The following is a 72,089-nucleotide window of genomic DNA, read 5'->3' as shown; positions in this document are numbered from 1 at the left end:
GAAGCAAGACTTTGGAACATTATGAATTACAGCGAAGAGAACAGTATTTTGACACACAGTCAATACGGATTTAGAAAACACCGTTCTTGTGAAACACAGCTAGCTCTTTACTCACACAATGTGCTGAGTGCTATTGACAAAAGATTGCAGATTGATTTGATTTCGTATTTCTAGAGTTCCAGAAGGCTTTTAACACCGTACGTCACAGGCGGCTTGTAATCAAATTGCGTGCTTATAGAATATCGTCTCAGTAATGGAACTGGATTCATGATTTCCCATCAGAGAGGTCATAGTTCGTATCAATTGACGCAAAGTCATCGAGTACACCAGAAGTTATTTCTGGCGTTCCCTAAGTGTAGTGTTATAGTCCCTCTGCTCTTCCTTATCTATATAAACGATTTAGAAGACAATCTGAGCAGCCGTCTTATGTTGTTTACAGATGATACTACCTTCCATCGTCTAGTAAAGTCATCAGAAGATGAAAACAAATTCCAAAACGATGTAGAAAAGATGTATGTATGATGTGGAAGGTGGCAGTTGACTCTAAATAATGAAAAGTGTGAGGGCATCCTTATCTTTGATAAAATGAATGCGCTAAACTTCTGTTACACGATAAAACAATCAAATCCAAAGGCTTTAAATTCAACTAAATACCTAGAAATTACAATTACGAACAACTTAAATTGGTATCAACATATAGAAAATGTTGTGGAGAAAGCGAAGCAAAGATTGCCTTTTATTGGGAGAACACATAGAAGGTGCAACAGATCTACTAAACAGACTGCCTGCACTATGTTTGTTGGTCCTCTTTTGGAGTACTATTGCGCAGTGTAGGGTATTTACCAGACACAATTAATGGAGTACATCTGAATGTGTTGTTAATAGAATTTCTCTATTTTAAACTAGACTGAACTGCATGTGACTGCTTTTAAAACTTGCATCTGACTGCGTATTTAACTGAACTGAACTTTATCTGACTGCATGAAAATATTGTTGGAAAATTAATACTCAAAATACACATCTGACTGCATTAAAGGTTAGTGGTAAAAATAAATGAAAGTCACCAACCTGCATATGACTGCGTCTGTGGTCTTAGCTCGTGCACTCCTTCCCGTTTACCCGATAATAAAACGTATATTCAACTCAGCCGTAGTGCAATGGCATAAAACTGTCATTCTAGATAACTTTACTCATTTTGGCCCAGTTTGTTACTTAATAAAAATTCTGTCCTGATCTGAATAATTTCCCAACTGTGCAATGGCATATAGATTATTTTACTCTGATAAATGAAATTATTAGCTTTACTCACGGGAACTTTACTTTAATGTACCTTTTGGTTCAATGCAAGCACAGGATGCAGAGAACGACATAAGGTGTGAGATGAAACTCTAATTTTATCAAAAAATTATTTATTGTTCAAACTTTTAAGGCACATGCGAAAAACTAAAAAAACTTCTATAGCATGGATTTACGAGAAAGTTTCACAAAACGCTTATTGCATCAACAATGGGATTTCTATCTAGCTTTTAGACATTATTTAACCAAAGAAAACCTATTTTATTAATTACTCTTTCTAGTTTCCCCAGGTATGTGCCGAGTTTCGCTCAATATATAGCTTATTATGTGCGTAGCTCCAATGCTTACTTTGATGCTGTCACGACCCGGCTGCCTCCTGCGGGCATCTAGCTCCGACTCGAAACATGTCTGCTGTCTCTGCGCATCTCCTCACCACTACTCAAACTTTTACCGCGTGCACCTAGCTCTGTTAGCTGTCAAAGATCTTACTACTCGAAGATGTACTACTCGTCCAACCTTGCGGTTGGAAACTATCGACATTTTTCACTGGCTCTATCCTGATCGAATCTCAGCACATACCTTTCACATCCAGAAATTTCAAGGAAGGGCAGTACGTTTTGTATAACAGAGAAATAGGGTGGAGAGTGTCTTGGACATGATACAGGATTTGGGGTGGACGTCATTGAAACAAACGCTTTTCACGTTGCGACGGGATCTTCTCACGAAATTTCAGTCACCAACTTCTTCCTCAAAATGCGAAAATATTTTGTTTCAAATGGTTCAAAAATGGTTCAAATGGCTCTGAGCACTATGGGACTTAACATCTGAGATCATCAGTCCCCTAGAACTTAGAACTACTTAAACCTAACTAACCTAAGGACGTCACACACATCCATACCTGAGGCAGGATTCGAACCAGCGACCGTAGCGGTCGCGCGGTTCAGGACTGAATCGCCTAGAACCGCTCGGCCATAACGGTCGGCCGAAAATATTTTGTTGACGCCGACCTACAGAGGGAGAAGCCACCATCATAATAAAATAAGGAAAATCAGACGTCACAACGAAATATATAGTTGTTCGTTTTTTCCGCGCGCTGTTAGAGAGTGGAATAATAGAGAACTACTGTTTTGGTGATTCGATGAACCCTCTGCCAGGCACTCAATGTGATTTGAGGAGTATCCATACAGATGTAGACGTAATTGATATACAGTCTGGTCGAAAACTTATTTTTATTAAGTGATTTAAGGTGCTTCCCTACTCCGAGGACGGAAACCTGCTAGCATCATCTCAGGTGCTTCATTGCGAGGTAGACTATTTTCAGCAGAATGAACAAGGGAGACTAAGGTTCTCTCCTTGGTGAGACGCTATTTGTGTGAGGCTTCGGCAGCTGCTGCGGCAACAGGCAAGTGTGGCAGTGTCGTTTCTGCCTTCTACCAGGTGGACGGTCGGCCGCTGTGGTCGAGCGGTTCTAGGCGCTTCACTCCGGAACCACGGGGCTACTACGGTCGAATCCTGCCTCGGGCTTGGATGTGTGTGATGTTCTTGGGTTAGTTACATTTAAGTACTTCTAAGTCTAGGGAACTGATGACTTCAGATGTTAAGTCCCATAGTGCTCAGAGCCATTTGAACCAGGTGGACGATTGAGTGTAGCTCTTTACCATCTTAAATTTCTCTGACATAAAGTGCTTGTCTGTTCTGTTCCCATCCTATGTTAGTAGGGGGTAACTGTTTTTTATAGCACAGTTTAGCAACTCCACACACCAATAATGTATAGTTAGTAAGAATTTAACGCGTGTCGTTTGTTTAAAATGGTTTACGCGTGTGCTTGTTATGGCCGTTTTTGCAGAATATGCCATGTAACATGTAACACCATGTTCCAACATACCACATCCATACTCTTCGATAATGCAAAAGACTGGAAGGGAGTATGGCGGTATAAACATAGGTTACAAACGGATGGTACTAACTACTTTCAACACCTTGAAAATCGCAGTATACACCTTATAAGTTGATCACATTATCATCGCGTCGCTTCTGGTTATGAGTGTTAAATTAGAATATGTAACGACAGTACAGATAAAAATCACGGTGTGTGATTGGAGGACATTATGATGTTGCACATATTCGCGTAGAAGAGTATCACTTTCCGACATTTTTCGGAGTGCATCACGACATTATATATACTTAAATACTCTAGAATGAAAGCACGGATATTTGTGCGACAAATCTGTCTAATAAATATGTAAAACATCAACGGGCGTGCAGTGTTTATGCGATTGCTTTTAACACACACACTCACTATGACGTAGTTTCATCACCTTTGCAGGCGCCGAGCCGAATGTGCTGTTTATATCCAAGTATTTTGCTCCTATACGATTCTACATGTAGTACGTGAAAGAACTTGCTCATTTGTGAGCTTGCCAGTGATCTCCTACGCAGCCTCACACTCGTGACGGGCTGTGTTGCTTCCACCCACCAAGGTACTTAATCTGAGATCTCGATGCTATTACACGCCTCTAAACGGATTAGTGTTAGTGTTCAGCGATCCAAGACTTGCGATCACAGCGGAATGTCTGCAAATACTGAAGGTGTGTACTGCCTGTCAACTTGGAACAGCGACAGACAGCAAAATTGTATAAGGACCTCATTCACAACGAATTAATATATGTTTCTTCTAGTAGCTCCTTAAGAGAAAATATTTTGCAGGAGCACACTGATTCCAAGGAACGAAGTTAAATTCCTCATTTTGTTAATTTGATTATTGGTACTTAGCGATGACAAAAATAGAATTGTTGTCAGATGAAACAGGGCCGAAATAACAACTGACTATAATTGCAGAAGATGACACAGGAAAATTTCAAGTTCATGAGCGTGGAAAACAATATTCCACAATATGATCAAAGCAGCCTCCACCACACACCATGAGGTGGCTTGCGGAGCGTAAATGTAAGTGTAGAAGCACACTGATGAGCAGTGGTAACTGTTACGGCGTAAAGTCAAGCGCCGGCATGCCAGAAGGGAACGACAGAGAAGAGAAGGCTGTGAGAAGAAGTCAGCCAATCGCACGTCGACCGAACCTCCCTCTAGGACGACAACGCGACAGCTGCGGTCCCTATGTGAAGAGGACATAAGCACCGCGACCGACTGGTGACGACCCAGTTCAATAGCAGCTTCAAAAAAAAAAAAAAAAATGGTTCAAATGGCTCTGAGCGCTATGGGACTTAACATCTGTGGTCATCAGTCCCCTAGAACGTAGAACTACTTAAACCTAACTAACCTAAGGACATCACACACATCCATGCCCGAGGCAGGATTCGAACCTGCGACCGTAGCAGTCGCGCGGTTCCGGACTGCGCGCCTAGAACCGCTAGACCACCGCGGCCGGCAGCAGCTTCAAGACTAGTGACTTGGATAGCAGCGTTAACGCTAGGTCTACATCTACATCTACATCCACACTCCGCAAGCCACCTGACGGTGTGTGGCGGAAGGTACTTTGAGTACCTCTATCGGTTCTCCCTTCTATTCCAGCCTCGTATTGTTCGTGGAAAGAAAGATTGTCGGTATGCCTCTGTGTGGACTCTAATCTCTCTGATTTTATACTCATGGTCTCTTCGCGAGATATACGTAGGAGGGAGCAATATATTGCTTGACTTCTCAGTGAAGGTCTGTTCTCGAAACTTCATCAAAAGCCTGTACCGAGCTACTGAGCGTCTCTTGCAGAGTCTTCTACTGGAGCTTATCTATCATCTCTGTAACACTTTCGCGATTACTAAATGATCCTGTAACGAAGCGCGCTGCTCTCCGTTGGACCTTCTCCATCTCTTCTATCAACCCTATATGGTACGGATCCCGCACTAGTGAGCAGCATTCAAGCAGTGGGCGAACAAGTGTACTGTATCCTACTTCCTTTGTTTTCGGATCCCATTTCCTTAGGATTCTTCCAATGAATCTCAGTCTGCCATCTGCTTTAACGATGATTAATTTTATATGGTCATTCCATATTCACTTCGTTTGTACTTTCTATGTAGCACAGTCTTGGAACTGTCTATACTGAAGAAGACTGATTATCTTGTATGTCGCCCTTTCCTTGCGACACATCTGTGTAATTGAAAAATTTAAGTATTGTACTCTTCTTATTGTAATAAAACTCATTAATACAACCTGTTTGAATGTTTGTCTAGCGAACCTAGTATGGAGGCTTCCTAGACACCACAGTAATCAGAGCGTTTTTACTTAAAAAGGAAGAAGTTTGTCTCAAACACAATACTAGAGCTAAAGAGTTGCTTCTGAAGTGGTGATCTGACTTTGACGTCAATCTCACGCCTCCCACCTGCTACACCAGAGTCTCAACAACTGCACCATCTTTCTCAGCTTTTACGTAGGGAACAAGATTCGTACCGTTTTCCGTCGTGCAAGCTCCGTTGTTTTCATGATTTGTAAAATTTATTTAAATTAATTTTGTGACTGAATGTCCTACCCCGTCTCAATGTCATTTAATCTCAACGGAGGAAAGTCTTGTGCTAAATCTGTGCCTCGGCTAAACTTCGTTATGTGTGTTATAATATCTTAACTGTTTTTGTATCGTGTTTCCGGGACGAATATGGGAGACCAGCTGACACTTGCCTAAACGAGGTCGGAAAGCCGCCTGAAAACCAGCTGGCCGGTTCTGGTTCAGCACTCTTGTCTAGTGTGATCGAGATTAATGATTTAAAAAATTGCTTTCTTCTTATTGTGTATAGTCTTTTCCTTTTATATTCTCCTTCCGTACAACAGTGTGTGATCTCCCCTACCGACATTAGCTTGACTGGAGTAGACTGACATCTCATCTTTCTTTGAATTGGTAAAAATTAGTTTTCCATAGGCCGTAATTTCTGGATATGGGAATCTTCGATTTTGGTAGCTGCGTGTTCAAGACATTTTGGCTCGTCGTTTCTAATTTTACCTATCTAAGGCTCTTTCATTGCGCTTCACAATAGTTATCGTCGTTTTGCAATTATTTTGTCTCGTTGCTGTCAATTCCACATCTCATTATCACATAACAGTTGGTTTCTATGCAAGTTTAAGATATGTCTCTGTATTTATTTATGCATCCATCAGATTTATTTTTCAACTAAGTGGACATCGAAGTAAACAAGAAAATAAATACGTTAATTAACATTTTGCCAGATACTATACAGCCGACAATTACTTAATCGTTTTCTGACCGATCACCACTCTAAATTTTCGCAAGTAGCTTCAATGCTTGTTTTCGACACGAATGCCGCTGTTTTCATGTTATATGCTTTTGAAACTCCATTAATATGTATTACCTTCCATTGCAGATTGTTCTCTGAATCCACTATAAGCGTCCAGCTATGGGGATAAGTTTTGTTGAAGTATAATTCCAACAAAAACACATTCTCTTGTGAAAGAAACAATGTCTAATTAATTGAGAGACCATTTTATGATAACATTACATACGATAAAGTCATCAACATCAAAAATTCAAATAATACAACATAAAATTTTAACTAAAAATGCACTATGTACTCTGCACGCGTGAATTTCATACTCTAAAACAAAGCAACCAGTACCAACGATTTTCAACACACACACACTGAAGTTAACTCCACCGTTCTGAAAATGTTGTGGAAAAATATTGACAAAGAGGGAACCAGCAGCTGCCAAACATATAATAAAGGTATTTAAGGCTGAACTTCAATTTTGTAAATAAATATTTTGTATATGTCGCTCGTAAAACAGGGCTGCATAGAGGGAAGAGTGAACAGAATATTGTAATAGAGCTCCAGAGTATATTAAGGAATTTGCACGTCATTTATCTGTTAAACTCCTTTCTCCCCCACCTTACCACCACTCTCTCACCCGCCAACCCCGTCGCCACATGGTGTGTGAGGGCGAAAATATAATCCTTCAAGAATATCGAAGCCTTTAGTTGCAGCTGCTCCATCCTGCGACTATCCATTGAATCTGCATCATCCACAGTGAGCAAAGACAGAACATCCACCGGTAGCACACTGCTAATAATAAAGTAGCGTCTTATGAAAACACTGTGACGGTACGGTTTTATAAACACATTAATATCAGAGTGAGAGCACGAAATACAATATTTTCAAGATGCGCCAATAAATGAATTTACGAAACCTTATGAGTGAACTACTGCAACACTATATTTTCTTCGGTACACATAACGGAGTCACATCAAAGAAATTGTTGGCCAAGCTGTTATAGACGCCTTTTCGTGTTCAAAATTTATAAGTAACTTAACATGTAATATACGTGGTTTTTTTAAATAAAAAGTAAAGTTTTAAAAATGTCGAATTCCCTACCGTGAACAATTTTATTTTCATAACCATTAGTATTTGTCGTTTTTTTTGTGTCGCGTTTGTGATAATTTCAAGTAATTATTGACAACCCTGTGAGTTGTCAGTAGGTACAGTTCAAACTAATGCCCACTAAAAAGTATTTTTTTTAATCGAAATTTCTTTGTTAGTTAAATGAAACCGGTTTGAAGCTTCAGCTTTTGCTGATACAGTTTGTGACATGCGTTCAAGGCACGAACTCTTCAGCTATTATTGATGCACATTTTTAGCCACACATTTATTTTTAAGATATTTTGTAAAGAAGCAACCATGATGGCTAACAACGCTACGCATTTCTCTGCGTGTCGTACGTTTCCACAGTCACACGTAACACATCTCAGAACCAGCCCGTTTTCCGATACGGAGCTGGATTTTGATCGTAAGACTTACCTGCGATGGTCGAAATTCTGTCACCATACTCATTACGACCTCTTACATTGCATTTTGCTGTATAGACCTGCTAATGCAGGGGTGAAATATCATCCTCTACTATTATGTTTGCTTATTTCTAAAAGTAGTCCACTGCGTATACCTGAGTTCATACAACTGTGAACAAGTAATGAGGTGGGACAGACGTCAGTCAGTTGAGCACTCTCTCCGTCTACCTGTCAGAGTGTATGATAAGGTCTCAAGGCTTCCCTCTGCCTGTGCTATTTATTCTTACATCCATATCTTTGGTTTTCCGGACGCATCTGACTTTTGATAATCGCCTAAGTAGCACGCGTCTCAACCCACATTCATTTCAGATTGTTTTATATTGGCTGCTAATTATGACAGCCGCTATACTCCGTACTGTGTTGCAGTAGCCACCAGCGGATTCCTTTTTTTACATTTATATCAGTGCAACAATTTCCTGCGTTAAACACTCTGATCTTTTAATTTTAAATTGAATAGATTTCAAATCTCTTATAGAGCGCTTCTCTCTCTCTCCTTTCTTCTGAATAATTAGAGAGCAGATAGCTATATGTTCCAGTGATCAGCTGTTCGATGTATCGTAAAAATCTTTAATGAGCTACGTAAGGGATATTTCATATCTCAACACAACGGCGGAGAATGCTGAAAACTGTAGCAGACGACATGAACGGACATTTTGCATCGGGGCTTAATTAAAAAGAAAAGACTAATATTAATGAATAAATGAAATAATTTTAGTAGCTGCGTGACCGGTTACGAAGTCTCGTAACCGGTTGGCCCTGACTATTATCAGCACGCAATCTGACTGCATAAAATAAAAATAAAGAATGACAAGGAATTTCCATTAACACAATTGATTAATTAAGTCCCTTGCAATTATAAAAGCTACGAAACAACAAAGCACAACAGTAACTGTTCTGTGTGTGGTAGTGTGACTCAACGTACATGTATCTGGCTCGGTTCTTTCTCAATATGACAAAATATTTTAAACACCATTAACAATGAACTAATTGAAAAACCAGAAATCCTGTTATTGCATATAGAAACCAGAATTACAAGTCTAATAAATGAGCACGACCCAAATTTTCCAGTACACCAGCATCATAAATCAAAAGCCCATCTCCTTTCTCAAATACACTGTGACAATTGCAACATCTTCCATCTATACATTACACCAACCGAACAGCATCTACTATCTCACCCAACAGAACAACAACTGCCCTCGACATCCTCTCAACTACTACTGCATCAGTGGAGGCGGCGGAATAATAATCTTTGGCGCAATCTCTGGCGCTGTGACTCAGTGTAGCCATCTTTCAAGTTTTGTCAAGAAAAAGAAAGATAATCTCTTGGTAAAATTTCTAATTTCCTGGTTTTTAAGCCTTTCTCTTAGGTCATCGATCTCCAGATGGTTGTCAAAGCCAACTTTCTTGAGGACATAGCCCCAAACAGCAAATATGGTCGCCTCAGCGGCAGAGAAGTGACTTCCAAACCGTGGAAACGGAGTGGCATATTTATAGATATGTTAACAGTAACAAAAAGAACAGAAATAATGCATCGAACACACGAATGACGTTATGGAATACAGCAGGTATTCATATGGCCAGGATGAAAACAAACAATTATATTAGTGTGCCCGAATGAGGGAGAAAACGTATAGAAAACTGAAAAATAAATAGAACGCTGTATCTAACACTATTCGTGGTTAAAGCTCGGACGACTGGTTTGGGAATAGCTATAAGGTTTCTTTTATAAGCTGCAAGATTCTAGAAATGATTTAACCTCATATCCACAAATTTGAATAAGGGCGTTGGTAACATCAAGACTTCTTTCAGACATAACTACATTCATAAATATAGATGATGCTGTCTTCGTCATATTTCAACTATTGGCTCCAAACTAGGAATCGGAGTGTGCGGAAAGAATGATATTAAAACAGGTTGTATCTGTAAATTACAGATTTAGGAATGGGTAAGAGACATTGAGCTTCTAAGAAAACAACCAACCAACAAAAAAAATTAAAGAAAGCTTATTAAAATGAAACAGCATCAGATATTTGCAACAAATGTTTGAGAAGTAGGCCACCACTTAACAAGAATCATGAATTGAAAAATAGTAAGTACAACATAGTAAGCACCTCTGTACGCCCCAGGCAAAAAAAAAAGAATAATTACACAGGAAGTTGGGTCTGAAAATATTCAGTGAAAACAGTGCAAAAATTATCATAAAACATACTGAAAATAGTCACAAAGCTCTGAAGGTAATACAGGTTTACAAACTAAAACAACAGTAACAAGAACGAAAAATTAAAATGTCAGGTTGAAATTGTTACGTGAAGGAGACAGAGCATAATTCTGAAGACAGACAGGGGAGAATATGCCACAGTAAGACAACTGAAGGAAGAGGAAGAACTTATGGTTGTATGTAACCTGTTACCAGACAAGAAATGGCTGGGCTGTTCTACTGATTTCCCAAGCAATACTCGTCACAGTGAAGATTATATGTAAGTCAGCATATAACTATATGCCTAACGAGGTGTGTAAGCATGCACCATTAAATATTATAAAACTCATTAGCTGACCTCCTTAAATAGTATTTGGGCATGTGAGCTGGTGCTGGAGAGCTGGAATAAAGCAACAGTAAGTCCAGTATGCAAGAAAGGAGATTAATTAATAGGTAACCGTCAACTTTGTATACCAAACAAAATATTTCCCAGGGTAACTCAAAAACGGGTTTGTGCAATAGCATGAATACTTTCATTATGTCCAAACTGATAACCGTAATATCACACATTGAAGGCACACAGAATAGAGCTTTTAGCTTCTACAGATTTCACTGATCAACAAATGTGTTTGACATAGTAAAAAGGGAAAGGCTTTCCAACCTTCTGGACGATGGATTCATATAACGTGCAGTGTAAGCAATACAAATTGCATTAAACAGAAGGTTAGCTTTATGTACACAGACGAAGTTAAAGCAAGGTCTTACGCATGGGTGTTCAATATTAACCACATCTTTTAGTATCTAATAAAAAGCAGAAACAATTACATATAAATATAATGTTGATCAAAATACTATGTTGATCAGATATTAAACAGAAGTTACACACGCTGATCAAGTGCCAAGGGCTTCAATAATTATTAACTACGAAACAGTAGAACAGGTAAAGTGTCATTGCTGTCTAGATCAAACTTGGATCCTACACAGAAAGAGCTTCCTACATTATAATACAGAAGATAAGTAAAAGAAATCCCACGGAAATTACAAAAGGCGGGACGTTGTCCTTAGTAAGATGTGTGATCACCATGGACGGCAATGAATGCCCTGCAGCGTGCTCTCACACTGGCCAAAAGGTTGGCCAGAATTTCCTGTGGCAGGGCGTTCCAATCCTCCACCACAGCTGCTGAAAACTGCTGTCTTTTCGCTGGAACATGTCAATGTTTTGTAATATGTCTCCCCAATTTATTCACTTATACTTTGTAATATAATGTAGCAGTTCTTTCTATGTACGGTCCAAGTTTAATCGAGCTATGTTGCTTACCAGTGAAGGCTTTCTTTCTTAAAGATATGTTACCTGAGAACTTTATTCCGTATGACATTACTGAAAGAAAATATGCAAAATATGTCAATCTACTGATATGTTTCTCCCCAAGGTTTGCAATGATTCTAAGTGAAAATGTGGCTGAACTGAGTTGTTTCAGGTGATCCAAAACGTGTCCGTTCGAGTTTAAATTCTCATCGATAAACACACCTACAAATTTTGAAGCTTCCAGGCTGTTTGGTATTTCCTAGCCATGTGTAACACATATCATTGGTGTAGTGCCACCAGATGTGCAGAACAGAACACGTTATGCCTTATTACAATTTAAAGTGAGACCATTCATAGAAAAACAGTCAGTTGCAGTTCTAAGAACATTGTTTAACTATTCTTCGTTTTCTGTATGCACACTTGGATTGAGTTAAATGGTGTTGTCATCTGAGCAAAAAACTAATTTTGGTTGATGCATATTAGACGGTAGATCGTTTACATACGTGAGGATGTGAGGAATAATAGCGGACTTAAGGCTGAGCCTGGGAGAAACACATACGTGATTTCTTCAGTCGGAAGCATCTCCCCTGGTTGCACTGGTTGAATTACTAAGTCTGCTGCACTCATTTGGTTAGATATGACATTATCCATTGGTTGACTATACCATAAATCCTATAAAACCTCAGTTTATCTAGGAGAACTGTTGTTGATAATTCTTCCAGGTTATATGGCCGTGGTCCATGGAATTCTTCTATTCCTAACGTTTCGTCCAATACTACGTTGGACATCCTCAGAGGTATGGCTGCTCCTGCTGAGTCCTGTCGGCAGGACTCAGCAGGACCAGCCATACCTCTGAGGATGTCCAACGTAGTATTGGACGAAACGTTAGGAATAGAAGAATTCCATGGACCACGGCCATATAACCCGGAAGAATTATCAACAACAGTACCATCCGCTCGTGAAAGCCTTCATTGTATGATTATCTAGGAGGACGTTGCGATTCACAAAGGCAAGTGCCTTACATAGGATGCAGAAAACACCAGCCGATGGTATTTTGTTATTTGCTGATAGTAAAATTTGGTGAGTCAGCATTCTCAATAGAGCAACTTTTCTGAAATTAGGTCTGTGATTTACTGGGTATACGATCGTTGCTCAGCTGGGATCTAATTTTGAATAAATCACATTCTAAAAATTTTTTGGAAAATGATATTGGTAGTGAAACAAGAAAAATTATTGACATTTTTCCTCTCATCTCTTTTATAGATGGTTTTAACAAAGGAATATTTCAATCTTTCTGGAAATACGCTTTGATTTAATGATGCGTTAAGGATTTCAGATGAGACATGGCTCATTAAATGGGAATAAATCTTTAATACTCTGTTGGAAACACAGTCAACTCCAGATGAGCTTTTATTTTTCAAAGAACATATATACTTTCTTAATTTTGGAAGGACAACTTAGTGACATTGATATAAATCAGTTTTATGAGAGCTGCTTTCTCGTTGATTCTGCTGTGATTTTCTACTATATTTAACAAATGATTATTAAACATATTTGCTATCTTTGAGTCATCATTTATGTCCCTTCCCTTCTTTAGTCGTGTTATCCTGTTCTGTGTCTGTTTGCTTCTCGTTGCATTACATTCGACACAGCCATAAGTATGGTTTCAGAATCACCGATTTCCGACGTAATGTGCATGTTCCATGATTTTTAATAAATTCTCTCAGTAATTTTGAGCAGATTTTGCTGTGTGCAACTACTGTAGGTTTCTATTTGTTCTTGCCAACGGATACATTTTCCTTTTCCTTTCATGAAATGCTTTGATCCCTCTATAGATGCATGGTTGTTTACTTGGCGCTTTACTGTCCTGATTTTATTAGAAAGCTATTTTGAAATAATGATATGAATTTATTGTGCAATAGATTAAATTTTATGTCAGGACTTGATTAATTATTCTTACTGAATACACCACTGTGTTTTACATGAATTCTATCTGATTATTACAATATCTATAATCAATATCTACAATATCTAATCAATCTGATTATTACAATCTCTATATTTATCGCAGTATAGAAATATAAACAAATTGTCCTATGATTTGTAACTGTATTACTGTTGTTTATCTGCATCATTATGTAAGAAGATGTAACTGAGTCACGGAAATCGTCAAAGAAGAAAGCTCTTATGCATAATTTTTGATATGAGGTCTTCTTATTGATGGCGATCAGCATCTCGGTTTTCGGCAGGCTTTTGCTGATCGACGCAACGTGTGAAGTAAAGCCAGTGGTTTACAACTGATCCGCAGACAGATAGTAACATGGAAAACTTCGTTATATACTGGAGAAGTCCGTAGAATATGAGGTAACTGTAAAACGTAAATCAATATCCAGAACACAGTGCCTCATGTCACTGAAAGTTCCAGAATTTCCAAAACTGTATGTTTATGAATAGCTTAGGTATTTAAAGGTTACTCTCTGTTGGATAACGAGAGCTATAAGTGGCTTTGAAACTGCACTTGGGTCCGCATGTCATCATGAATGCAGTGGAATTATTAGTCATATACCATTGATGCTAACGTTTCCACAGAGAGCTTGACGTGTTAATTGGGTTTTATAAATACTACACTACCACTTCATAACATGAATTACATATCCTGCGAGAGCGCCGCATTGTAAATAATATCGTTGGCTTGCTTGCGTTCCGTGGTTTTTAACACACTTGTATATTCCGAGACTTTATTAATGTTCTCAAAATTGAGATCGACAGGAAGTGCATAATGGTAAGACAGAGATTGAGGAACCAGGTCTTAAATTGCAAGACATTTCCAGGGGTACATATGGACTCTGACCACAATCTATTGGTTATGAACTGTAGATTAAAAACTGAAGAGACTGCAAAAAGGTGGGAATTTAAGGAGATGGGACCTGAATAAACTGAAAGAACCAGAGGTTGTACAGAGTTTCAGGAGAGCATAAGGGAACAATTGACAACAGTGGGGGAAAGAAATACAGTAGAAGAAGAATGAGTAGCTATGCGGCATGAAGTAGTGAAGGCAGCAGAGGATCAAGTAGGTAAATGAGGGGGGGCTAATAGAAATCCTAGGGTAACAGAAGAAGTATTGAATGTAATTGAAGAAAGGAGAAAATATAAAATTGCAGTAAATGAAGCGGGCAAAAAGGAAAAAATGAGATCGACAGGAAGTGCAAAATGCCTAAGCAGGGATGGCAAGAGGACAAATGTAAGGATGTAGAGGCTTATCTCACTAGGGGTATGCTAGGTACTGCCTGTAGGAAAATTAAAGAGACCTTTGGAGAAAAGAGAACCACTTGCATGAATGTCAAGAGCTCAGATGGAAACCCAGTTCTAAGCAATGAAGGGAAAGCAGAAAGGTGGAAGGAGTATATAGAGGGTATATACAAGGGCGATGTACTTGAGGACAATATTATGGAAATGGAAGAGGATGTAGATGAAGATGAAATGGGAGATACGATACTGCGTGAAGAGTTTGACAGATCACTGAAAGACCTGAGTCGAAAGAAGGCCCCGGGAGTAGACAACATTCTATTAGAACTACTGAAGGCCTTGGGAGAGCCAGTCCTGACAAAACTCTACCATCTGGTGAGCAAGATGTATCAAACAGGCGAAATACCCTCAGACTTCAAGAAGAGTATAATAATTTTAATCCCAAAGAAAGAAGGTGTTGACAGATGTGAAAATTACCGAACTATCAGTTTAATAAGTCACAGCTACAAAATACTAACACGAATTCTTTACAAACGAATGGAAAAACTGGTGGACGCCGACCTTGGGGAAGATCAGTTTGGGTTCCGTAGAAATGTTGGAACACGTGAGGCAGTACTAACCTTACGACTTATCTTAGAAGAAAGATTAAGAAAAGGCAAACCTACGTTTCTAGCATTTGTAGACTTAGAGAAAGCTTTTGACAATGTTAACTGGAATACTCTCTTTCAAATTCTACAGGTAGCAGGGGTAAAATACAGTGAGTGAAAGGCTATTTAAATTTGTACAGAAACCAGATGGCAGTTATAAGAGTCGAGGGGCATGAAAGGAAGGCAGTGGTTGGGAAGGGAGTGCGACAGGGTTGTAGCCTCTCCCCGATGTTATTCAATCTGTGTATTGAGCAAGCAGTAAGGGAAACAAAAGAAAAATTCGGAGCAGGTATTAAAATCCAAAGAAACAAAAACTTAGAGGTTCGCCGATGACATTGTAATTCTGTCAGAGACAGCAAAGGACTTGGAAGAACAGTTGAACGGAACAGACATTGTCTTCAAAGGAGGATATAAGATGAACATCAACAAAAACAAAACGAGGATAATGGAATGTAGTCGAATTAAGTCGGGGATGCTGAGGGAATCAGATTAGGAAATGAGACACTTAAAGTAGTAAAGGAGTTTTTCTATTTGGGGAGCATAACTGATGATGGTTGAAGCAGAGAGGATATAAATGTAGACTGGCAATGGGAAGGAAGCGTTTCTGAAGAAGAGAAATTTGTTAACATCGAGTATAGATTGAAGTGTCAGGAAGTCGTTTGTGAAAGTATTTGTATGCAGTGTAGCCACGTATGGAAGTGAAACATGGACGATAAGTAGTTAGAAAAGAAGAGAATAGAAGCTTTCGAAATGTGGTGCTATAGAAGAATGCTGAAGATTAGATGGGTAGGTTACATAACTAATGAGGAGGTATTGAATAGAATTCGGGATGAGAGGAGTTTGTGGCACAACTTGATAAGAAGAAGGGATCAGTTGGTAGGACATGTTCTGAGGCATCAAGGGGTCACCAATTTAATATTGGATGGCAGCGTGGAGGGTAAAATTGGTAGAGGGAGACCAAGAGATGAATTTTTCTCATTTTTGAAGTAAGTATTATGCTCATCTTTCTTCTCCTAGTAATTACAATACGAAGTGCAAGCAAGCAGAAGACTCTGTGTTTTTGAATGCTAGGTAGTACTGTGCGATCCCTGTTTAACACCACGGTCATTTGGAATGAACAGATTCTCTTTTGCGAAAAGCGAAAATTTATGGAACTTGCCCTACCGACACAGACTATCATAGTTCTTCAGAATCGTATCCATCTGACTTGCTCTTCAATAACAGCGTCAAGAAATTTTCAGAGCTACATTACGGCGCAGATCCTGAAAAGCTGTTTCTTACGCTGGCTGCTAAGAAGAACGTTAACCTTCATTGCGCTCGATTGCACTCCGGAGACGCCACGCATTATGGAAAAATCAATAATTTACTCTTTATCATCTAAGAAAACAGTAATTAAGATTCACAGCACTAAATATTTCATTTTTGATGAAAAGGTCAAAATTTTAAAATTAAAAAGTAACAGCAAAGGACAGATTTATTTAAATCATTTATTGCTAGGAAGGAAAGAGGGCCTGCTAAGAGTAGGGAACAGTAGTTACAATTAATTTTGCAGCGGAAAGTTTCGACGCTGCCTGTCTGTTTGTTTTTTTGCCCTTATCAGGAATACTTATTAATTTCTCTGGAGGCCAAGGGAGGGTCATTAGACTACTTAGGCCATTGATCAGTTTAAAAAAACACTCGAGCAGCTATTGTGGTGAAGATGTGCTTGGAAAACCTTTTATATAGAAAGTGTACCTGGAACGGTCTTAGAAGTTTAGAAGTCGAGACATCGTTGCAAAATCTCTTATTCACAATAGTTTTCTCTAAGTATTACTGAATGATTTATGTGATTGAGTTACAAGTATTAGTTGTCTCAGATAGTAATGAGAGCGGTAACTTTTTTTAAATGTCAGGTACTGCAGTAAATTTGATTTTGGTCGTCTTAGCGTTACGTGTGGCGCCTCCATCTATCAGAACATCATAAAACTATAGGGACATTCCACGATGTCCCACAGTAAATTCCACATATTTTTTCAGCTGAAGCTGCCTGAGGAAAAAAAAATGTGTTGTGTTACTTATTCAACAGCCCTCAAATATAAAGTCTGCATACTCTTCGTTCACTTCCGTCGAAAACTGTTGCAACTGAGAGCGGAATAATGCGTGCGACTACAGATGTTTTTACCCACTGTGCCACCAATTTCATCAAGTGCTCCATGCCCGCATATTTCACACGAAGTGCTTCTTGATGTACGGAACAATAAATGGCCTCTGTCGATCGTTGTAATTTTTTACTCTGTCATTGTCAACCAAACTTTTACATCTTTTCTGCATGGTATTGTAATGTCACTTCATAGCAACTTTGCAATTCCGGTCGGTTATAGGACTGCATAATAGATATACAGAATTCTCATCCCTCTCTTTGTCACAGTCATTCATTTTTAGGGGCTTGTGATGACTGACCGCTAGACTGCCTTTTTTTGAGCGTACAGCCACTGGTCTTGTGAACGTCCTTTATACCGTGAAATGTCCGCAGCTCGTAGTCGTGCGGTAGCGTTCTCGCTTTCCACGCCCGGGTTCCCGGGTTCGATTCCCGGCGGGGTCAGGGATTTTCTCTGCCTCGTGATGAGTGGGTGTTGTGTGATGTCCTTAGGTTAGTTAGGTTTAAGTAGTTCTAAGTTCTAGGGGACTGATGACCATAGATGTTAAGTCCCATAGTGCTCAGAGCCATTTTTTATACCGTGAACAAACAGCGAAGGCTAAATAGCAATGACATTAAGATTCTGCCGAACTGAAGGCAGTTGTCGCGACTAAGAAATGGAATACGGAACACCAGATAGTCAAATTACCTATGATTACGAATTTGCCATGTAGTCGAAGGAAACAAATTATGGAAAGTAAAGCTACGGTCGCCCACGCAAGTTGGACATCCAGCATTATGAACATTGTATCACTGTATAAATTCGGTTTAATGCAAACTATTCATTTTCTCTTTCTAATAAACACTTAAAGAAAATTTCCAGCTATGAACACCTTGGTACGCTGATTAATTCATTGTCTCTTCCTTAGCAATGACAAGACAATTAATGAAACATCCCCATAACAAGATTTAATGTCTGAATCTAGATGTATTGTAGAACAATTCCTTTACTCCATCAGTTGTAATTCTGAAATGATTGTATTGACTATAAAGTCCAATGGATTTTTCCAGCGATGAACATATTCCAGGTAGTATGCACAAGGTACTTCACTGTCTACAAAACATTTCCGAAGTAACACAGTACACTGAATCCAAAAAGACACATTGGAAAACTGGCCTGTTTATTACGGCACTAAATCAGTACTTTGCCTGAAGGTGATGAAGAGAAGAGATGATTCCTCGTCATCGTCCATACTACGCACATAGTTCCAAAAAAAATGGTTCAAATGGCTCTGAGCACTATGGGACTCAACTGCTGAGGTCATTAGTCCCCTAGAACTTAGAACTAGTTAAACCTAACTAACCTAAGGACATCATAAACATCCATGCCCGAGGCAGGATTCGAACCTGCGACCGTAGCGGCCTTGCGGTTCCAGACTGCAGCGCCTTTAACCGCACGGCCACTTCGGCCGGCACATAGTTCCAGTGCCTAATCATCTCACAAGTAGTTTTTCTCAATATTTGCAGTATGCCATGCAACGTAGGTTGCCTTTTCCATCTCGTAAGACACGGAGCCAAATGTTTGCACCTATAACGTCTCGCTCTGACTAGACATGCTTATGGATTGGTGGTTGCTGTACGAGTCCCCCAAAGTATTCGACTGAAGCACACTCTTCCCGCACAAGTTCCAACTTTCCCATTCATAGTCTTCTGCCTGTATACCTCAGAGCAAATTTTCTCCACCTTTTCGGTATATATTCTAAAGTTTCTGAATGTCGGTTTCCATACATGCACCAGCAACATCTCAATTTACAATATCAAAATACACATCATCATCATCATCAGTGTTCTGCCAAAAGGCAGGTTTTCACATGGCAGTTCTCCAGGCTGTCCGGTCTTCTGCCACCCTCTTCAGGTCTGCATAATTTCCTCTTCCCTTTGTCGTCTATGATCTTCTATCTCCTTCTTCCCCTCAGTCTTCTCCCACAAACCAATCCTTCCAAAGCATCTGCTAGCAATAACTCCCTTCTCAATGAATGTCCCAACCAGTTCTTTTTCCTTTCCATTACAACCTTCAGCAGACATCTTTTCTCACCAGCCCTCCCCCGTACTCTTTCATTACTCACTCTTTCCATCCAACTTATCCTCTCCATTCTCCTCCAAATTAACATCTCAAATGCTTCTATCCTGTTTTCATCCTCTAGTCTCAGTGTTTATGTTTCTGCCCCATATAGTGCCACACTCCAGACAATACGTTTGCCAAGCCTTTTACTTAGACCTTTATCTAATTTGCCACATAAGCGTCTCCTCTTTCTGTTGAATTCCCCCTTCGCTGTGGCAATTCGAGTTTTCACCTCCTGGTGACATCTCAAGTCTTCTGTTATTGTGCTTCCAAGATATTTAAATCCACTTACTTGGCTAATGGTAGTTTGTCCCATTTTAATATTGGACAGTCTGCGTCTTGTACCGATGACCGTACTCTTTGTTTTTGCTGTGTTTATTTGCAATCCCATATTCTGCACAAGCTTCATTCAGATCTTTCAGCATGTTATTCACTGTCCGCTTACTTTCTGCCACTAATACCACGTAATCTGCTAATCTTATACATTCTATTCTCTTTCCACCAATACCTATTCCTCTTTTCCGATCTAAGCCTTTCGCAATAATCTCTTCAAGATATGCATTAAACAACAGTGGGGAAAGGCAACAACCTTGTCTAACACATCGTCCAATGCTGTTTACTTCTGACATTTCATTTCCAATACTTATTCTTACTTGCTGGTATAAATACAGACTCTGTATCAGTCGTCTCTTTTTCCAGTCTACTCCTTTCCTCTTCAAAATAGCCATCAGCTTGTTCCACTAAACTCTGTCAAAAGCCTTTTCTAGATCTATAAAAACAGCAAAGATTTCTGTACCTTGTTCCATATATCTTTCCCCTATAGTTCTTAACAGGCCAATAGCATCTCTTGTTCCTTTTCCTCTTCTAAATCCGAACTGCTCATCTCCAATCCCTCTATCCAGCTTGCCATATAGCCTTCTATTCAACACACTCAGCAATACTTTAGATGCATGAGAAGTCATCATTAAGGAAAGAAAGCATACACCCATAAAAAAATATTACATATGCTCTAGAGCAGCGGTTCCCAACCCACGGGCCGTGGCCTACTTGTGGCCCGCAGACAGCGAGGTTCTGGACCATGAATGCTGGTCGAGGGTCGAAGACAAGATAAAATTTATCTAGAACTTCAGGGGTTTTACTCGCCAGTCGTCAAGGCCAGAAAGTACAGAATGAAACTCTCTACTGCTATCTAGTACGACTCACAAGAGAATAGTTTATTCGATCGAAACACGCCTTTTCTCCACGGAAAGAAAACATCAGCAGGGTTGGTTTGGCCTCGACTGGCTGCTCACAGCGTGAACACACAACATGGTACAATCCGATAGTAATTTGTGGAGTGCTAGTTTCTCGGACACAAAGGTTCATAACAAAGACTCGCTTGAAATTGCTCAATTAATATTCAGACAAAACAAGAAGCAAGGAAGGAAGACTGGGATTTTACGTCCCGTCCACAGTTAAGATTATTAGAGACAGAGTTTTAGTCCGATTTCTTATAACTGGAGGGGAAGGAAGCGGCCACTTTCCTTTAAGGAACCGTCCTGGCATTTTCATGGAGGTATGTGGGTGTCTGCAGAAAACTGACATCTGGATGGACGACCCGAGAACTGAATCCGCAACTCTGGAACGCAAGTTGAGGGTGTTAGCGACTACACTACCGTGCTCAGTCTCAGTGGAGATAACTCTGAATGAGTATTCACTGCGGTTTCTCCATATTTGGCTAGTAATACAATTTGTACTGGTGCAAATTTGTAGTACTGATACTAGATACTGGTATTTCGGCATACACAGTAAGTTTTACGTTATTGCTAAATAAATAAAGACGGAAGAAAAGAAAAAAACTGTTACTGAGTATTGCCTATAATTTTCACAGATAAAATTTCTGTGTGTGCAATAGTTACGCACATCCGACGCCTTCTTGTCTTCTAGGGTTTTATACAACACTGCAGTAGAGGAAGCATTAACGACGGCGTATGCCGTATGCAGAAGTGGATTTAATAAGATTTCGAAACCGCAGAGTCGTAATGGAAAATGTATGGATGACTGCATTGATTAAGGTTGTAGTGATTTGTAAATTCTATTTTCCCTATTAATTTCTTCAAAAATGTCTACCTCAGACGGATAAATAACTAACAATGGAGGTAGAAAAAAGTCTTTAACAACAGAGGTGCACTTGTCACACAATGAGGATTTAAGGTTATAATTTACCACTGTGTCAAAATGCCTCTAACAATGACACAGACTTTTTGTGAGAATCTACGAAAACTCATTAGAGAAGAAACATGTTCATATGAAACCCAAGAGAACGAGTGACAAGTAGTTATGGCAATGGCTTGAGCAAGGTTTGCTCTGTCATTTCTATTTTACTATACAAAGTACTGTTTTCAATTTTCCAGACTCCATTCACGGTACATCTGCACAACGAGCGAGTTTCAAAATTGTATTAAGGGTAGCAAGATCCGGGAAACCGTTTTCCGAAGAGGAGTTTGTAAAAGACTGTCTCACTGATGCTGCAGAATTTTGGGCCCCACGAACGTTAGCAGGTTTCAAAAAATCGGCTTTTGCGAACAAAAAGTGAGAGGACGTATATGTGTTATGACCAGTGATATGCACAGGCAGTTAATAAATAAGGGTAAGCACTAGAATTGGCCACTGTTTCTATGTTTCGACACAGTGTATCGATACCTGGAACTGTTTCAGTGTTTCGGAATGGCTGTCGTTCACTGTTTCGAAACAGTGGTGTTTCATTCCGCCCTCTCGGGTAACCGGACCAGATTCGATCTCGAGCCAGAGACAGAAACTGTATCGTTGTTTCAAAATAAGGCTGTTTCAGTCCACCTGTGCTTGTAACGGACTAATTGTATCGAAACAGTGATGTTTCATTCCGCTCTGTGTCGGACGAGATTCGGGCTCGGCACAGGTACTGAAGCACAACATACCACTTCAAGAAACACTTTCAAGAGTGTCGAAATCTTTTTGACAAGCAATAGTATGAAGCTTAAGATATCCGAAAATAAATCTTCATTTCTAGCTGACTGTCCTATTCCGAAATGGCGTAACATCTGCTTTACAAACACTAACCAAACAATAAAACAACGCATACTATTCACATTCAAAATAATAAATACGTGAAAATCATTCAGTTAAATTACACTTTTTTTATAACATACGCTTCTCTGTTCATATACAGTAATCATTTTAAGAAACGCAAGTAAGCCCACAACATTTTGAATAAAAAAAGGCGTAGAGTGACCGTTATTAGACATATACATAAATTTGATGTAGGTACAATTGCAAGCAATCTGTTTGACATATCACTGATAATGTAATGGTGAACAGGAAGGGCTGGGAAGCATGGTGAATTTATAGTAACTGTTCGAAACACCTTGAAAGACAAAATTTTTTCTGTTATATTTTGTTATGTATTCGAATTATTTTGCGTTATTTGTGAGTCTATAGTCACTGTGCCTATTATCAACAATGATTCCCTTTGTGTGCAGGGGAATTAGCAGGATGGGTATACTAACCATATTAACGGAATGTGCGAATCCCAGTAGCATATCCGTTGGTTCTGCAGTTTGCTCCCACCTCCAGTTCCGTTCGTGGTGGTTCTTCTGTCTTCAGCTATGGTTGTCCTCAGCCAATTGAAAAGTATGAAAGTCACTCGACACGAATGCAGCGGATTTGCTGCAGGAAATACGAAACTGCCAAGACGCCTAAGTGATAGTTTCATACTTTCTGCGACATGATTAGCGCTCTCGCATCTCATTTGTGTTTATATGGACTCACTTATACAGCAGGCATTCAAGATGAGAAAATGTGTTTATTAGATTACAAAACACAAACTGTTTCACTGTTTCGAAACAGCGTATCGAAACATTACGTTGTACTGTTTCATTTGTTTCGAAACAGTTACGTGTTTCAGTTTGCCCATCTCTAGTAAGCACATTGTTGCTTGCTCCGTTGCGTTGGATGAAGCAACAGATCTCACAGGTACAGCTGAGGTAGTAACATATATACGAGGTGTTGATAACGCTCTGCGTGTGTGATAGGGGACGTCTGTATGACCACGGATGGAGAACCGGAAATACGAGGCTATCAGAGACGACTCATAGCACTGATCCGCAGAAAGCTAAGACCCACAGAAGAGACGTTGTGCGGAATTCACTGGATTCAACAACGAGACGCGCTTTGTGCAAAATCAGAAACATTAGAAAACGTCATGCAAATTGTTGTGCGTACTGTAAACTGTAACACATGGGGTTACGCATCCCCATATTCGGCAGTTCTTGGAGGAACTAGGAGAGTAGTACAGCAACATATCTCACTATACCGATGTATAGCGGCCCAGTCGAGGTAACACGTTAAAAAGAGTTTTTGATTTACGTTTGGCGTTGGATATCAGACCTTGCATTTCACGTGGACATAATGTCAGTATGCAATATGAAAATGATTTCATTTCTTACATGTTGGAAAAAGTAAACACTTTTGAAAGAAAGCTTGCTCTTTGGGAGAGCCAACTATTGTCTGAAAACACTGCACATTCCTCTATCCTTGGTTTAGACAACAAAATTGCTAAACTTCAAGAATATATGTCAATAATAGTAAAAATTAAGGAGCACAATTTGCAGATGCTACGGGTATATCTTCTATTACTCGTTGTTTTGAAAGGCTGTTTTTACCATCAGCTGAAGATGCTTCGAATTATCTGCAGATGGAATTGATCGACGTGCAGTGTAATACACAGCTGAAGGACAAATTCTTTGCAGTACTAAGTACAAAGGAATCTTATGAAAATTTTCCACAGCAAGAATTTCCACGCCTGCAACATGAAGCTGCGAGTGTTTTCTCACTGGATTGATTGAATCTACTTATGCGTGTGAAAGATTTTTCTTCGTAATGAAAATGAATAAACCAAGGTTTCGATCGAGCATTAGTGACGAAAATCTTCACAACTGCTTCCGTTCATCGCGCCGTGCTTTTGTGTCCAACATTACCTTTATCGTTCCTCGTCACCAGTGATAATCATGTTTCGGATTTCTTTCTTTTTCTAATTTCAAACTGCTTTTGTTGACTGTGCCTTACCCTACTCCATGTTACGTAGGTGAATAGTATCATCTGAAAAATTTGTTATTAAACTGGTTGTTCAAGGTATACTTATACACACAAAAATTATCCTTTTATTATTGTGAGACATGTTTGAACCTCTTGCCATGAAGGGTATTAAGTTACCTAACCTGTGCAAAAAACCGATTCTGGATATTTAAGCACCTTTTGTTTTTATATTTTGTTTTAGAACTGTGACGTTTGTTGACAGTGCGATGGAATAACACGATACGTTCCCATGACAGAAGTGCATACTGTGAAAAGAGCACGAGTGTTCCCGACGTACAGTGAATTCCAGCTAGTGGGTAAAGCTAAGCGGTGACATGTGTGCTTATAAAGATACACTAAATAAGCAGTGATGGTTCAGTTTTCTGTTTACAGGTCTAGTATGTGTGTACACTGTGACCAGGAAGTTGCAAATGTGCTCCAGCTCAGTACATGTGAACAATTCTTGGTCGGCCCTGACCTAAAGGAAAGCAATAGGGAACGGATGGAAAAATTACTTTTAGAATTTAAGGATTTACTTTTTCCAAAAGGGCCTTTACCAGCTACGCATATTACACAGTACTGCGCAGCAACAGGAAATTAATCGCCAGTCTACCGCAAACCATACAAAATACCTAGGTACTTGCAGCCAGTTTTAGAGGAATTTATCGATCAACATCTGAAAAATGGAATAATTGAGAAGAAAGTAATAGTGCATGGTAGAGGGTTGAGGGGGTGGGGGGGGGGGGGGGGTGGCGGGAATAGTCGCCGTGTCAAAAACATCAACGAATGGAACTCTAAAATACATGTTCTGTAGTGATTACAGAATAATGGATGCCCTTCCTTTACCAAACATCACAGAAACCTTGGATCATTTAGGACAATGCAAATATTTTTCAACAATGCTTTGGAAGAACGTTTATCTCCAGATAGAGGTTTCACCGCAGGATCGACACAAAACAGCGTTCTTGGCACCCTGGAAACACTACCACTTCAGAAGAATGGCATTCGGATTAAAAAATGCACCAGCAACATTCAGAGATTGTTGGACAGAGTACTCCAAGGTTTAGAAGTACGACAATAATTAGGATATCTCGGTGACATAAACGTCAATGGAAGTGATGCTGAACACCCTATGCAGGGATTAAGGGAAGTGTGCTTAAGATTAAAGGCAGAAAAGTTAAGAATGGGTACAGAAAAGCGTAACTTTTTGATGAAAGAAGTAGCAAATCATAAGTAAAGATGGGGTTAAGACAATCCAAGATTATTTTCAGCTGTACAAGAATTTTTTGTACCAGAATCTGTAAAGGAGTTGCAATCGGTCTTAGGATTCGCGAACTATTACCGCCGGTTTGTAAAAGAATTTGCAGTATTTCCAGATCATTAACACAATTTTTAAAAAAGGACACTAAATTTGTGCTGTCAGAGGAGGGTCACCATGCTTTTGACGAGCTAAATTAAGCTTTAAACTCGAGTCCGATATTGGTATTCCCGAATTTTAATAGACAATTTGTCTTATCACGTGATGCGTCAAACCATGCGTTTGGCTGTGTTTTATCACAAGATGTTGAAGGCGTAGAACATGTAAGTAGGCTGTTTAGGTTTTCTTATTGGTAACGCCACGTAGCGCTCTGTGTGAGAATCACTGGCTGTGCTGTGTGCAGTCTGTGTCTAGTTTGCATTGTTGTCTGCCATTGTAGTGTTGGGCAGCGGCAGCTGGATGTGAACAGCGCGTAGCGTTGCGCAGTTGGAGGTGAGCCGCCAGCAGTGGTGGATGTGGGGAGAGAGATGGCGGAGATTTGTAATTTGTCATGAACTGCTATATTTATATATGATGATATCAAGGTAAATACATTGTTTGTTCTCTACTAATATCTTTCATTTGCTAACTATCCCTATCAGTAGTTAGTGCCTTCCATAGTTTGAATCTTTTATTTAGCTGGCAGTAGTGGCGCTCGCTGTATTGCAGTAGAAACTAAGTAACTTGTAAGCATTCATTTCACTGCACACATTTCCGTTGGTCATATTATATGGACAATATGTGAGAAGTAGGGACTGATAGTGTTTGCACGTGTGTTAATAATTCAGCAAGGGACTGGATAACAGCATTGCTGGTTCTAAGGACAATTGCAAAAACTTTGTGAGTGCCTAAGTGGTGGTTTATGGACTTGCTATATTCTCTGCAAGTCTCTTCGATGGTGATTGTGCACCTGCGCAGTCGCAACAGATGGCTACTGGCCATTTCTACAAGGACTACAGTGGGTCTACACCTTTGCTGACTCACCAGTACCATTATTTCTACAAGGACTGCAGTGGGCCTGCACCTCTGGTGGCCCACCAATACCGTAATCCCTACCAGGACTACAGTGGGTCTGCTCTTTGATGACCTACCTACCAATATTCTTCAAAACTTCGAATGACTCTGCTGTGGGTTTGCTCTGTTGTGACCCATTACTTGTCTGCATGTCAAGAGTCAGCACTGTCTTTCCATTGGAAGGACAACACTACTTCTTCAAGACTGCATGGAAATCCACTAATTCCGTGTGCATTTTCTTTTACTGCTCAGACTTTGAGAAAAACATTGCAACGTTACTGTGATGAATGATTAGTACTGTCTTTATGGACTGTGCGAAAATTTTAGCTTTTGACCAACACTGTATCAGTAAGTGTGTGCCTTTGATTTCTTTGTTATTGTAATTGTGAAAAAAATTTTAACAAATATGTGTTGGCCAGTGCCCAAAAAAATTTGTAAAATTTTTTGTGGGGAGCATGGGGGCTATGTAAGTAGGCTGTTTAGGTTTTCTTATTGGTAACGCCACGTAGCGCTCTGTGTGAGAATCACTGGCTGTGCTGTGTGCAGTCTGTGTCTAGTTTGCATTGTTGTCTGCCATTGTAGTGTTGGGCAGCGGCAGCTGGATGTGAACAGCGCGTAGCGTTGCGCAGTTGGAGGTGAGCCGCCAGCAGTGGTGGATGTGGGGAGAGAGATGGCGGAGATTTGTAATTTGTCATGAACTGCTATATTTATATATGATGATATCAAGGTAAATACATTGTTTGTTCTCTACTAATATCTTTCATTTGCTAACTATCCCTATCAGTAGTTAGTGCCTTCCATAGTTTGAATCTTTTATTTAGCTGGCAGTAGTGGCGCTCGCTGTATTGCAGTAGCTTGAGCAGCGAAGATTTTTGTGAGGTAAGTGATTTGTGAAAGGTATAGTTTAATGTTAGTCAGGGCCATTCTTTTGTAGGGATTTTTGAAAGTCAGATTGCGTTGCGCTAAAAAAAATAATTGTGTATCAGTTTAAGGACAGTCGTGCATAATTGTTCAAAGGGGACGTTTCAAACATTCGGTACCTTATGCATAAAGACAACTAAATTTTGCTGTGAAACGTTCCCTTTTGAACAATTATACACGACTGTGCTTAAACTGCCACACAATATTTTTAGCGCAACGCAATCTGACTTTCAAAAATCCCTGCAAAAGAATGGCCCTGACTAACATTAACCTATACCTTTCACAAATCACTTACCTCACAAAAATCTTCATTACTCGAACTACTGCAATACAGCGAGCGCCACTACTGCCAGCTAAATAAAAGATTCAAACTACGGAAGGCACTAACTACTGATAGGGATAGTTAGCAAATGAAAGATTTTAATAGAGAACAAACAATGTATTTACCTTAATAGTCATAATATATATATATATATATATATATATATATATATATATATATATATATATATATATAGCAGTTCATGACATCCAGTCATACAAATTTCAAAACTCCGCCATCTCTCTCCCCACATCCACCACTGCTGGCGGCTCACCTCCAACTGCGCAACGCTACGCGCTGTTCACATCCAGCTGCCCAACACTACAATGGCTGACAACAATGCAAACTAGTCACAGACTGCACACAGCACAGCCAGTGATTTTCATACAGAGCGCTACGTAACGTTGCCAATAAGAAAACATAAACAGCCTACTTACAGCTGAACGAAATTGTTCCTCGATGGAGAATGAGATGTTAAGCTTTATTATTTATATAATGGCGTATTGCAAATATTACCTGTATGGCAAAAAAATTAGAGTAATAACATGTTATGCGGCATTAAATGGTTGTTGGGGTTAACGGATCCTTCTAGTAGGTTGACACATTGGGAGTAAGACAAAGTGAATTTCATTTCAAAGTCACGCATAAACTTGGGAAGAAGCGTCGAAATGTGAATGGCTTCAAAAGAAAAGTAGCGATATTACATATTGGGGGTAATGTGCGTAACGAATGGCAATATGCACACACAGCGGACGACGAATGTAAGCAGTATTTTAAGCAGTCACAGTTTTGTATGCAGAGTGGAGTGTTATGCAGAGAAGCGATGTTGGGACCCCAGGTAGTGGTACCAGCGAGGCTAAGGAGTCGAGAGCTGTAAGGAGCTTATGATCACATATCAGGGGGTCATGAAGGCTGTTGATCCACCAACAAATAGTAACAGAAACATGGTGGTGGAGGAATAGGCAGACGGAAGTAAACCAGTATGTACGGAATTGCATACAGTTCACACAGAGAGCGGATTTGTGTTGAACAAGAGTTGAAAGGTATGTGCTAAGGTCTGATCAGGGTAGCTCCAGAATATAGTCCGTAGTTGCCAACCGCAAGATGGAACAAGTATAATATCTTTGAGTAGGAGGTTCTTTGATGGTAAAAGTGCCGGGCGGGTGCAGTAAAAAACCGAGGAGTCGCAGCAAGGTGCCCGGAGGAAGCAGACGTGTGGTGACAGCTGTAAGGTAGGTCGCGATCGCTGCCCCAGACCAAACCTTAGTACGAAATGACAGAAGATATATAATGATTTCAAATTGTTTTGTTAGATAACATTCAGAGTTAGGATTTGTATGTCCAAGGTTTGACACAGTAAGCGTTTGGTAAAATTTTTTGTAAGAGTGTTCCATACTACGATAGGTTTTGTGTATGACTTAGAATTATAACTATATATATATATTGAGATCAACAATGTGTTTAAATCTAACAGCCTGAATCATAATCCAAATACTTTGCTTAAATTGAATATGAAAATGAGTAGTAGAGTACAGTTACCCACCAATGAAAGAACCAAGTAAACATCAGGGCCAAAAGTTATTTTTCCAGTACCATCTTAATGCCATTGCACAAACGGCATTATTCTCTTAAACTTGATTGCTGAGTCAAATACATGTTGCATTTCTGGCAATATGGAGGTGGTGGTGGTGGATAGTGTTTAACGTCCCGTCGACAACGAGGTCTTTAGAGACGGAGCGCAAGCTCGGGTTAGGGAAGGATTGGGAAGGAAATCGGCCGTGCCCTTTCAAAGGAACCATCCCGGCATTTGCCCGAAACGATTTAGGGAAATCACGGAAAACCTAAATCAGGATGGCCGGAGACGGGATTGAACCGTCGTCCTCCCGAATGCGAGTCCAGTGTGCTAACCACTGCGCCACCTCGCTCGGTCAATATGGAGGAGTGCAAGAAACAATTTCACAGACGCAGTCAGATGCAGGTTTGCTGAATAATTAAATTACAACAATATTATCAATGATACTTTCACTGAATAAAAGGAGACAATTTTGGTTAGATACTTTCAGAGTACCACTGAAGAGGTTACCTGAAGCATTAGCACCATTCGAATTTCTGTGGATTGATGTTTTAGGTCCAATTAATGAAACACCTGCAGGGATGTACTCACTATCTGCCGGCCGGTGTAGCAGAGCGGTTCTAGGCGCTACAGTCTGGAACCGCGCGACCACTACGGTCGCAGGTTCGAATCTTGCCTCGGGTATGAATGTTTGTCATGTCCTTAGGTTAGTTAGGTTTAAGTAGTTCTACGTTCTGTGGGACTGATGACCTCAGAAGTTAAGTCCCATAGTGCTCAGAGCCATTTGAACCAATTTGTACTCACTATCATACATCATTTCTCAGGATAAGCAGAAATGGTCGCGACGCCAAACCAGCAGGCAGCAACAGTGGCACAAGCACTTGTGAATGATTGGATACTGAAGTTGGAGTGCCTCAAACGAACTTCATTTCGATCAAAGAGTTGTGTAAGTTAATGAATGTGAAGAAGTTAAGGACGAGTCCTTTCCGTCCGAGTCAACTAATATATTTCACAGAAGCATTTTACGTATCTCTTTCTTGACTGCTTCCCCTTTCCCCCATGGGATGGAGTAAAATGTATGACAATATATTTCGTGAGATGTCATCTTCAAGAGATATTCATAGTCCATAATAATGTCAGGGCCTTCGGCAAATACATTTGTGTACCTTTTTCAAACAACTTATGGGAATTCAGCCAGGCAATATTTACAGCGACAGCTCATATTTCGGCGGGAGTATACCCCGCCACTTTCAAGGCACAAACAGTTTGTGCCATGAAAATGGCGGGATGTACTCCCGCCGAAATATCGACGATCGCTCTAAATATTACCTAGCTGAATTCCCGTAAATTGTTTGAAAATTGTATACTCGACATTTGTGTACCTCGTTAACAAACCAATTAATTCTGCTTGCAGTGATGGATTCAGACACTGAGATTTAGAAATTTTGTCGTTGATTTGGGCTTCGGTGGATTGCCTTTTATTATATTGCAGTTGTTGATTGAGATTTTAGTGCCACTTACTTTGACATTAAACTTCTGAAAAGATTTTGCATTAGTTCTTATCAGGTATACTTCTATTTCCTTTCCATTAGTACCAAGTAACATTTGACATTCGAGAGGTCTCTCTTTGCGTTCCTGTCTCACAAGAACTCATTCCCTAAAATGCAACTCACAGTGAAACTTTTCATCAAGAACTTGCAATTCATGGCTCCATTTCCGATATTTATACTAACATGTGTTTGCATCTGAAAGCCCTGGAACAACCACAATTCTGGATGGGTAAAATCGGTACTATCGAGCTCTCATTAATTCTTTTGAATAGTACAATGCACATAACACTTGTCGAAGATCCATTTCTAAAACAACAATAGTGGGGATATTTACAACCTCTCGTTTGATTGCAGATTTAACTAACTCTTCTTGTTGTTTCTCACGTGGGATACAATCAGCTCGTAACTCTCCTCCAAGGTCTATACCTTCACTACACCACAACAGATGCAACTGTTTTTTCTCTTTTGCCATCTTGCTGTCCCGTGACTGGCATTTGACAGCTAAATATGATCGCATTTAATTTCCGACCTGACGCTGTTGGTTGGCCATCCTCAACTGCCTTGATACTCTCACTGCTTCATTCTGGTTACGGCAAATTGACTTGGTTATACCATGTTGGATTTGATGATTTCTACAGGGTGGGTAGACTTTTTATCAGCCAAAAACATCTGAATTTGTCTGTGTTTAAACAAACTTCCATCTAATAAGATTTATGATAAAGTCGGATAGTTTGCTGTCCCATACCCTATATGATTTGGTGACCATCTGCTATGATACATCTTCCCTCTGTTCATTCATTCGAACTGATTATTGACATTGTGTCACTTATCCTAGAACTGAGGGGTGGTGTTTGATAAACTACCTCTTGTACAACAGATAGCTCCTTTCTCACTTCGTTAATATGTGTAACTACTTAATTATGTAATTTGGGTATCTCCTCACTAAGTGTCTGTTTTTTTTATCTAATACCTTTTGAAATACTTCCCTGAAACTCCACCTTCTGGTAAAGTTTCGGCATCTTCTTGCTGTATCACTACCCTTAATTGAGAGTCCAGCTTTTCACAAATTTGATTATCCTTTTGATCTATCCATTTCGAAATATCCTCAGGAAAATGGCTCGCTCTGAACTTCTGAACTTGGAAACATTCTTTTCATTTTTTTTTCATGTTCAGCAACCAAATTGTTAATTTGACCTGACAGCTGCTGTACAATAGCTTTGAAGCTAGTCTGTTCCACTCGCAATCAGACCACGTCTTCAGTTAATTTTTTAATTAAATTCATATCGAAATATCGTCTGCAAATTGCTAACTCTGAATCTGAAAACGTTCTTTTAATTTCTTTTTCCTGTTAAGCAGCCAAGTTGTTAACTTGTTCCGATAGATGCTTTACTGTAGCTTTCAAACTAGTCTGTTCTACTCACAGTCAACCGATCTCTTCAGTTAATTTTTGAATTACATTCGGAATGTATTCAACTTAGATTCTAACATGTCCAACTTGTACTTGATTTGGCCTTCGTGTGATTTAACTCAGCCTAAAGTATGCTTAAATCTGTCTTGTTTCATTGATATATTATCAAGGCTAGACTTCATCATTTTTTCTTTTTTTAATGATAAACCCTGAATATTAGACTTTACCATTGCTTCTAGTCGACGGCATTATTCCATGAAGACATTCGCATTACAACTCGTTTGTAGTATATACTACCCCCCACCCCCTCATTTTCTGGTTCCATTTCATACGCTGAACGTTCCGGATTAATTACTGCCGAATATGCGGTTTCACTGTAGTCAGTTCATGGATCGTGATCGCTATGTTCGTTTGATTCTATGGCTTTCATCTTGCCTATTTTCGTCATGACCCCATTAATGGATATTAATTTGCTGCTTTCCACTAAGATGGTTGAGTGCTACTATCGGTAAATATTATTGACTCTCTTTTAGAATCACTGACACAGGAAACGCTCGTTTGCGAAATACAAACTCACGACATGGTTGCATGTTGTTCATGTAATACACGAAGTTAGCCGTGATCTCGCTAGTAAATCAATATCCGTTGTAATTACGAATTACTATTCCGTCTAACATTTTGAAATTTACTGTCACTCATCAATCATTTTCTATGTGAACCTAAAATCACAACACGCAAAGACAAGCACGTAAGCAATCATATCCTACCTTCGGAATTGCAACAAAGTCTTGTTTCTAAATTCTTCAAAAATTATTTTATTTAAGATTTTCCTATTCTTTCTCCTTTCTCATATTTAATTATTACTTTGACCCTTATTTTCTTTCACCATTCCCACGCGATCGCCTCAGTCGATGGCTGTAGAACATGTAAAAGACAGCATACCTAACGTAATTTCAGGTAACATAAAAATTACTTTTAATTATTCAGATATACAAGGTCAGCATCTGAGACGCTATTTCCATGATCTGATTACCTTTGAATTACTTTTACGACCTACAAAATATTTCTTAAAAGGTAGCACTCAAAGAATAATATGGAACTGACTGTTACATTATATATAGGATGATAAAGTTATTGTGTTCAGCATATTTCGTCTTAAACTAGTTTCTTTCAATATAGTTCCATATTTAGTATAAGCGAAAGTGCGGTGGTGGTTGGTTGTATGTCATATGACGCCTGACGGTGTAAGGTAATTAATAGTACCACACATACGCGAAATGTTTTAAAAACAAGGTTATCTGACTTCGTTAGAAAATGCAAATTCAATTTAAACAGCTTAATACTTATATCATCAAACATATCGATTCCATCTCAAAGTGAAGCGTCGAAAATTGTGATCTGATGTTTCACTTGATAGGAAATGATCATTGGTTTATTTAAGACTGAAGTAAATGCAGTTTTATCTGTACAGTCGATATTATTTCACATAATATCATACAGTACATTTACTTCTACTCTAGTCGGTGCCCACGAAGAGACGACTTATCATTGTGAAACAGTCTCAGATCATTTCCGAGTATCAAATATTTTATTTAGATGATAGCAGATTTCTACTGTGTCGTTGTTCCACTTGTTTTATGTTGGTGGCAAAACATTACAAAAGTCAAACGTTATTTGATAACTGATACAAAGTATTTCACCATTAACATTTCATGGATGATATTAGCTCTGAATGTACGTTCTTATTCTTTGAAAGGGGAATTTTGCATAAAATAGGTCTGTAAATGCTTCGATGTAGTCCTTTAATCAGAACTGATCGGGATCCGAAAAATTCGAACAGGACTCAATAATGGGTCGCAGTATTCTTTCTGACTCTTCCCCAGAACTCTTCCAATAAACCGAAGTTGACCATTCGCCTTCCCTACTAGCGACCTTACATGCTTGCTCCATTTGATATTGCTTTATAACGTTATGACTAGATGTTTAAGTGACGTGACTCTATCATGCAGCACACGCAAATAATTTGAGCGTTACAGAATTGTTCTTCCTACCAATCTGAACTAACTTACACTTTTCTACATTTATATCAACCTGCCAATCATCACAGCAAATAGAAATTCTGTCTAAGTCATCCTTCATGAATACCACAGCGTCAGCAGCAAACAGAACTAGATTGCTTGTCACCATATCCGGCAGACTGTTTATATATGTAGAGAGAGAGAACAAGAGCGATTTTACCACACTTCGCTGGGGCAATTCTGACGGTACCCTTGGCCCTGATGTGCACTCGCTGTCGAGGACAAGGAACAGGATTCTGTCACTTACGAAATGTTCAGCCACTTACATATCCGGGAAGCTATGGAACAGGCTCGGAACTCTCTTGTGACAGGACTAACAACTGAATACATTAATATGTTTGGGAAAAAATCCAAGTTAAAAATGAATTACGCATGTGAATATAAGAACATGACACAAGGCAAATACTTTTAAACCATTTATTGTAATATCATGTATCAATACGGGCTTATAATTTTCAATTTCAATGCTGGGCCATCAGCAAGTGACAGCGTGCGAACCATTCAACGAAACATCATCGATATGGGCTTTCGGAGCCTAAGGCCCACACATGTACTCTTCATGACTGCACGACAGAAAGCTTTACGCCTCGGGTGGGCCCGTCAACACCTTCATTGAACTGTTGATGACTGGAAACCTGTTTCTGGTCTGACATTTCACGTTTCATTTTGTATCTAGAGGTTGTACGTGTACGGATATGGAGACCACCTCATGAATCCACGGTCCCTGTATGTCAGCAGGGGACAGTTCAAGCTGGCGGAGGCTCCGTAATGGTGTGGGGCGTGTGTACTTGGAGTGATATGGGACCACTAATACGTGTAGATACACGACTCTGACAGGTGACAGGTACATAAGCATCCTGTCTGAGCAGCTGCATCCGTTTATGTCCGTTGTGCATACCGACGGACTTGGCCATTTCCAGCAGTACATTGCGACAACCCACAAGTCCTGATTTTCTACATAGTGGCTTGAGGAACACTCTTCTGAGTTTAAACACTTCCGCTGGCCACCAAACTCCCCAGGTAAGAGCATTATTGAGCATATCTGGGATGCCTTGCAACGTGCACTTCCGAAGAGATCTCCGCTCTCCCGTACTCTTACGGATTTATGGACAGCCCTGCAGTATTCATGGTGTCAGTTCCCTCCAGCACTACTTCTGACATTAGTCAAGTCAATGCCACATCGTGTTGCGGCACTTCCGCGTGCTCGCGGAGACCCTACATGATGTTAGGCAGATGTAACCGTTTCTTTGGCTCTTCAGTGCATATAAATACAGTTCCATGATGCTTTCACAGAAAACAAAAAAGTGTTAAAATATTAAGTTTAAATTTCCATGATTATGCCTGTTACTCATGTCTTTTAATACGATGCCAGCTAAGAGACGTTAAATTTTTGAGATAGTTTTATAATTTTTTTTAAATTTTGACTGACCTTAGAACGATAAGATTATGCTATGTAACTTCGCTGGTATTAAAGTTATTTTGTGTTACTAGGTAACTAACACACCTGAGGCCGCTACTGTAATCCTTAAACGGGAACCCCAGCCATTAATCTGCACTGTTTGTAACAATCCTTGACTTGTGCATGTATCAGATGTCACAGCAAGCAGCTGGTTGTACAAGTGTATGACACTATACACTGAGGTAAGAAAAGTCATGGGCTACCTCCCAATGTCATGTCGGACCCCCATTTGCTTTGTGTAGTGCAGCAACGCGACGTAACATAGACTCAACAAGTCGTTGGAAGTTCGCTGAAAAAGATTTGGAGCCATATTTCATCTATAGCCGTCCATAATAGCGAAAGCGCTGCCGGAAAAGGATTTTGTGCACTAGCTAACCTCTCGACTATGTCTCATAAGTGTACGATAGGGTTCATGTCTAGAATGTCCAGACTGTCCAGAATGTTCTTCAAACCAATCGCTAATCACTGTAACCCGGTGACAAGTCAACTATAAAAATTCTGTTTTAGTTTGGGAACATGAAGTTTATGAAAGGCTGAAAATAGTCTCCAAGTAACCGGACATACCGAGGTCCAAATCCACTCCACGTAAACACAGCCGACACTTTTATGGAGCCACCGCCAGTTTGCACAGTGCCTTGCTGACAACTTGGATCCTTGGCTTCCTGGGGTCTGCACCACACTCGAACCCTAGAATTAGCTCTTACCACCTGAAATCTGGACACATCTGACCCAGCCACGGTTTTCCAGTCGTCTAGGGTGGGTCCATCCAATATGATCACGACCCCAGGACAGGCGCTGCAGGCGATGTCGTGCTGTTAGCAAACGCACTAACGTCGATCATTTCCTGCCATAGCCCACTAACGCCAAATTTTGCCACGCTGACCTAATAGATACGTCCATCGTACGCCCCACATTGATTTCTGATGTTATTGCTAGCAGTTTGCTTGTCTGTTAGCACGGACAACTCTACGCGAACACCGCTGCTCTCGGTCTGACTGCGGCCACTGCTTTGTCCGTGGTGAGAGGTAAAGCCTGAAATTTGGTATTCTCCGCACACTCTTGACACTGTCGATATGGGAATATTGAATTTCCTAACGATTTCCGAAATGGAATATCCCATGCGTCTAATTGCAACTACTGTCGATATGGGAATATTGAATTTCCTAACGATTTCCGAAATGGAATATCCCATGCGTCTAATTGCAACTAATGTTCCGCATTCAAAGTCTGTTCATTCCCGTCTTGCGGCCATGACCACGTCGTAAACCTTTTCATATGAATCGCCTGACAAGGGAACCTCCCCATCGCACCCCCCTCAGATTTAGTTATTTTTATTTATTTACTTATTTATTTATTTATTTAACCTGATCAGATTAGGGCCATCAGGCCCTCTCTTACATCGGACCAGTGTTCCACACATGCAGCATTTCAAACATCAGAGCTACATCATGACCATAGTTTAAATGAGAAAATTAGCTTCCTCTAGTAGCAATATGAATAAAGAGTAGCGACTAAGACCTAACAAAGTAAGTGCGGCAGTATTTTTACAACAGGTGCTATACATACAGATTATGATAAAAGCAATAATAATAACAGTAAAAAAAATCAAATAATAAAGATTAACATGACTAAGACCTAATAAAGTAAATGCTGGCAGTATTTTTACAACAGGTGCTATACATACAGATTATGATAAAAGCAATAATAATAACAGTAAAAAAAAATCAAATAATAATGACAAACATGGGAAGGATTGGCAATAGTAATGAAGATTTGTGCAAATATACGTAATATCTTGGTGTGTAAAGTAGATGTTTACTAGTATAGCGAGTTTTGGGGAAGGGAGATTTAAGGAGGGGGAAAGAGGGAAGTAATGAGGTGAAGTGCATTCATATACAGAGGAAGGCATTACTGTTGCTTAAGTAGATACGTTATTAACTGTTTTTTGAAGCCGGACATGTTTTTAAGTTCTCTAACATAACGACGGAGGTTATTCCAGAGTCGGGTTCCCGCTACTGTAAAGGACTTGGAGAAGGTGACTGAACGATGCAGTGGAACGCAGAGGATTTTATTATAATGGGAACGTGTGTTTCTGTCATGTTGTTCTGACATGAGCGTTAGGGACGAGGAGAGATATGAGGGACAGTGTACATTTATAAGGTAGTAGATGAGACAGAGTGTAAGGAAATCTCTGCGTTTGTCTGCACGCGGCCAGGACAATTTTGCATATGCTGGTGAAATGTGATCAAGAAGTCGAACGTCACAGATATATCGGACGCAGGCATTCATGACCAGTTCTAGACGTCGGGAATTTTCCTGAGAGAGGCCTTGTAGGATAATATCGCTGTAGTCAATGATTGGGAGTATAAGCGTTTGTACTAATTTCTTTTTCAGATCTAAAGGGAAGAGTTTTTTATATTTTTGTAGGACATTAAGGGATGCTGATGCTTTTTTGCACACTGCAGTTACGTGCTCTGTCCAATTTAGATTTTCATCTATTATTACTCCCAAACTCTTTGCTGAGGGAGAGAAGTTAATATTTGTTCCATTTAGGATAAGAGGTGGTACGGATTCCCGATGTTTTGGGCTAATGAGCTTAGAGTGACCAACAAGTACCGCTTGGGTTTTAGATGGGTTTAGGTTTAGTCCTACGTCCTGTGCCCATTTTGACAGTGCATCGAGGTCAGTATTGAAATTTTCAATAGCTTTCTTGAGATTGCTTGGTTTCGCACTTAGATACAACTGAAGGTCATCAGCATACATATGGTATTAGCAATAGGTCAGAACCGATGACACATCATTGACATACAGAGAGAAGAGTATAGGACCTAATACCGAGCATAGTGGATAGGCCTTGATAAACTGAACACAGATCAATCGAGAAAACAGGAAGAAGTTGTGTGGAACTATGAAAAAAATAAGCAAAATATACAAACTGAGTAGTCCATGCGCAACATAGGCAACATCGAGGATACTGTGAGCTTAGGAGCGCTGTGGACCCGTGGTTAGCGTGAGCAGCTGCGGAATGGGTCCTTGATTCAAGTCTTCCCTAGAGTGAAAAGTTTAATTTTTTTATTTTCAGACAATTATCAAATTTCGGGCACTCACACATAATCAACTCCGCTCTCCAAAATTCCAGGACATGTTCAGACTTGCTTGGACATATGCAGGATTTGACTGTCTACACACGGAAAAATTTGAAAACGTTAAAAACATATGTTTTGAGAGAGTACAGGGAAAACTGTGCGACTGTGAAACTGTTGAATTCATTTGTTGCAGTTTATGTAACAAACTTATGTTTTCATCACTTTTTTGGGAGTGATTATCACATCCACAAGAAAACTAAAATCGGGCAAGGTAGAAGAATCTTTTTACCCATTCCCAAGTGTACAAGTTAGGTGGGTTGACAATACATTCCTGTCATGTGACGCACATGCCGTCACCAGTGTCGTATATAATATATCAGACGTGTTTTCCTGTGGAGGAATCGGTTGACCTGTGACCTTGCGATCAAATGTTTTCGGTTCCCATTGGAGAGGCATACCTTTCGTCTATTAATCGCACGGTTTTGCGGTGCGGTCGCAAAACACAGACACTAAACTTATTACAGTGAACAGAGACGTCAACGAACGAACGGACAGATCATAACTTTGCGAAAATAAAGAAAGTAACCTCTTCACTCGACGGAAGACTTGAACCAAGGACCTCTCGCGCCGCAGCTACTCACGCTAACCACGGGATCACGGCGCTTCTGAGCTCACACTCTCCTTAATGTTGCCTATGTTGCGCATGGACTACTCAATTTGTATATTTTGCTTATTTTTTTCATAGTTCCACACAACTTCTTCCTGTTTTCTCGATTGATCTGTGTTCAGTTTTTCAAGGCCTATCCACTGTGCCAACTTATAACTAAACCTGAGGGGGGTGCAATGGGGACGTTCGCTTGTGAGTACAAATAACAGCTCCACCAATACACTGCCCTTTGTACCTTGTGTACGTGATACTACTGCAATGTTTGTGTTGGCACAATGACTTTTGTCACCTCACTGCATGTAGAGTGAAGTGCAGTGTTGACCATTAAATCTGCATCAGCATACGTCAACAAGCAAGTAGAACATTACAAGTTTGGATATGCACATAATTAGCGTTTCAGCGCAAACGCACAAAATCAGGGAGGAGTAGCGACATGTCCGAAAGAACAGACACCATATCCATATAAGTGTATGGTTCTGGCAACACCGGCCATGACCTTCTTCTGTGCGGATGCACACATATTCCCCGAACTCTTACGGGACTTTGTAAGAATGTCTTCCACGAGTAATGAGTGTGTTGGGGTAGGACACTACGAATGTAGTGTGTGGACGTACAAGGTGAGAATGTGGGTCTCGCGGGAGGCGTGCGCGAGATAGTCCCTGCAGGCCGGCTGGTGTGACCGTGCTGTTCTAGGCGCTGCAGTCTGGAGCCGCGCGATCGCTACTGTCGCAGGTTCGAATCCTGCCTCGGGCATGGATGTGTGCGATGTCCTTAGGTTAGTTAGGTTTAAATAGTTCTGAGTTCTAGGGGACTGATGACCTGAGAAGTTTAGTCTCGTAGTTCTCAGAGCCATTTGAACCTTAGTCCCTGCAGTCGCGCTATCCTCTGTGCCCTCGGTGGCTCAGATGGACGGGCCGGTCCCGTCCTTAACGCGCAGTCTCTTAGATATCCTCCGACCAGCTTCTTTCGACCCACCGATCAATGTGGCACCTATTTCTCCATTATTGTGCCACGTCGCCAATTGTTTCATAGACCTCAGCTACGTTCTTCCAGTCACCCGTCCTCTCCGCACAAAAGATTATTATAGTTTGTTGATGCTGTCTAACCCTTGCGACCCCATGGTGCTACAGCAGCCTGACATTAACTGGCGAACGGTTTGGGGGTGCGTGCATGCACCCTTTTTACCGTCGTCTGTGTCTGCACTCTGGTATGTTTTAGTCTATGGCAAATTCCCGATTAATAGTCGACTTTATCGCATAGGACTGGCCACTTCCCCACTCTACCCTGACTGTCAGCTCGAAGACACAGACGAGCACCGTCTTACATGCCACCTCAAACAAAGCGCATGGCTCCTCATCCAACGAATCGTGGGCTTTTACCTCCGTGCCCCGCCAACGACGGTAACACCGTACTTCTTGTTGTTGCCCGAGACATTTCACTACCCTCTTGCTAAACACCACACACTCATCTGGTTTCGAGGACAGGCTTTAGAATACCTCTTTCAAAGTGGTCCGCATACAGTCCTTGACTTCTGGTACAAAGTGGTGACCGCGCATAGCACCCTCTTCCGAAAACCATCATCTGGTTATCTGCGCAGCGTCTTCCTTGACCCCCTTCAAAGTTGTGGAGTGCCATGCCTACCCGTCACATGATGCAACACCCTTATCCACGTTGTCATGTATCAAACAAAAAAAAGAAAGAAGACAGAATATGTTATATTTCGTTATATTTAATGTTTTTCTAATATTTTTGTTTAACTAACAATCATTTGTATATGTTTAAATGGTACCTTGAAGAACTGCTGCATTTATATATATATATATATATATATATATATATATATATATATATATGTATGTGTGTGTGTGTGTGTGTGTGTGTGTGTGTGTGTACTGTTAGTTTGTTCAATAAAGATTATTACACTAAAAAAATAGATAGAGCGTCTGCCATGTAAGCAGGAGATCCCGGGTTCGAGTCCCGGTCGGGGCACACACTTTCACCTGTCCCCGTTGATATATATCAACGCCCGTTAGCAGCTGAAGGTATTAATATAATTCCAATTTCATTTATATTCTGTTTATAAGGAAAGACTACGCAGTGGTTTTCTCAGTTTTGATTCCTTTTGAATGTTGTTTGTGAGAAACTCATGTTATTCCTCGCGTACATAGGAAAAACATTATCAGCATCTGTCGCAACCCTAGAAGAATGGGATCGTGGCCCATCAAGATTCCGGCTTATCGTTTTATAATATTGCTGCCCGCACTGGTCGCGATCCCATGACTCTCACGCGAATATGGAATTGAAGGAATCAGGAGAGCCAAACTCAACGCCATGAAGACTCTCAGTGTACCCCACGAGACTAGCGCCAGAGAGAACAACCACGCACATATCTTGAGTAAGGAAACATAGGGATTTTTGCAGCAAGACAAGTATCCACACGGGCAGTAAGAAGACGTAGGGAAGGCTGCGGACAGTCCGCATTGTTGCGGCTCACCTTGACACAGCAGGAGAGAGAGGCTCGTCAATTGTCAACAATGGTACTCCCAGCAAAAGCGCTAGACACAGTAGCGTCACCACATCTTCATCTCAGGTGAGTGCCGGTTCTGTGTAAAACATCACAGTGGAATTACCCATGTGTGGAGGCTCTGAGGAGAACAGACGTTGTCAGGTTGCAGTCGTCATGCTCACTTTGTATGACTGTGTGGATAGTCTTTGGGCACATTATACGATCACTGATTCGCATACATTGTAATCTGAGCATCCGTCGTTTCACTTAACGACACTGTAAAGCCGCTGGCTGTGCCTTATCTTCGAGGTTCCGTGATGAGATCTTTCAACAGTCTAACATAAGACCACATTGTTCCCGTGCCGTCCTGACTCAACACTAAGCGGAGGGTGCTCGACTGTTGTTCTGGGCAGCCCGTTCTCATGATCTCCCGCACACTGAGAAACATTTGTAATGGGTTGCCAAAAGACCGGCAAGCCACTACTCGCTAGCCACTGCGGTTAATGAACTCTCACTGACAGGGTTGAAAATTTACAACGTGCCCCAAAAACAATTAAAAGATTTACTTATGTGGTCCGTAACACCCGAATTTTTTGTCGCCCGTACTATCCAACTGACACTGCACTTACAACATGACAGAAATGGAAACCGGCTTGATTGTATGGGGTTTCAGTACTACAATACGACCTTCATTAGACTTAAATGTTAATACTCGTACTAATATGATAATATTACTTCTTGCCTTCAACAGTAATAACCGATGCTGAAAATTACATCGTTCACCAGCTTCGACACTAAAAACAAATAAAATTTATTTCTCACACAATCTCAGCAGCTTCATCACTCAGGGTCTAGCAAGTGGTGGAGTAGCGTCTGAGCTTTTTATTATAAGCATGGCACGTTTTCAATGTCTAACTGTAAAACAAAAAAGTACCAAGTTGCCCATGCTTCCCACCGGCCCATACAAACCCCCGTTTCCCTACTATAAACGGACAGTAAGTCAAATTTCGTACTTTACGTTGGCTAGCTTTGTAACTAGGCAATATTCTGTTGTAAAGTTTATTATTTTCTTCTTTCACACCATTTCTGAAGATTACCAGTGAGAGCTGGAATCAGTCACAACTGAAAACAAAATAGTTAAAAATTATGACTGTAAGAGTATCATTCACCTTTCTTTGTACTTCACCTATATTTTTTCATTATTTCGAATGTTCTTCAACATAGGTTTGCAAATGGTGTAACGATACTTTTGTTTCATTTCTGCCTCTCTTCCACTTCCGATTTCTGGTTTAGAGTTGGTTCTATGGTAACTTACTTTGTGCTAGATTACTTATTTTTAGTCTACATTATATTATTTTGATAAACATCTTAGAGGTGTCATACCAAAGATAGTACCTGATAGTTCTCACATTTATATCCATGTGTGCATTGTGCTAGTGTGTTTGTAGTGGTTTTTTTTCTGTAAATCAAATAGTAAGTCGTCTGCGCTGTATATTCTGGATGCCTGATCGTACTGTAGTTTTTAAACATGATTAACGTCATTTATCACTGTCAATATATTTCATAGTATTATCTGCTGTTGCAGTTCCTATAGTCTTTCATTTTTACACGTTTATATGGAATTGGGTCGAATACTATGCAACATTACAAGCGCGCAAAGTGACCTGGATCACTTTTCACAGAAAAGAAAAACTATCATCAACTAAAGAAAAAGAAAACGACCCACCTGCCACAGCAAGTAATAAATCTGTGTTTTGCTGAGTTAAGTTTGTTGAGCGTATAAACGACTTTCTGAAGAAACTGGATTTATGACAGTGTAATAATAGTACAATCGGACCGATGGTTTATCTTGTTTCTCACAGTGCTGTTAAATTTACCTTAGTTTCTTTGGAAATATTATGTGAGGAGCACAAAGCAATTTGGACGTAGCACACTGTACTAAGAAATGATAGAGATACAGTATATTTTCTACTAGAGGATGGCAAGACCGCTACATCTCCTTTAAAACTTTACTTTCTGTTATGTTCTTGTTAAATGTGGGGTCGATGATACTTCTGCTTCATCATTTGTTATCGCATCAATCTGAAAACAAATGAGCAGTTCTATCACACTCAATAACTATCTCTCCTTTAATCTGTGAAACATCTAAAGTAGATAACTCCTTATCACTACATATATTGATGTGTATTGTTGAGATAAAATTGTATAGAGCGAGCAGCGTCCGGCGCTTAGAGACTGAAATGCCTCTTGTGACTATCAGGCATTATATTCTAACATGAATTTTATTCTTTTCCTTGGACTAGTACAGATAACACAGACATGCTCTTTTCACAAATATCACGACCTTTTATTATAGATTGAACACAGATGGATCCAACAAAAAAAAAAATCAGTTTCGTTTTTCTGGTTGATAATCACGAAGTCTTACTTCTATGCGGCATTACAGTGAAATAAGATGTAACGAAATGCCATCATGATCTACCGTAGCGTCTTCGACTGGTAATCAGAAACGTCCCTGGTCCCGGGTTTAGACCAGCTAGTGCTTAAATTTCGAATAAATATTATCTCCAGTGTAGGCTAACAATATCCGCTATAAGGAGTCACTGTCGCTCAGCCAACGGCCTTTTCAGAGAGGGTAGAGGAAAGGGCAGAGGTTCAGGGCCCTCTCGTGTCCTTGGGATGGGAAATTGCCCCTAACGGCGGCAGAATCAGCAGTGTTCAAGGGCAGGGTACGCAGAAATCGATGGAAACCACTGTATTAAAAACACATAAGATGTATCCGAAGAAAATATGGCCTGTCATGGAAAAAGTGTCATGATGCTCTCTCCATTGGCAAAAGATTCTGGATTGGTTACCTATTCAGATCTAGAGAGGCCTGCCAAGCGGGAGATAACCGTGAGAAAAAGACAGAATAACCAACGAAAGGGAACATTTCTACTAGTCGTAGTAAGGAATGTCAGGAGTTCGAATGTGGCAAGGAAACTGGAAAATATGAAAATACATATGTAATGGATCAGTCTAGATATAGTAGGGAATGGAAATAAGATAATGCTTTCTGGTTCGATGAATAAATAGAAATGCAAGCAGCAGCAAAAACTGCATAACAGGAGAAGGATTCGTTATGAATAGGAATGTAGAGCAGAGAGTGAGTTAACACGAACAGTTTAGTGATAATGATGTTATCATCAGAAAAAAACCAGACCAACATCAACAACATCTGCATCACAGCAGAAGAAGGAGCGAAGGTATGAGAGGATATTTCACGGGTAATTCGGTATGTAATGGGAGATGAAAATCTAATAATCAAAGCGGATTGGATTGCGGTAGTAGGGGAAAGAAGAAAAGAACGTATTGAGGGAGAATGTGGGCTTGATAGGGGGAATGAGAGAGGAAAAGACCAATTGAGTTCGGCGTTAAATTTCAGCTATAAATAGTGAACACATTTTTCAAAAATCACAAGAGGAGGAGGTATGCTTGGAAAAGGCATGGGCACACCGGAAGGTTCCAATAGATCACATCGTGGTGAAACAGAGATTCCGAAATCAGATATTGGATTTTAAAACTTTCCCAGGAACATATATAGACAATTTATTAATGAAGAAGAGTACTCTGAAGAGAGTCGTTGGAAAGAATCACTGTAAAGACCAGTGAGACACTGAAAAAATGAGCGATGATGACACATTTCCTGTAAGGCTGTGGATATTCGAATTATGAATATCGTATTAGGCAGCTGAGCTGAAGAGGAATGGACATGTATAAAAAAAGGCAATAATAGAAGTTGGACAGACAAATGTAGGTACAAAGATGGTGACTGCGAAGGAACCTTTGGTAACACAAGCAGTAGACGGAAAGACGAAGAAAAAAATGTTCAGTGAAAAGCAGGAATGTGTCAATTAAACTCTTGGAAATGAGATTAATAGCGAGTGCTCAGAAAGGAAAGCAATGCGAAATGGCTGCAGGAAAAATATGAAGAACTCGAAAAAGAAATGGTCGTCGAAAGGACTGATTTAGCATACAGAGAGTCCAAACCAGTATTAGGCGAAATTAAAAGTAAAAGCGCCAACAATAACAATACAATGGCAATTCTATTGCTACACGCAGAGAAGAGAGCAGAGAGGTGAAAATGGTACATCAAAGACCTCTACAAGAGAGAAGGCTTGCTTCATGGCGTGTCGGTATAAAATCTACATCTACATCAATACTCCGCGAGCCACCTTACGGTGTGTGGCGGAGGGTACTTATTGTACCACTTATAACACTCCCCGTCTGCTATCTACTGTACCATAACCTCAATGCCAGAAGCAGGTTGTAACATAAAACAATTTTGTAAAAGTAACTATGGCACAAAGCAACAGAGCAGTGTTACCCTCTGAGAGGAATTTTGTTAAGTTGACCGTATTGTTCCTAATGGAAGTGGCTTATCGGAAATGAAAGTCAGAATTATGTTAATATTGGAATGGTGACAAACAAAATTTTGCCTAGCTATACTGTTTATAGAATAAGGGAAACGGCCGCCAGCCTAATTAGGCAAGAGAAAGATTAACATTCTCGTTTATGAAAGTAGGTATAAGTAACTATAATGGACAACACAACAGACACATCCTAGACTTAGCAACACGCGAGTGCAATGAACTCTAACACACATATGTTTTAAGATTGAAGCTAACAGTTAGAGCAGCAGGAACTATTTTCAAAATTATAACAGGTACAGAAAAACACTATCACTTTCAGGGTTTACACAAACTGAGTGGTCTTTATACTGTTAATATGCACACAAGAGAGACAAACACTTGGCATACATGAGAATGTAACGTTTCACAACTGCAGCTTTCTCACTTTTACTACAACGAAACACAATGTTGACAAAATTGCAAGGAACTGACTCTCCTTTTTAGAATTTACTACCGACAACAACGTGATCATTTACTTTATAAGACTCAGCCTAAAGTTTGAAGTAGGTAACAGCACTTTAAATAACAGTTTCAATATGAAAATTATTATTGGACAAATAACATTTGCCTTAACTCACTCTGTTACCACATTAGCTTTAACTACCTTTCTAATAAGTTCAAGAGGCATTATTTAACAAAGCTCTAGGCTTCAACGTACTTTCAGTAAGGACACTCGGTAATCACTTTACTTCAAACGGAGAGGACCCTGAGAGGTGTTATGATGAGGAGTAAAATCAAGGTAGGTAAATAAATTCCGATGTGAATTACCTTATATTTCAGCACACTAACACATCCATTAGGCTGATCCTTCACTGTACATCAATATAGTATTACGTTACAGTGATTGCGCAATGTGGTGGCAACTGCATGTTGGTAGGTGGAATTACAGGTAGAATTGCCGGACTTTATCGTATCTTCATGGCGATGATTCATACAAATTCCAGAATAGATCCAGCTATTTATCCACCCATCCGAGGCATTGGAAAGAAGCAGTAAAAGCCTCTCTCTGAATCAGCATGATATGCACCTTTACATTGACAGTGCACAGACTGACTGCTCGTCCCCGACTGGTGGCTCGTCTCCGACTCGTAGCTCGCCTCCGACTGACTATCAGTTCCACCTTTTCCACCTAGGCCAACCACAATTTGCGCGCGCTACACAGTTCCGTTCCCGAGGGGAACCACTACACCATTTACATACAAACTAACTAAGAACCCTAAGTGAGGATCAGCAATTTACATAACAGCAAACAAATACATTAAATAAAACAGAACATTTTCACATATTGACACTTCTACAAAAAATTATTCACACAAAATTACAATTACATACAATAAGTTCTGTTCCCTCCAAATGGGACAAAGAATACAAATTGCAGATACACTACTTTGCATAGAATCAAATCACGACATCAAAGGTTTGACAAAGAAAAGAATACACAATTTTATGCTATCGATTTGAACACATTCACAGGCGATCAACAATGTAACATTAAATAAAGCAAAATGAATCCATACAGCATAAGAGCTGTGGTGTTACACATGCCCCATGTTTCGTTGAAGTTTCCCATCAGGGATACTTCAAGGAAACATCCATAACACCTAAGTGGTGCTGGCTGCAAAAAAAAATTTATTCCATCCAACTTCAGTTGGGAGAAAGAAAAAACACACACACACATTACAAATATACAGTATATACACTAAGAAATTGCATGTATTTCTTCCAAAATATTTTCAAAGTAAAATATCTAAAGCAATTTTCAATTTCACACTGGTTTAAGGAAACTAATTTTGCACCATTACACAAGATATCTTTAAGCATGTTCTTTTCATACACACACAGTTCAATTAATAGGCAATCAGTACACAACTCATCTACATATAAGTAGAATAGGAAAAGCCTTTAAATAATATGAAAAAAAAATTTAAACACATATACAATAACACAGGACATTCTAAGTTAGCAAAACAGAATTTTTGTCTCTCAATAATTATAGAGGAATGTAAAATTTCACAGACACACAAGCATATTAATGATCACAGTATATTTTACAAGGTTCAGCAATTAATGAAGTATTGAAAATTTCAGTTTGCATCCGGATATGCACAATTATTTATACAAACAACTATGAGAAACCTTTTCCAACTGACTCCTTAAATACCAAAGTAACTTTGCAAGGTTGTTTCAAAATAATTAACTTTAAAGCTGCTCTTCATTAATAGCAGTCCAAAATATTTGTTACACATAAACACACTAACATATTCAGAGCCTATCTTTAATCATCACTGCTGTGTTTCAAAACAAGGAAGTCCAAAACTTTACGTTATTTCAAAAAACCTAGTATCAAAAACATCTACATCCATTTAAATAAGATTCCTTATACATTTTATAATAACTTTTCACTGACTTCAATAAGAATAGTCAGTTTATAACATATTGCTCAAAAATACCTAACTTAATTCACTGCTTGCCTCAGCACTAGCAGTCCATGTTACACATTCTACCCATTATTGGTTTAGCAGTCTTTTTACATACACATTTAGACACAAAAACACAATTTAGATTAAGAATACACAAAAAACACATTTTTAAATTGACACACTGCCCCATCCTCTAGGTTTGGCAGTTCATGACCACTTATCAGCTCCTTGCCCCACAATGGCAAGTCCTTTGGTTACTGCTCACATCGTATATTTTGTAGTCCTTAGCATCAGGACCACAGCATTTTTATTATTTTCTCTTGTTTTACTGCCCATCAACATATTTTTGAGCAGTTTATTGTCATCATTTACAGGTTTTTTATCATTCTGACACACTTTTGGTAAAATTTGCATTAGTGGTATAAAACATGAAACCTGTAACTTTGAAACAGCAATTAGACACTGGTAACAAAACCATTTCTTTTCAAATGACACAATCAGGTAACATATACATTAATCGAGAAAGAATTAAATGTCATATTCAGAATCAAGTTAGGATAAAGTATTTCTTACTACTCCTTTATCATTGCTTTTCCACACACAGTTAGGTCATTACATACATCAAGATCAGGACAATAATTTCATATCCTATTGCAAGTGATTTCTGCCAACTCTTTTGCTGGCACTAGACACATAGCTCACATCTACTTTACACATACCTTAGCCAGGTTCATCTCCTCAGTTTTAAACACATATACAGTTTCTTCAACACCATATTTGCCCCTTTCTTTTTCAAAAACATTTACATTTAATTATATTATGGCATTCATTTACCTTTTCTTTTCAATATTCTTACCTTTTCTCATCCATATTTCTCTTTCCAATTACTTTTTAATTTCATTTTTCCTTTACAGTACCCACTATATTTTCATTATTCTTTGCCATTTTCTAGTGTACCCATATTATTTTTCCATTTACTTGTCCACAAACAATACACTCTGATAGAGAAGAAGGAAAGAAGATAGTAAAAGTTCTGAATGATGAAGAGGAAGGTTGGCAGCACGAAAAGAAATGGAAGTAGTGCTAGCAACGACTCGGGTCCCTGGTGCTCGTCAGGCACCTGACAATGCAAAGAGTGCATTGCCCCCTGAGGGTTAATAACCCTCTTCTGAGGACATGTATCTTTAAGTAAACCACATACTGCAAACATAAGCTCTTTCTGAATTTTAAGTATATTAGAAATTAATTATTATCTTGAAGAGTTCTTTGCACTTTCATTAAGTTACCATAAGCATATTTATTCATAAAGTTTTCATGTTTCTCACACTACATGACCCTCTCATCATAATTAGACTGGCAACAGTAAGTGTTCAATTGAAATTAAACATTTCCTAAGCAAAGTTAAACAGTACACTATAATAAATAAGCAACAACCTCCAACAGGCCTCAAGATCAACAAAACAACAATCCACTTTCAGGTAACACTCAGATATAATAATAATAATAATAATAATAATAATAATAAAGTCATGCATTATATTAACAACATATATACAAATACAGCACCCTGCCTCCAGTCTCTTTATTAACAAGGCAGTCTTTTATGGTTCATAAAACAGTTACTAAGTCTGGTGGCTTTTTAGGCCTCCTACTTTCTACATCTTTCACTAACCTATTCAGATCTTGCCAACGTTTTGTTTCATCAGGTGGCTTTTTAGGTTTAGGAATTTCAAAGTCTTTAGCAAGGTACAACATCTCCTGCTCTGCTATTATTTTATCAGGTGGTTCTTTTTGTTCCTGTGCCTCACACTTACTCAAAACATTAGTTAAAGCTTGCCCCAATATAGTGTTATCATGAGGTTCTTTTTGTTCCTGTGATTCACACTCTTTCAAAACATTTGTTAAGGCTTGCCCCAGTATAGTATCATCTGGAGGTTCCTGCAAATTATGCCCCTGTGTTACATTACTAAATAATTCATTCGGTTTTGGCCCAGTTCTACTTCCTGTATCTTGCTTTGGAAAAATGTCACTAATTTTCTCATACCCTCTTTCAGTAAAAGTATATTCACTTTCATTTACACCTGAGAATTCATCTTCACTGGAGTCATCACTACTCTTTTCCTCACCATCAGAATTACTTAAGTACTCGACTTTTGAACAATAGGGAAAGTTGATATACTCATTCTTATCTGTATTCATATACCCTTCATTATCTGAACTATCACTGATTTCATTTTCGTCATCAGATTCCAGGAGGAAAGCAACTTTTAGACAGTGAGGCAGATTATCACTAGATGTCTCAGCCACTTCGTTTTCCGACTCCTTTTCTACATAATACACATCGTTTGGACACGCAGGCACTTCAGTTATATCACTTTGAACGATTTCAGCCTTAACTTCATATTTAGTATAATCGTCATGTACTTCGATAACTTTCATTCCATTTTCCCCTTTGTTATCATTCTCAGGTAATCGTGCGAAATACTTACTAGACCCTTCTGCATTAGAATCATAAAACACTTTTCCATCAACAACAATTTCATCTGCACTGTTCATAATGTCATGATTACTAACGTCCTCCTCTACCTCATTTTTGCCTATTATTAATTGTGCACACGTCTTTTGCGTGGCATATTCTACCTCCCTTTCCTCTTTATTCATCACAACCTCCCCCACATTTACGTCTTTTACTTCATACACATCATTAACAGTACAGATGTTCTCCTTTCCACTCGCCTTTTCTGGCTCCCTTTCATTCTTTAAAAAAGTCTTTTCACACGATTCCGATACCAAGTTATCATTATCATATGACATATTAACTTTATTTTCATCTCTACATTCATCTACTACTGAAACCGGCCATCGGAAGTGTCCGATCCCGCCTCTTCTGTCTCTCTCTACGGCAGCCGTCTTGTTCTTACGTCTGCCATTTGTGTCTGCTGCCAAGTGCAATGTACGCTGCTTCGGCAACGGCTGGCCTGAGCACGAACGGTCACGTGACTTCGCACTGGGAACGCCACTATGTATCATTCCGCGCCCGTCTGCTATAGGCGCGCCCTTAACCTTCCTGCCCCGTAGTTCACGTCTTTCCTTCTCGAATCTAATATTTGGCATCTTTTCTTTGGGCCCAAAACCGGTTTCCGCGTGAATCCGGCCCGTAACACACGCGGTCTTTAGTTTTCCATTTCGTCTCTAGTTTGGGAATTTCGTGCTATGTATCCTCTGCCGCGCGTCGTATAATTTCCTCTACCTCTCGCACGACCTCTTTGAATCGCGTTTACACGATATCTTTCGTTTTCAGGTTGTTCATTTTGGTCATTACTTTCTCGCAAATAATTATTGTTATTATGGGGACGGTACTCGCGATTTCTTCGCCAGTGATCTTCATCTTCTACCCTTTCCAAGAACGCAGAAAAACTACTGTGTGTACTCCCAACATATCGTTTCGAATCCTCAGGCAGTTTCTGCCAAAGAACCCAAACGATCTCAGCTTCAGTTCTTCTAGCCTTCAAATGTATCAGTTTTCTGTACCATGATTCGCAGAATTCTTTCATGGTTTGCCTACCTCTGATGTCATACAACCTGGCCATTAGAAATTCACGCCACAACTGGTCTTGTTTTTGTTCTGACCAGTATTCGTCAATAAATTTTTGTTTAAACGTTTCAAAATACATCTGGTTAGTATCCAGATTCAACCCCCATCTTTTTGCTTCTCCCGTTAGTGCACTAATTACAACATTAATTTTTTCCTGATCAGACAAATATTCAGGAAAATTTCTTTCGCAATTCTTTACAAAGTCTAGGGGGTGCCAGCCGTTATGTCTCTTCGCTGGGTCGAATTTTTCCTCGCCCTCTAATATTTTACTGAGAGGCATTCTTTCAGTAAAATGTGTAGGTCCGGTTTGTATTTTCCTTTCCAAGTCATACACTTTGCCTTGGATTTGTGAAGTGTTATGTTCACACTTCTTTTCGCAAGTAAGAATCTGTTTGGTTAGAGCTCTGCTTGTTTCTGTTACAGATTGTTTAATCTGTGCAAATTCCGCGTTACATTCGGTTTGTATTTCGGATTTAACACCGAATACCTTTTCGTCAACCTTAGTACAGACTAAGGGTTCAATTTGATCTTGAATTTTAATTACTTCAGAGTCAAATCTTTCGTTAATGTCATCAATTTGTCCTTGCATGTTGGCAATATTGCCATTGATGACAGTAATTTCGCTTTTAAGGTTTTTAATTTCATTACTCACAATGTCTACTTTTACATCAATTTTCTCAATCTGTTTACTAATATCGCTACCCTGTGTGGTAATTAACTGCCCCTGTGCTGCAATTAGCTGTCTTTGTTCTACATTTTGTTGCCCCAGTGCTGCGATTTGTGCATTAATATTGTCATTTTGCGCAGCATTTTGTTGTCCCTGTGCTGCAATTTGTGCAGACAACATTTTTAACAAATCAGTCACATCTGGTGTCTTTTCACTTTTGGTTTCAACTGCATTTTCGTGTTCAGATTCTACACCCCTCTCAGTTTCTGGTGATTCGAACATATCCCGCGATTCATTGACATAACCACTGTCTTCGACAACATCGCCCATATTGTCTTGCTTAGTACGCGCGACACACATAGCTTCGATCTGTTTATTGATGTCTGCGTGATAACGTACGTAATTTAACTCGCGCGTCATGCCATCTGTTGGTGTGCTGCTTGAACTGCTCTCGGTTGCATTCTGCTCTCGCGTGTCTAGATTTATTTCTAGTTTCCTGTCCATTTTAGCTATTATTAAGTACTGACACCTTTTATTTTTAATTTAAACTGAACTTTCACTACCAGTTCTGTCAGGTAATGTACAGGTTCGTGCCGCTGGACGTTTTATGTTCACTCAATGTTTGTAAAATGCTAACTACTTATAATTTTTTTCATCTGTAGGTGCAAACTGAACAACGTCCTGTCACGCGGCGCCACGTATAACACTCCCCGTCTGCTATCTACTGTACCATAACCTCAATGCCAGAAGCAGGTTGTAACATAAAACAATTTTGTAAAAGTAACTATGGCACAAAGCAACAGAGCAGTGTTACCCTCTGAGAGGAATTTTGTTAAGTTGACCGTATTGTTCCTAATGGAAGTGGCTTATCGGAAATGAAAGTCAGAATTATGTTAATATTGGAATGGTGACAAACAAAATTTTGCCTAGCTATACTGTTTATAGAATAAGGGAAACGGTCGCCAGCCTAATTAGGCAAGAGAAAGATTAACATTCTCGTTTATGAAAGTAGGTATAAGTAACTATAATGGACAACACAACAGACACATCCTAGACTTAGCAACACGCGAGTGCAATGAACTCTAACACACATATGTTTTAAGATTGAAGCTAACAGTTAGAGCAGCAGGAACTATTTTCAAAATTATAACAGGTACAGAAAAACACTATCACTTTCAGGGTTTACACAAACTGAGTGGTCTTTATACTGTTAATATGCACACAAGAGAGACAAACACTTGGCATACATGAGAATGTAACGTTTCACAACTGCAGCTTTCTCACTTTTACTACAACGAAACACAATGTTGACAAAATTGCAAGGAACTGACTCTCCTTTTTAGAATTTACTACCGACAACAACGTGATCATTTACTTTATAAGACTCAGCCTAAAGTTTGAAGTAGGTAACAGCACTTTAAATAACAGTTTCAATATGAAAATTATTATTGGACAAATAACATTTGCCTTAACTCACTCTGTTACCACATTAGCTTTAACTACCTTTCTAATAAGTTCAAGAGGCATTATTTAACAAAGCTCTAGGCTTCAACGTACTTTCAGTAAGGACACTCGGTAATCACTTTACTTCAAACGGAGAGGACCCTGAGAGGTGTTATGATGAGGAGTAAAATCAAGGTAGGTAAATAAATTCCGATGTGAATTACCTTATATTTCAGCACACTAACACATCCATTAGGCTGATCCTTCACCGTACATCAATATAGTATTACGTTACAGTGATTGCGCAATGTGGTGGCAACTGCATGTTGGTAGGTGGAATTACAGGTAGAATTGCCGGACTTTATCGTATCTTCATGGCGATGATTCATACAAATTCCAGAATAGATCCAGCTATTTATCCACCCATCCGAGGCATTGGAAAGAAGCAGTAAAAGCCTCTCTCTGAATCAGCATGATATGCACCTTTACATTGACAGTGCACAGACTGACTGCTCGTCCCCGACTGGTGGCTCGTCTCCGACTCGTAGCTCGCCTCCGACTGACTATCAGTTCCACCTTTTCCACCTAGGCCAACCACAATTTGCGCGCGCTACACAGTTCCGTTCCCGAGGGGAACCACTACACCATTTACATACAAACTAACTAAGAACCCTAAGTGAGGATCAGCAATTTACATAACAGCAAACAAATACATTAAATAAAACAGAACATTTTCACATATTGACACTTCTACAAAAAATTATTCACACAAAATTACAATTACATACAATAAGTTCTGTTCCCTCCAAATGGGACAAAGAATACAAATTGCAGATACACTACTTTGCATAGAATCAAATCACGACATCAAAGGTTTGACAAAGAAAAGAATACACAATTTTATGCTATCGATTTGAACACATTCACAGGCGATCAACAATGTAACATTAAATAAAGCAAAATGAATCCATACAGCATAAGAGCTGTGGTGTTACACACTATCTGATCCCCCCTTCCCTGGTCCATTCACGAATTGTGCGTGGGAAGAACGACTGCTTGTAAGTCTCCGTATTTGCTCTAATTTCTCGGATCTTTTCGTTGTGATCATTACGCGAGATATATGTGGGCGGTAGTAATATGTTGCCCATCTCTTCCCGGAATGTGCTCTCTCGTAATTTCGATAATAAACCTCTCCGTATTGCGTAACGCCTTTCTTGAAGTGTCCGCCACTGGAGCTTGTTCAGCATCTCCGTAACGCTCTCGCGCTGACTAAATGTCCCCATGACGAATCGCGCTGCTTTTCGCTGGATCATGTCTATCTCTTCTATTAATCCAACCTGGTAAGGGTCCCATACTGATGAGCAATACTCAAGAATCGGACGAACAAGCGTTTTGTAAGCTACTTCTTTCGTCGATGAGTCACATTTTCTTAGAATTCTTCCTATGAATCTCAACCTGGCGCCTGCTTTTCCCACTATTTGTTTTATGTGATCATTCCACTTCAGATCGCTCCGGATAGTAACTCCTAAGTATTTTACGGTCGTTACCGCTTCCAATGATTTACCACCTATGGCATAATCGTACTGGAATGGATTTCTGCCCCTATGTATGCGCATTATATTACATTTATCTACGTTTAGGGAAAGCTGCCAGCTGTCGCACCATGCATTAATCCTCTGCAGGTCCTCCTGGAGTACGTACGAGTCTTCTGATGTTGCTACTTTCTTGTAGACAACCGTGTCATCTGCAAATAGCCTCACGGAGCTACCGATGTTGTCAACTAAGTCATTTATGTATATTGTAAACAATAAAGGTCCTATCACGCTTCCCTGCGGTACTCCCGAAATTACCTCTACATCTGCAGATTCTGAACCGTTAAGAATGACATGTTGTGTTCTTTCTTCTACGAAATCCTGAATCCAATCACAAACCTGGTCCGATATTCCGTAAGCTCGTATTTTTTTCACTAAACGTAAGTGCGGAACCGTATCAAATGCCTTCCTGAAGTCCAGGAATACGGCATCAATCTGCTCGCCAGTGTCTACGGCACTGTGAATTTCTTGGGCAAATAGGGCGAGCTGAGTTTCACATGATCTCTGTTTGCGGAATCCATGTTGGTTATGATGAAGGAGATTTGTATTATTTAAGAACGTCATAATACGAGAACACAAAACATGTTCCATTATTCTACAACAGATTGACGTAAGCGAAATAGGCCTATAATTATTCGCATCTGATTTATGACCCTTCTTGAAAATGGGAACGACCTGCGCTTTCTTCCAGTCGCTAGGTACTTTACGTTCTTCCAGCGATCTACGATAAATTGCTGATAGAAAGGGGGCAAGTTCTTTAGCATAATCACTGTAGAATCTTAAGGGTATCTCGTCTGGTCCGGATGCTTTTCCGCTACTAAGTGATAGCAGTTGTTTTTCAATTCCGATATCGTTTATTTCAATATTTTCCATTTTGGCGTCCGTGCGACGGCTGAAGTCAGGGACCGTGTTACGATTTTCCGCAGTGAAACAGTTTCGGAACACTGAATTCAGTATTTCTGCCTTTCTTCGGTCGTCCTCTGTTTCGGTGCCATCGTGGTCAACGAGTGACTGAATAGGGGATTTAGATCCGCTTACCGATTTTACATATGACCAAAACTTTTTAGGGTTCTTGTTTAGATTGTTTGCCAATGTTTTATGTTCGAATTCGTTGAATGCTTCTCTCATTGCTCTCTTTACGCTCTTTTTCGCTTCGTTCAGCTTTTCCTTATCAGCTATGATTCGACTACTCTTAAACCTATGATGAAGCTTTCTTTGTTTCCGTAGTACCTTTCGTACATGATTGTTATACCACGGTGGATCTTTCCCCTCGCTTTGGACCTTAGTCGGTACGAACTTATCTAAGGCGTACTGGACGATGTTTCTGAATTTTTTCCATTTTTGTTCCACATCCTCTTCCTCAGAAATGAACGTTTGATGGTGGTCACTCAGATATTCTGCGATTTGTGCCCTATCACTCTTGTTAAGCAAATATATTTTCCTTCCTTTCTTGGCATTTCTTATTACACTTGTAGTCATTGATGCAACCACTGACTTATGATCACTGATACCCTCTTCTACATTCACGGAGTCGAAAAGTTCCGGTCTATTTGTTGCTATGAGGTCTAAAACGTTAGCTTCACGAGTTGGTTCTCTAACTATCTGCTCGAAGTAATTCTCGGACAAGGCAGTCAGGATAATGTCACAAGAGTCTCTGTCCCTGGCTCCAGTTCTGATTGTGTGACTATCCCATTCTATACCTGGTAGATTGAAGTCTCCCCCTATTACAATAGTATGATCACGAAACTTCTTCACGACGTTCTGCAGGTTCTCTCTGAGGCGCTCAACTACTACGGTTGCTGATGCAGGTGGTCTATAGAAGCATCCGACTATCATATCTGACCCACCTTTGATACTTAACTTAACCCAGATTATTTCACATTCGCATTCGCTAATAACTTCACTGGATATTATTGAATTCTTTACTGCTATAAATACTCCTCCACCATTGGCGTTTATCCTATCCTTGCGGTATATATTCCATTCTGTGTCTAGGATTTCGTTACTGTTCACTTCCGGTTTTAACCAACTTTCCGTTCCTAATACTATATGCGCACTATTTCCTTCAATAAGAGATACTAATTCAGGAACCTTGCCCTGGATACTCCTGCAGTTTACCAATATTACGTTGACTTTTCCTGTTTTTGGTCTCTGAGGACGGACGTTCTTTATCAACGATGATAATGTCCTCTCTGGTAATCCGTCAGGTATTTTATCGTTTCGCCCAAGGGGGGGTCCCTCTAACCTAAAAAACCCCCGTGTGCACGCCACACGTACTCTGCTACCCTAGTAGCTGCTTCCGGTGTGTAGTGCACGCCTGACCTGTCTAGGGGGGCCCTACAGTTCTCCACCCAATACCGGAGGTCGATGAATTTGCAACCATTATAGTCGCAGAGTCGTCTGAGCCTCTGGTTTAGACCCTCCACACGGCTCCAAACCAGAGGACCGCGATCGACTCTGGGCACTATGCTGCAGATATTAAGCTCAGCTTGCACTCCGCGTGCGATGCTGGTTGTCTTCACCAAATCAGCCAGCCGCCGGAAGGAACCAATGATGGCCTCAGAACCCAAGCGGCAGGCGTCATTCGTTCCGACATGTGCTACTATCTGCAGCCGGTCACACCCAGTGCGTTCAATAGCTGCCGGAAGGGCCTCCTCCACATTACGGACGAGACCCCCCGGCAAGCACACCGAGTGCACACTGGCATTCTTCCCCGACCTACCCGCTATTTTCCTAAGGGGCTCCATAACCCGCCTAACGTTGGAGCTCCCTATAACTAATAGGCCCGCCCTCTGTGACTGTCGGGACCTTGCCGGAGAATCGGCCACTGGCCCAACAGGCGAGGCATCCTGTGGTGGCTCGGAAACGATGTCATCACCACTAGGAAGCACCCCGTACCTGTTGGAAAGGGGTAAGGCAGCTGCCACGCGGCCAGATCCCACCTTCGCCTTTCGGCCAGGCACGCGCGAGCCCACCACTGTCCGCCATTCACTCTGGAGTGATGGCTGACCGGTAAGATGCTCACTGCCGGAAGACGCAGCGACATCAGGGGTTCCATGCGATTCCAAGGCCACCGAAGTAGGCATAGGTCTCACCACAGTTGCCCCAACGCCACTACGAGCCGACGCCTGCGCCTCGAGCTCGATGAGCCTAACAGACAAAGCCTCCACCTGCCCCCGAAGAGTGGCCAATTCTCCTTGCGTCCGCTCACAACAACCATAGTCCCTACACATGACTATGTTTACCCTACAAGCGAACGGTGTACTCGCCTTATTAGCAGCAGGAAATCGAAGTGCTCTCTCACTGACGGTCTAACCGACACTGAGCTGTTCTAACCAAACAAACAAAAGCCTGTACGATACGAGGGTCAGTAGCAACGGCGATACTGTACACTACACTGTTATTAAAATAAAAGGTTGTGTCTAGTAGGCACTCAAACACGCAAGAAATTACAAAAATAAAATAGTAACTACCCAGATAACTGAAAATAAGTTGTACCTGTTTGAAGCTCGTAAAAATGTGTAACAAGCGAACGGTGTACTCGCCTTATTAGCAGCAGGAAATCGAAGTGCTCTCTCACTGACGGTCTAATCCGAATTAGACAGACAGAGCTTTGTAAGCCTTGTGATCAAATAAGGCAAAAGAGGTAGATAACCTTATTTTGGAATTTCTAAAGTAATTATGGGATGTGGCAACCAAATGACTATAAAGTTGGTTTGTAAAATGTGTGAGTCCGGTGATGTGCCATATGTCGGAAAAAAATCATCGACACAGTCCAGAAGGCAGCAACAGCAGATAATACCGATAACTTTCGCATGTTCATCTTAACAGCTCATGCATCCAAGTGGCTGATAAGAATAGTACACAGGAGAACAATAGAAAATTTAAGATCTTTTAGATGACGATCAGTTAGACTTACGGAAAGATAAAGGCACCAGAGCGTTCTGACGTTCGCGTGGTAATGGAAGTAAGACTTAAGATAAATCAAGGCACGTTCATATGATTTATCGACCCTAAAAAACCGTTCATTGATGTAAAATAAACTGAAGTATTAGAAATTCTAAGCAAAGTAGGAGTAATTTATATGGAAAGACGAATAATATACAGAATGTCGAACAACAAAAAGGGATCAATAAGAACGGAAGACAAAGAATGAACTGCACCGATTAAAAAGTATATAAGACTGGGATGGAGACTTGCTCCCCTACTCTTCAGTCTATACATTGGAAAACCAAACACGAAAATAAGAAAAAGCTACACGAGTGTGATTAAAATCCAGGGTGAAGGAATAATGATAAAATTCGGTGATAACATTGCTATCCTTAGTGAAAGCGAAGAAGAATTACAGGATCGGTTGAATGGAATGAACAGTGTAGTGAATGCAGGGTATGGATTTAGAGTAAACCGAAGATAAACGTAAATAATGAAAAGTAACAGAAATAACATTATCGATGACCACAAAGTAGGCGAAATGAAGGAACTGTCTTACCTTGGAAGCAAAATAACAAATAACAGATGAAAGAAAGGACGCATAAGAAGCAGACTGATATAGGCAAAGAGGACATTCCTGGCCTAAGGTTGCGTACTACTATCAAGCATAGGGCTTGAGAATTCACTATGTCGCAGTGTCGAAAACTAGGTGTCCTGGTAAAATAGTGATTGACGAGGTTCTCCGCAGAGTTTATTTATTTTATATATTTATTTATTGTTCCGTGGGACCAAATTAACGAGAAGTCTCCATGGTCATGGAACGAGCCAATGCATGAAATTTTAACACGATATTAGAAACAGATAAAATGAAATATAAAAAAACATATTCAGGTGACAAGTCGTAAGTTTAAATGAAGAAAATCAACAATGTAACACTGGAATTTGCTTAATTTTTCAGCTCTCCCAGGAGCTCCTCGACAGAATAGGAGGAGTGAGCCATGAGGAAACTCTTCAGTTTGGACTTAAAAGTGTTTGGGCTACTGCTAAGATTTTTGAGTTCTTGTGGTTGTTGTTGTTGTTATGGTCTTCAGTCCTGCGACTGGTTTGATGCAGCTCTCCATGCTACTCTATCCTGTGCAACCTTCTTCATCTCCCAGTACTTACTGCAACCTACATCCTTCTAAATCTGATTAGTGTATTCATCTCTTGGTCTCCCTCTACGATTTTTACCCTCCACGCTGCCCTCCAATGCTAAATTTGTGATTCCTTGATGCCTCAAAACATGTCCTACCAACCGATCCCTTCTTCTAGTCAAGTTGTGCCACAAACTTCTCTTCTCCCCAATCCTATTCAATACCTCCTCATTAGTTACGTGATCTACCCACCTTATCTTCAGCATTCTTCTGTAGCACCACATTTCGAAAGCTTCTATTCTCTTCTTGTCCAAACTAGTTATCGTCCATGTTTCACTTCCATACATGGCTACACTCCATACAAATACTTTCAGAAACGACTTCCTGACACTTAAATCTATACTCGATGTTAACAAATTCCTCTTCTTCTTGCCATTGCCAGTCTACATTTTATATCTTCTCTACTTCGACCATCATCAGTTATTTTACTCCCTAAATAGCAAAACTCCTTTACTACTTTAAGTGTCTCATTTCCTAATCTAATTCCCTCAGCATCACCCGATTTAATTTGACTACATTCCATTATCCTCGTATTGCTTTTCTTGATGTTTATCTTATATCCTCCTTTCAAGACACTGTCCATTCCGTTCAACCGCTCATCCAAGTCCTTTGCTGTCTCTGACAGAATTACAATGTCATCGGCGAACCTCAAAGTTTTTACTTCTTCTCCATGAATTTGAATACCTACTCCGAATTTTTCTTTTGTTTCCCTTACTGTTTGCTCAATATACAGATTGAATAACATCGGGGAGAGGCTACAACCCTGTCTCACTCCTTTCCCAACCACTGCTTCCCTTTCATGCCCCTCGACACTTATAACTGCCATCTGGTTTCTGTACAAATTGTAAATAGCCTTTCGCTCCCTGTATTTTACCCCTGCCACCTTCAGAATTTGAAAGAGAGTATTCCAGTTAACATTGTCAAAAGCTTTCTCTAAGTCTACAAATGCTAGAAACGTAGGTTTGCCTTTTCTTAATCTTTCTTCTAAGGTAAGTCGTAAGGTTAGTATTGCCTCACGTGTACCAACATTTCTACGGAATCCAAACTGATCTTCCCCGAGGTGCGCTTCTACCAGTTTTTCCATTCGTCTGTAAAGAATTCGTGTTAGTATTTTGCAGCTGTGACTTATGAAACTGATTGTTCGGTAATTTTCACATCTGTCAACATGTGCTTTCTTTGGGATTGGAATTATTATACTCTTCTTGAAGTCTGAAGGTATTTCACCTGTCTCATACATCTTGCTCACCAGATGGTAGAGTTTTGTCACGACTGGCTCTCCCAAGGCCATCAGTAGTTCTAATGGAATGTTGTCTACTCCCGGGGCCTTGTTTCGACTCGGGTCTTTCAGTGCTCTGTCAAACTCTTCACGCAGTATCTTATCTCCCATTCCGTCTTCATCTACATCCTCTTCCATTTCCATAATATTGTCCTCAAGTACATCGCCCTTGTATAAACCCTCCATATACTACTTCCACCTTTCTGCCTTCCCTTCTTTGCTTAGAACTGGGTTGCCATCTCAGCTCTTGATATTCATACAAGTGGTTCTCTTCTCTCCAAAGGTCTCTTTAATTTTTCTGTAGGCAGTATCTATCTTACCCCTAGTGAGACAAGCCTCTACATCCTTACATTTGTCCTCTAGCCATCCCTGCTTAGCCATTTTGCACTTCCTGTCGATCTCATTTTTGAGACGTTTGTATTCCTTTTTGCTTGCTTCATTTACTGCATTTTTATATTTTCTCCTTTCATCAGTTAAATTATATATTTCTTCTATTACCCACTATTACCTACTTGATCGTCTGCTGCCTTCACTACTTCATCCCTCAGAGCTACCCATTCTTCTTCCACTGTATTTCTTTCCCCCATTCCTGTCAATTGTCCCCTGATGCTCTCCCTGAAACTCTCTACAACCTCTGGTTCTTTCAGTTTATCCAGGTCCCATCTCCTTAAATTCCCACCTTTTTACAGTTTCTTCAGTTTCAATCTGCAGTTCATAACCAATAGATTGTGGTCAGAATCCACATCTGCCCTTGGAAATGTCTTACAATTTCAAACCTGGTTCCTAAATCTCTGTCTTACCATTATATAATCTATCTGATACCTTTTAGTATCTCGAGGATTCTTCCAGGTATACAACCTTCTTTTATGATTCTTGAACCAAGTGTTAGCTATGATTAAGTTATGCTCTGTGCAAAATTCTACAAGGCGGCTTCCTCTTTCATTTCTTCCCCCCAATCCATATTCACCTACTATGTTTCCTTCTCTCCCTTTTCCTACTGACGAATTCCAGTCACCCATGACTATTAAATTTTCGTCTCCCTTCACTACCTGAATAATTTCTTTTATCTCGTCATACATTTCATCAATTTCTTCATCATCTGCAGAGCTAGTTAGCATATAAACTTGTACTACTGTAGTAGGCATGGGCTTTGTGTCTATCTCGGCCACAATAATGCGTTCACTATGCTGTTTGTAGTAGCTGACCCGCACTCCTATTTTTTATTGATTATTAAACCTACTCCTGCATTACCCCTATTTGATTTTGTATTTACAACCCTGTAATCACCAGACCAAAAGTCTTGTTCCTCCTGCCACCGAACTTCACTAATTCCCACTATATCTAACTTTAACCTATCCATATCCCTTTTTAAATTTTCTAACCTACCTGCCCGATTAAGGGATCTGACATTCCACGCTCCGATCCATAGAACGCCAGTTTTCTTTCTTCTGATAACGACTTCCTCCTGAGTAGTCCCTGCCCGGAGATCCGAATGGGGGACTATTTTACCTCCGGAATATTTTACCCAAGAGGACGCCATCATCATTTAACCATACAGTAAAGCTGCATGTCCTTGGGAAAAAATACGGCTGTAGTTTCCCCTTGCTTTCAGCCGTTCGCAGTACCAGCACAGCAAGGCCATTTTGGTTAATGTTACAAGGCCAGATCAGTCAATCATCCAGACTGTTGCCCCTGCAACTATTGAAAAGGCTGCTGCCCCTCTTCAGGAACCACATGTTTGCCTGGTCTCTCAACAGATACCCCTCTGTTGTGGTTGCACCTACGGTACGGCCATCTGTATCGCTGAGGCACGCAAGCCTCCCTACCAACGGCAAGGTCCATGGTTCATGGGGGTGGGGGGGGGGGGGGTTCTTGTGGTAGCTTATTGAAAATGGATTCAGCAGAATACTGCACTCCTTTCTGCACAAGAGTCAAGGAAGTGCATTCTACATGCAGATTTGATTTCTGCCTAGTATTAACTGAGTGAAAGCTGCTAACTCTTGGGAATAGGCTAATATTGCTAACAACAAACGACATTAAAGAAAATATATACTGTGAGGGCAATGTCGGAATTCCCAGATTTTTGAATAGGGGTCGACAAGAGGTTCTCGAACTTACACCACATATAGCTCGAACAGCACGTTTTTGAGCCAAAAATACCCTTTTTGAATCAGAAGAATTACCCCAAAAAATAATACCATACGACATAAGCGTATGAAAATATGCGAAGTAGACTACTTTTCGTGTTGATGTGTCACTTATTTCAGATACTGTTCTAATCGTAAATAAAGCAGCATTTAACTTCTGAACAAGATCCTGGACATGGGCTTTCCACAACAGCTTACTATCTATCCGAACGCCTAGGAACTTGAACTGTTCTGTCTCGCTTACAATATGCCTATTCTGTCTGATCAAAATATCGGTTCTTGTTGAATTGTGAGTTAGAAATTGTAAAAACTGAGTCTTACTGTGATTTAGCATCAAATTATTTCCCACAAGCCACGAACTTATTTCATGAACTACAATATTTGTTACTGTTTCAATATTACACACAAGATCCTTCACTATCAAGCTGGTGTCATCAGCAAACAGAAATATTTTTGAATCACCTGTAATACTAGAAGGCATATCATTTATATAAATAAGAAACAGCAGTGGCCCCAGCACCGACCCTTGGGGAACGCCCCACTTAACAGTGCCCCATTGGGACTGAACATTACTACCACTCTCAATATTGCGGAGAATTACCCATTGCTTTCTGTTCTTAAAGTAAGAGGCGAACTAATTGTAAGCTACTCCCCTTACTCCATAATGGTCCAACTTCTGCAGTAATATTTTGTGGTCAACACAGTCAAAAGCCTTCGTTAAATCAAAGAAAACACCTAGCGTTCGCAACCTTTTATTTAATCCGTCCAAAACGTCACAGAGAAAAGAGAATATAGCATTTTCAGTTGTTAAGCCATTTCTAAAACCAAACTGAACATTTGACAGCAAATTATGTGAATTTAAATGCTCCAGTAACCTTGTATATACAACCTTCTCGATAACTTTAGCAAACACCGATGGCATAGAAATAGGTCTAAAATTGTCAACATTATCAATGTCTCCCTTTTTATAAAGTAGCTTCACTACCGAGTGCTTTAATCGGTCAGGAAACCGACCACCCCTAAAGGAAAAGTTACAGATATGGCTGAGAACTGGGCTAACATACATAGAACAATACTTCAGTATTCTGCTAGATACCCCGTCATATCCATGAGAGTTCTTGGTCTTTAGTGATTTAATTATTAACTCAATCTCCCTCTTGTCAGTATCATGGAGGAGCATTTCAGGTAAAAGTGTCGGAACACTTTTTTCTAAGAGCGCTATATGATTCCCTGTTGGGACTAGGTTTCTATTTAGTTCACCTGCTATATTCAGAAAGTGATTGTTAAATACTGTACATATATGTGGCTTATCAGTAACACGGACATTCCCACTACGCACTGATTCTATATCCTCGACCTGTCTCTGCAGACCAGCAACTTCCTTTACGACTGACCATATGGTTTTAATTTTATCCTGAGACTTAGCTATTCTATCTGCATACCACATACTTTTTGCCTTCCTAATAACATTTTTAAGCACCTTACAATACTGTTTGTAATGGGCTGCTGCATTTAGATTTTGACTGTTTCTAACGTTTTGATATAATTGCCACTTTGTTCTACAAGATATTCTTATCCCTCTAGTCAGCCACTCAGGCTGCCTGTTTGTGCTAGTACCCTGTTTTAAACGTTCTAACGGAAAGCAACTTTCAAAGAGCATGAGAAAAGTCTTGAGAAAAGCATTATATTTATCGTCTACTGTATCAGCGCTATAAACATCTTGCCACTCTTGTTCCTTTATAAGGTTTAGAAAGGTCTCTACAGCAACTGGATCAGCTTTCCTGAACAGCTGATGACTATATTTAACACGTGTTGCAGCACAAAAATCTTTTAAAGTTAAAATTTGTGCATCATGATCTGAAAGGCCATTCACCTTTTTGCTAACAGAATGCCCTTCTAGTAATGAGGAAAGAACAAAAATGTTGTCTATGGTTGTTCTACTGTTCCCTTGCACTCTAGTTGTAAAGAATACGGTTTGCAAAAGATTACATGAATTAAGGAGGTCTACCAGCATCCTTTTCCTTTCACAATCACTTATACAATTTATATTGAAGTCACCACATATAACTAACTTTTTGTATTTCCTATAAAGTGAACCAAGAGCCCCCTCTAGCTTTAGCAAAAATGTTGTGAAATCGGAGTCTGGGGATCTATAAATAACAACAGTTAGAAGTTTAGCTCCATTAAATTTAACCACACCTGCACAACATTCAAACACCTTTTCAGTGCAGTACTTTGAAACATCAATTGACTCAAATGGGATGCCGTTTTTGACATACATGGCTACTCCCCCACACTGCAAAGAGCTCCTATAAAAGCTGCAAGCCAACCTGTATCCTGGTAGAGGAAGCCTCTGAATTATCTCCTTGTTTAAGAAGTGTTCAGATATACCAATAATTTCAGAGTCAACATCTATAAGCAGTTCATTAACTTTATCTCTAATACCTTGTATATTTTGATGAAATATACTAATTCCCTCATTACTTGGATACCTAAGCTTTGTCAAAAGTGATTCCCTTGTTAGAGAGACTTCGCTTAAGCGGGAATACCTATGAGCTGACTTCAATCTAAAAAAGATGCAGCTCTAACACCAACTACTGAAGGAATTTTCCCATGAGTGATCCCACCAACCCCACCTATGCTGTCACCTATTAGCTTTGCCAACCTCCCCTTCCCATACCTGTTGAGGTGCAGGCCATGTCTAGTGAAACCTGTCCTGCTGATTGACTCCACCGACACCACTGAAATGTAACCCATGCTTTCTGTCATCAGCGCACCCCCAAGTCTCTTGTTATTACGCCTGACGGCTGTATTAAGATGAGGCCGATCGTGACGCTGAAACAGTTCCACGAAATGCACATTCGTGTTGCCAATCTGGGCGGCTATCTTTTCCAGGTCACCATCTATGTTATACTCCCCATCCCCATCAATACTATTACCAGCCCCACCCACAATCACTACCTGATCCTCTTTAGTAAAATCGCTACACAACCCCCCTATGTTAACAGTCACCTGAGCCAACCCTGCATTAGGCTTCACAATGCTGGTGACCTGGTACTCACTCCCCAGCACTTCCTGCAACTGCTGCCGGCCGGAGTGGCCGTGCGGTTCTGGGCGCTACAGTGTGGAGCCGAGCGACCGCAACGGTCGCAGGTTCGAATCCTGCCTCGGGCATGGATGTGTGTGATGTCCTTAGGTTAGTTAGGTTTAATTAGTTCTAAGTTCTAGACGACTGATGACCTTAGAAGTTCAGTCGCATAGTGCTCAGAGCCATTTGCAACTGCTGGCCTACACCTCTGCCATGAGAACTACCTAACAGCAGAACCTTCTTCTTCCTCTTCGATTTTGCAACTGTTCTAGGCATAGTAAGTACTGAGGTCTGCTGCATACTTCCTACATCTACAGCTACTAGAGATCCCTCTCCACTAGACTCTGACAGTTGGTCATATCTATTGCAAACGCCAATAGTAAAACTATCTGAAAATCTCCTTCTCCTAGCAGATCTCTTGCCAACAGCCAGCTCCCATTCCCCAACCCCCTTCTCCCTCCTCATCCTATCTAGCTCCTCCTGTGCGTTTTTCAACTGCACCTGAAGGGCACAGATCTTACGCGCCTGCTCCTCTATCAACTTACTCTTGCTACATAACCTGCAGTTCCAGGAGAGGATCTCACCAGAATGCCCACTGGCTTCCCCACTGCATTCCCCCCAGTGAAAATACTTCGAACAAGTCTCACACCACAATCCACTACTCACGAACCTACGGCAAAGCCCACACTTCTCACTCATGGTAAAATTTTACTTTTTCTAAGTTCCGCTACTACAATAAGAAGATGTTAAAAACCTGACTACAATAATCACAAACTTACTCTACAAGGGAAGTAACTACTATTATTAACAGTATTAATAAACAACAAATGTGAATATAACAAAAGACTAATACAGAAAGAGAATCAAACGTCTAATGACACAGTAACGAAGCTGAAAACAGTTCCCAAAAGGTTCTTCTGAAATTATTTCACCAGAAAACACCAAGAACACCGGTTGAAGACTACTAAAGTTCCTAAATAAACCACTATACACAAACAATTAATTAGTACTTAGCTTTCGATGCGCCGCTACAGCTGCAACTGGTCAGCGCGGAATGTAAACACAGGCAAGAGGTTAAGTTGCTCGATACGAAACACTCACAAATATCAGGTCACAACACAAGAAAGGCAGAGGTGAATGAAGAAACCGCTAATACGTCACTTATATAGTAAATGAATAGTAGTAAAAGAAATGAACTTAATGCAAAATACTTACAGGAATACTAGAGGGGGCTGTGGAGGGTAAAACCTTTAGGGGATGACAGGGATATTATTGACCTATGTCTTCACTAAGTGCTGTAGGCTTCTGATTATAAGATTCCTGTTTGCGTGGCAGAATATCGTAAATATGTTACTGAGTTTATGGAATTGCTATCAAATACTTTTCCTGTGAAAAATTCATGAGTAAATGAAAGTTAACTAAAAACCAGTACGTTTAATATTGATGCTAGTAGTGTTTTGTTTGAAAGTAATGACGATTTAATTTGAATGTTGTCATTAAACGATCTAAAAATTGAGATAAATTTACAATTGCTTCTACTTTCTTGAGTGTTGATCGTGTTGTGTGCCGTGTTTCTGCGTTGTGTAACAGTTAATACTTCATAATGAATTTCAGTAACTTGAAAGTTTTATTTTTCTTTTCTACTAAAAAATGGCTCTGATCACTATGGGACTTATCATCTGAGGTCATTAGTCCCCTAGAACTCAGAACTACTTAAACCTAACTAACCTAAGGACAACATACACATCCATGCCCGAGGCACGATTCGAACCTGCTACCGCAGCAGACGCGCGGTTCTAGAGTGAAGCGCCTAGAACCGCTAGGCCATACCGGCCGGCTTTTCTACTAATTTCATCAAAATTTTTTGTAGGTAATTGCTAGTGTGGTGCAACATGTACTGCCAAGATGAAGGTCATTTAAGTGTTATAGCAGTCACAGTGCAGGTATATGTGCGTCAGCAGGGATGATACAAAATTACGTAATCCAGTTCTACATTGAACTGAAGATTGCATAAAATACTGTTATAACCAAGTGATTAGACTGAGACCTGAGTTTCTCCTGGCGTATACAACTTTCAAATAACTTATAGGAATTCAGCCAGGTAACACTTTCAGCGACCGCCGATATTTCGGCGGGAGAACACCCCGCCATTTTCAAGGCAAACTGCAACGGACAGACGACGTACATGGAAATTTAAAACTTCGGTTCTCGGACTGAAGCAGGAAAGAGAACACACACACTGAATACTAGTGCCACCAAAGATGACCAAAGTCAGAGCTATCGATAGTGAGACTACGAACTCGCAGGTGAGGTAGCACTGACTCTGTCCCTCTGTTTTTTGACAAGCGAGAGCGCCGGACTCCAAACAGAGTTTAAACAAAAACCTCCATCCCTGTTAACGACGTTGCTCGCTAATTTAATCTCAACTGCCTCCTTAATAACATTGTCCCAATAGCTGGACGTGCATGCCAATATCTCGGTGTTATTATGCAACATGGGGTGACCACTTTCCAAGCAATGTTCGGCAATAACAGATCTACTTGGCTGCTGTAATCGTGTGTGCCGTTTATGCTCAGGACACCGGTCTCCACGGTCCTGATAGTTTGACCAATATATGTCATGCCGCAGCTACAAGGAATGCGATATACACCCGCCTTACGCTGACGAAGATCACCCTTAACAGAACTCATAGGCACTCTAATTTTAGTTGTAGGTCGGAAAACACATTTCACATCGTATTTCCGTAAAATACGACCGATCTTGTTGGAAGTGTTTCCTACGTAAGGCAAAAAGACAGTAGACTTAGGTGTCGACTCAGTAATCATCAATCATCAAAAACACTTCCAACAAGATCGGTCGTATTTTACGGCAATACGATGTGAAATGTGTTTTCCGACCTTCGTCTTAAATTAGAATGCTTTTTAGTTCTGTTAAGGATGATCTTGGTCTGCGAAAGGCGGGTGTATATCGCATTCCTTGTAGCTGCGGCATGGTGTATATTGGTCAAACTATCAGGACCGTGGAGGGCCGATGTACTGAGCATAAACGGCACACTCGATTACAGCAGCCAAATAGATCTGCTGTTGCCGAACATTGCTTCGATATTGGTCACCCCATGTGTGTGAGATATTGGCATGCTCGTCCAGCTTTTGGGACAGTGTTATTAAGGGGGCAGTTGAGATTAAATTAGCGAGCAACCTCGTTAACAAGGATAGAGTTTTTTGTTTGAACTCTATTTGGAATCTGGCTCTCTCCCTTGTCGAAAAATAGAGGGACAGAGTCATTGCCACCTCACCTGCGAGTTCGTAGTCTCACTATCGATATCTCTGACTTTGGTTATCTATGGTGGCACTAGTATTCAGTGTGTCTGTTATCTTTCCTGCATCAGTCCGAGAACCGATTTTTTAATTTGCATGTACGTCGCCTGTTCGTTGCAGTTTGCCTTGAAAATGGCGGGCTGTTCTCCCGCCGAAATATCGGCGGTCGCTGAAAGTGTTACCTGGCTAAATTCCCGGAAGTTTTTTGAAACTTATTATACTGTAAATTTGTACATTTGGACTGACGACCCTATTGTTTCAAAATTATC

The sequence above is a fragment of the Schistocerca americana genome, chromosome 2, assembly GCF_021461395.2.
Source record: "Schistocerca americana isolate TAMUIC-IGC-003095 chromosome 2, iqSchAmer2.1, whole genome shotgun sequence".
Lineage (NCBI taxonomy): Eukaryota > Metazoa > Arthropoda > Insecta > Orthoptera > Acrididae > Schistocerca > Schistocerca americana.
This window is presented reverse-complemented; position numbering follows the sequence as displayed.